The 72,089-nt window shown below is 39.8% G+C and overlaps 2 pseudogenes across 2 annotated transcripts; both read left to right on the top strand.

Annotated features, from left to right (window-relative positions):
* Positions 1-32,921: 32,921 nt before the first annotated feature.
* LOC308416981 (gamma-aminobutyric acid receptor-associated protein-like 2) lies at positions 32,922-33,305 on the top strand (annotated as a pseudogene). Its single transcript has one exon. The product of its transcript is annotated as a gamma-aminobutyric acid receptor-associated protein-like 2 (transcript).
* Positions 33,306-61,781: 28,476 nt separating this feature from the next.
* Positions 61,782-63,008, top strand: LOC308417066 (serine incorporator 3-like; annotated as a pseudogene). The gene has a single exon. The product of its transcript is annotated as a serine incorporator 3-like (transcript).
* Positions 63,009-72,089: the final 9,081 nt, after the last annotated feature.

Genomic DNA, 72,089 nt, shown 5'->3' with positions numbered 1-72,089 from the left:
AAGTGATCTCCCCAGCTTCTGCTCCCTGCAATTCTCAGTCCTAAAGAAGGCAAGTGCATCACACACCGTGTGAGTTCTTCAGCTGCTATTGAAGGTAAGAAAATTAAATCCCACACTGATAATTAATGAGGCAGGACTGAGCACATGGCTTTCTTCTAGGATGCTAAGACCCAGACCTCTAGCCTCCTATTTTCCCCATTAGCACATTCCACTTATTAATGTTTACTTATGTTCTATGATTTAAATTAGTTTTGCTATGGTTTATCATGAGAACCCAGAGATGACATCAATGTAATGATTCTGGACTTATTTCCAGCTTGATTTTATGGGTTGTATTTTTGTGGAGGCTGAGCTTCTCCCTTGTGGAATTTGTGCTGAGCAGGCTCTGAGGAGGCAGCACAGTGCACCAGTAAATGGGTTTTTAACCGGGTAGGGCTGCCTAAGTTTACGCAGTTACTTTATTATCCCTCTTGTTTGTAAATGACAATGTCCTAACCTTATCAGTGATTTATTGGTTGTGTAGGAGGCACAGAGCACGCTATATTTTGGATAAGTGGACTGCACATCACAGATTCATATGATAAAGATGTTTCCCCCAAATGTGATGTCACTGGATTATGTTTAACTTTAAGAAAGAGGAGCTGGTGAGAAGTTTGCGCATTCTGGGGACAGTCCTTTGAAGAAGATAATAAGTTTGTGGCATCTTCCTGTCTCTCTTCTGCGCTTAGGTTGTTGGATGACTGAGTTTGCCGCACTGAACTAATTACCTCACTATAAGGAAATGACACTTTTTTCAAAACACTACAACCAACTGATCATGGAATGGAATGTCAACATATGAGCCAGAATGAACTTTTTCTCTTGATAAGTTGATTCATGGGGAATAAGAAGCACTATTTGATCATGTTGTTGTGCAGAGGAAAACATGCTGACTCCACCAAACACTTAAAGGGCCTTGGGGCCATATGGTTATTTTACTTCCAAATAGGAAAAGACACAAATGACCAAAGAGGGCAAAAAAAGACCTTTAGAGAAAAAAACTGAAATTCAATATAGAGATGAAAATTGAGAAATTTGTCAAAGGATTATTTCCCTTACAAATATATGAACCTGAAGGCAACATATCTACATCTATAAAATACAGTATTTCCAATTATCATTTAAAAAATGACATTAGCCATAGTTCAAGTCCAAAGAGCACATAAAATGATTATATGTATCATGGCTATTTTATTTGTGATTTGGTCATTTGCAATTATCAGCAAATACAGTTGAGTATTATATTAGCAGCAAAATTACCATGACAAGCTAAGGCTTATTCTAAGACTGCATTAATTCATCATTATTAGTGAATTGGTTATCTTCATTTAACTGATTAAATGAAAGAAGAAAAAAATCAGTGCAAATGAACATCTTGATAGATGCCACAAAAACATTTAACAAAAGCTAACAACCATTCCTGATATAAAACCTCTCAGCCAAATGCCCACAAATGCACATGCTGACAGGATTCTAAAAATTCACATTTATAATCCACAGCCAGCTTTGGGCTTAGTGACAAAACTCCCATTAAAATTGAAAACATGAAAAGAATGTTCATTGTTATAACTGTTATAGGGCTGTTCTTTTTTCTGGATATGCCAATTCTATTTGAAGTAGATGAAGAATGAGCAGAGGAAACCTTGTCAGGATTTATAGACTGTGAAGCCATTAAGAAGGCAGTGTGTTCTCTCTGTACTCACTCAGAGCAGCATCCATTCCATATCTGGGATTAGGAGGTTGGGAACAGTAGGTAGAGTATGAAAACAGTTCTGTCAATTTAGAAAGCACACATGTGTGCTCTCTGTGTGTGCACATATGCCTCAGAGTATGTATGTGATAATGTGTATGTGTGTGTAAGTTTGTGTGTGTGTGTATGTGTGTATGGCACAATAAGCAACTAAAAAAAATCTTACAAACTTTTATACACAGAATTAACTGTTGTGTTTCCAGATGATGGAATTATTAATTTTCTTCTCTGCTCTGTTTGAAAAATCCCATGATCTTTACTTTTAAAACAAAATGCACAATGACAATGACTATTGGTGTCAATTTAAGTATGATGGTGTTTTTCTGTTTCTTCTTCTTTGGTTACATGTGTCTGTCTGTCTATCTGTCTGCTGTCTGTCTGTCTGTCTGTCTCTCTCTGTGTATACACACTTCCATGCACATGTGTAAGACTACCCGTGCTTTATACCCATAACAATTCAACCATTGCAATTACGAGTTCAGACCATCTGTGGTTGCCTGCACTTGGCCTGCACAAGATTTGACCCATCACCAGCCATCATGACTGGAGGAGAGTCAATGAACTAATGGCTACTGGTGCATTCTGAAGAGGAGGAGTCATTATCTTCAGATGTATACCCACCAGGAAGCCCATCATGCTCTGTTAGATAGCATCGTACCCATGGTCCATGGACAGTATTGTATAAAGTCAGTGGACCACAGAGGTCGAGAGGAGAGGAGGGAGTACTGCCAAGGGTGGTAGAAAGGAAATAAGAAAATGTAGGCAGGTAAGGACAATCAGAATGGCTAAGATCAATAAAGCAAGAGGCAGCTCATGCTGGCAAGGCTGTGGAGTAAGAGAAACACTCATGCATGGCTGGCAGGACTGAAAACGTGTACAGCTACTGTGGAAATCAGTGTGGTAGTTCCCCATGAAGATAGTTATTGAACTACCTCAGGATCTAGCTACACCACTCTTGGGTATAGACCCAAAGGATGCTTCATCCTACCATAGAGACACTTGTTCAATCATGTTCACTGCTGCTCTATTCATAACAGCTAGAAATTGGAAACAACCTAGATGCCTCTCAACAAAAGAGTGGATTTACAGAACAGAACATACATGGCTATCAAAATTATGACATCATAAAATTTTCAGGCATATGGGTGGAACTAAAAAAATTATCTAAAGTTAGTTATCCCTGATTCAGAAAGATGAGTATGGTGTGAATTCACTTATATGTTGATTTGAGCTGATGATAACAAACCTACGATCAGTAGAGACTCAGAGGGCAGGTATAGCATAAGGGAACAGAGGGAGCGGATAAATCTTGTTAGGAAAAGGAAATAGAACATATAGCTATGAATGTGGGTGGAGATGTGGATCAAGTTGGGAGGGGAGAGGATTTGTGGGAGGGAATACAGGGAGAGACAGCTAAAGTAAAGGGCATTGGAGGGGTAGTATGGAAACTTTTAATACAACAGAAACTTCCTAATATATATACATATATGGAGGTGATCTAAAATAAATCACCAAATAATGGAGGAGACAGAGTTCCAACTACCCGTTTCTTGTCACAAAATGAAGCTTTCAGTACTGTAAATGAGTTGCATCTAATTGAGTTATTGGTCAAATACGTCTCACAGGAATCCCCAAATAACCTAATTTGTCACCAAGACATAGGTTTCTTTTTCCACAAACTGACAGCAAGGCCCCATTGCTGAAGACAATACCTACACAACTCGCTGAAGATGGAGATGTCAAGCTGATAACCAATGTCTCTATGTGTCAGTATCTTTGGTACAGGGACACACTCTGCACCAAGATAAACACCAAACTAGCCACAAACCCATGATCTACAATGGTGTCCTGCCTATAAGGTATGATAGGGTAATAGTGGTACACAGCTTGTGGGAGTAACCAACCAATAATTCATTTGACTTAAACCTCCTCCGGAATATGGAACCCATATCCAGTGCTGCTTGGGTGAATATGAATCTAGGACTATGCAGCCCAGGGACTGAAAATAAAACCAAATAATATTGGTCTAATTTTTAAAAATGTAGTAATAAAATGACTTCTAATGATGTTCTGCTATGCTGACAGATCAGTGTCTTGGACCACTCATCCCTAAAGGGGAAACTCCATCAAAGCCTCTCCTCAGGAACCCAATGGAAGACAAGGTGGAAAGAGTCTAAGAGCTGGAGGGGAAGGAGGACACCAGAAAACAAGGCCCTTTAAATCAACTGAACAAAGTTTGTATGAACCCCCAGAGACTGAGGCAGCATATACAGGGCCTCCATGGGTCTGCATCAGTTCCTCTGATGCTTATAATGCACACACACACACACACACACACACACACAAAATAGTTTTCAGCTTATATGGGATACCCGAGTATAAATGAATGGGTCTCTGATTCATATACCTTTTCTTGGGCATTTTTCTTTTATTGGTTTATATTCTTTAATTTTAATCCAATAGTTTTTGTTTTGTCTTATTACATTTTACTTTCTTATACTTCAAAAGGGAAGGAAGGAAAGATGGAAGGAAGGAAGAAAAGAAGGAAGGAAGGAGGGAGGAAGGAGGGAGGAAGAAAGGAGGAAGGAAGGAAGGATATAGCTTCTAGGGTAAAGGGTAGCAACTGAAGTGTCAGTCTTACCTGCTAGGAGGGGCAATCAGTTTTCTCCAGTGGAGTGATGCTGGGGCATCAACCCCGGATAGGCCTCATGTCAAAATTAGCTGTCAGCATATAATGTGCCCTAGGGTTCTGTTTTTTGTTTAATTTGGGTTTGTATGCTTTTATTTGGTTTCGGTTTGGTGGGTATTTCTGAGGGCTGTTTTATTTTATTTTTGTTGCTTTTATTTTATTTTAGTTGCTTTTTTTTGAGAAACAAATTTGGGTGGGTAAGGTGTGGTGGATATATAATAGGATTTGGGGGAAAGTGGAAAATATAATCAAAATGTATTTAAATTCAAATTTGTTTTAAATAATAAAAAGGATAATAAAAAGAAAAAAGAACACGCATTGAAAAATAAAAAATAAAATAAAAAAATTCCAAAGAATAAGTTTAATTAATTGCGACAATGAACTTTAAAAAAATTACTGTGAATTTTCTAAGACTCAGTTTGTCAAGTATTTAAAAAGCCTGGTGAACACAGCAGAAAACACAAGTAATTATTCTGATAAAAATTCAAACTTTATTCTCTTAAGCAATTCTTATAAATGTTACTAAGAATGACATTCTCCAAGAATTCTGTGATCACAAACAGATTCAATGAGACACATTTTAACACCTTTAACCGCTGCACATCTTAGTTTGTGTCTTCCACACACCCTCTTGTGGTGCGTCTTCTGGGATGTGCCGAGCTTTCCTGTCTTGCCCCGTTTTCCCTTTTCCAGTTATGAAAATTTCTACCATTGCCTTTTATCCATCTTTGTCAGCCATACAGCCATGTCTCATCATTCATGGCTTTCTCAGCCTCAGTTGTTTCTTTAATGTAAAAAAAAATACTTTATATTCAAGATTTGGTCATGCAGTACAGCAGCATTGACAAGTGCACCCAGTTATTAAAAGATAATTGATTCTAAATTATGCTTATGACACAGTGTAGCAAACTGAGACCACCTGGCTGTACCCTGCTAACATCCTGCCTCTCACAGGACTTACAGATATTATGAGCTTTTTTCCCCCTGCTTCTCTTTTGAGACACAGTCTTGCTCTGTATCCTCAGCTGCCTTTGAATTTATAGCAATCCTCTCTCTCAAGTGCTGGGATTACAGGTGTGAGCCACTATGCCAGACACTCCTTGGATATTTAAAAAGGCTCCTTGACACATCCCCCTTCCTCTCTCTTGCTCACACCATATAGGAGTTATAGGATGTCACAGTTCAGAAAAAGCCAGTCAACTTTAGCAAACCTCTCAGCAACACTGAAGAGGAGAACACACACACACACACACACACACACACACATACACACACTGCATACAGAAAATGCATGTTGGCATGAGCAAGAGAAAGCAGAAGGAAGAGAAGCAGAGAGCCCTCAGAGTCTGTAGATGATAGGTACCCTTATATAGATCAAATAACCAATATTTACTTTTCTATTTAAAAATGAGCAATTACACCACCTTGTTGGTGTGTAGTTTTGCTTTAGCCTTTAACAAACTATAAAGTGATATGCAATACCAAAAATTGCTTTCATTTTTATGATTTATTATCAGTAAATGTATTATTCATGTAACTGTTTTGTGTATTAATGATTATATAAAAGTTTTCAGGTTATGGATAGAAAAAGTTGAAGTGGCTTTCTTTAGAGCATTCTGTCCTCCTGTGTCTTTTTGACAGACTCAGGGGATAATCCTAGTCAGAAGCTGAGAATTTGAGAGATCATTGAGAGTGATTGGAAAGTTTTCAGGAAACTGAAGGAAGAAATAAAAGAGTAGATAAGATGTTTTTTGTTGCATAGATGTATGAAATTCTCAAATTTTAAAAGAAAATTAAGATATTTATTTGCAAAATTTATAATAAATTTATAAAATTAAAAATTTAAGAACACACATGGCATGCACTCACTGATAAGCAGATACAAGCCCCAAAAGCTCAGAATACCCAAGAAACAATTCAGAGACCTTATGACGCTCAAAAAGAAAGAAGGCCAGAATGTGGATGCCTCAGTTCTTCTAAGAAGGGAGAACAGAACACTTCGAGGAGGAAATACAGGGACAAATAGAGGAACAGGGATTGAAGAAAAGATTATTTAGAGACTGCCTCCCCTGTCTATCCACCCCGTATGCAGCCAGCCACCAAACCCAAACACTATTGCTGAAGCCAAGAAGTGCTTACTGGCAGGAACCAGACATGGATGCCATATCAGATAGAGTCATACAGATACAGATGAGCATGCTTACAGCTAACCATCGGAGTGAGCACAGGGACCCCAATGAAAGAGCTAGAGAAAGGACTGAAGGAGCTGAAGGGATTTGTGATCCCATGGGAAGAACAACATTATCAACCAACCAAAGCCTACAGAGCTCCCATGGACTAAACCACCTACCAATAAGTACACATAGAGAGACCCATGGCTCCACTTGCATTAGTAGCAGAGGATGGCATGGTCTGGCATTAATGAGAGGAGAGGCCTTTGATCCAGTGAAGGCTGTTTTCTCAGTGCAGAGGAACGCCAAGGTGCTGAGGTGGGAGAAGGTAGTTGGAAGAGGGAGCACCTTCATGGAAGCAAGGTGGAGTGGCAGTAAGGGGAAAGGGGATAACATTTGAAATGTAAATACAGAGAATATTCAATAAAAAAATGAAAGCTAAAAGGAAAAAAAGAAATGTTAAAGAACACTAAGATTTTATTTATGTGAAATTCTGGCTAGTCAACTATATTAATTACTATTTTCCACATTTTCCAGATATTTGATAATAAAATATGTGTAACTAGAAAAAATAAAGTCAAAAGATATATACATGTAAACAAAGAGTAAAAGTGAAAAATTAAAAAATAAGCCAAATATGGTAGTCAGGGTTTTCATTCCTGTACAAAACATCATGACCAAGAAGCAAGTTGGGGAGGAAAGGGTTTATTCGGCTTACATTTCTATATTGCTGTTCAGCACTAAAGGAAGTCAGGACTAGAACTCAAGCAGGTTAGGAAATAGGAGTTGATGCAGAGGCCATGGAGGGATGTTGCTTCCTCTGGCTTGTTCATCTTGCTTTCTTGTAGAACCCAGGTCTACCAGCCCAGGGATGGCACCACCCTCAATAGGCTGGTCCCTCCCCCTTGATCACTAGTTGAGAAAATGCCTTACAGCTGGATCTCATGGAGACATTTCCTCAACTGAGGCTCCTTTCTCTGTGATAACTCCAGCTTGTGTCAGGTTGACACAAAACCAGCCAGTACATAAATATACCTTAGTACAGAGTATAATAACTACTCATGTTTTATTTACATTGTATTAGGTACTAATATAGCGATGACTTGAATTATATAGGGGAATATGCTTAGGACACATGAAACTACAATAAGTTCTTAATACAATTTTAAGGATTTTGCTATTCATGAGATACTTTAGATATGCGACAACATCTTCCTGAAGCTTGTATGTTGGTAACTTGGCCTTTATTAGTCAGGGTTCTTTAGAGAAACAGAATTTATAGAATGAATCCCTTCATACATAAATAGAAAGGGGATAATAGTAGATATTCCAGAAAACTCAACAGTGGCTTGCTGAAAATAGAAAGTTCAAGAGTCCAGAAGTTGCTCAATCCATGAATCTGGATTCAGCTGGTCTTCAGTAGACTCTGGAATCTCAAAGAAGTAGGTTCTAATGCCAGAAAAGGAATGAACTTTCTAACAAGGCAAGAGCAAGCAGGCAAAGAGCAAAAACTTCCATCTTGCCTTTCATGCTCTTATCTAGGCTTATAGAAGATGTGACCCCACCCAGATTAAATGTTTATCTTCATGCCACAAGATCAGGATCAAAGGCCTCTGTCTTCTTACCTCAAATGTCCTGACTAGAAGTGGATCCACCCACTTCAGTCCATGCAAAATTCCCTCACTGGTATGCCCTTCATTTTCTGGATTCCAGTTAGTTTCAGATGTAGTCAAGGTGACAACCAAGACTCTGTCACAACCTGTAACACACCCTGTTTAAAAGCAAGGCTTTCCAGGAGTGATTGAGTTCTGAAGGCTCCGACCCAATTAATGAACTGATAGTTGAGAGGTTAATAATTGAATGGACTATTGGATGTTGGAAACCTTGGTAGAAGGAACTGTTTGGAGAAAGAACGTTGCTGGGCAGTGAACCTTGGAGAGGGGTATCTTGACTCCTGTCTCTTCCTTGCCCTGTTCTTGGCCTTTTGTCTCCAGTGAGGCAGCTACTTTATCCATTGTACGTTCCCTGCCATGATGCTTTTCCCCAGTGCTCAGGGGACAAAAAGCAACAGAGCCAAGTGCTCAAGGCTGGAACTTTAGTATTTGTGAATCCAAATAAACCCATCCCTAAGTTTTTTTCCCCCTCAGGTATTTTGCCACAATGGCAAACACCAGTAAAACATGGAGAATCCAGGACCAATCTGTCAGGGAAGCCAAGGGATGAATGTGATCTGAGACCACACTGTGTGCAGAGGCACAGCACAAGGCCTTGTCTTGTGTCACCCAGGAGAGACTAGTGAGAGGCGTGTGATTAATTACACACAGCGACATACATATGTTTCCTCTCTTGCTAATTGCAGCCAGTTGCGGGATCACTAGGCATACTGCTCTTGGTGAATGTCAGGACATTTCACTGGATTCCCCTTGGTTCTCTGTGAAGCCACAATTAACTCCACTAATTATTCCCTTCACTACATTACATGCTTCACTTAATGAAGGACCAAACTAATGAATGTTGATCTTTTAAAAACTTTCTTTCCCGAAAGCCGTCTTGGTTGCCATCCATTAAGCACCAACAATGACTCCTTGGTACAGAATCATGAGCAGAAGATGCATCTAACATTGCTGGGGAACTGAGATGCCAAGCAGCTATGTGCAGATGTAGTTGGATATAATTTGGAAGCCTTTCTAGCAGGTCAACTGCAACAACTGATCTCAAACAATGACTAGGGGTGACATTGGCTCACGGAGAGCATGCACCAAAGTCCAGGCTAGAAGGACAGCCCACAGCAAATAAACACGAGTGTAGCTCAGGTACCCACAATACCCTTGGAATTCAGCAGAGTACTATTTCCCTTAGGATACAGGTAACAGTGAGGAAAGCATCTTCTATCTTAACATCCTGTGACTTCTGTAGAGATGTCTGTGGATCTCCAGACCCCCACCTGTGCATGCGTGTGTGTGACCATGTGTATGTGTGTACATAGGTGGCATCTTACGTGCTATTCTCTATGGGTTCTAATGTCTGTGTATCTTGCCTTTATTTTGTATTGATCTGATGTATGCCATTGATTTGATGCATATTATTATCTTTAATTTATTCAAACATGCACAAATATACATGCCTGTATATATATATCCTCTTAAAGTATTCAAGAGAATAGGACTTAGGGACAGCCTCATGTCACACCATCCTAAACAAGCACAAGCACAAACATTGGCATCAGTACCTTGAGACAGCCTTCAGACTCCTCAATCTGTTTTCTTCTTTATCCCATTTAATTTCTCTGTGTCCACCTTGTGGGAAATAACAGATTTTTTTCTCTTTGCCACTTGCAAATGATCTTCTGCTTCAAGTGCATTCACCAAAAATGTCTGCCATGATACAAGAAAAGAAAGAAAAGCAAGAAGGAATTCTGTCTTCAGCTGGCATTTTGCACTGTTTGCCAGCATAACAGTTTTTCAGCTCATTTTTTGCAAATGCATCCTCAGCCACCATCCCTGGAGAACCAGTGTGTTTGCTAACATACAGCTCTTTTATGTGAAGCAATGACCTTGTGAGCTAGACAGGGTCGACTCTTTTGGGACCACACTTTATAGACTTGGAAGTCCAGTAACCTGGTGATGAAGGCTTATATCTCTGTAGCTCACTGTAGCTCCTTGTTACTGAACAATGTGTCCTTTCTGTTTTCTCTCACCTCAAAGGGTACAGGAGAAAACAGGGTGTAGGGCTCTATCCAGTGTGATCCCCTCTCTCAGTTCTTCTCCTCTGACGGCCATCTTGCTGTGCAGTAATGCTCCTGGGTAGATCAAGCAGAGCATGAGAAAGCCATCTGCTTTGTAATGTTGCTCCAGACCAACACTCTGAAAATTTTGTGCTCGGTAATTACTGCAGAGGGAAGAGGCTGCCTTACCCTTCGAGCAGGTCTAGCTACAATCCCGATTCCTACCTACATCTGTGAAGGGTACAAACAGTGTACCTCAAATGGACACAACTAGGAAAGTTTTTAAATTTGTGTTTCTTTTTTATTGGAAAGAGGCAAGGCGACTTCATATCGGAGGGACAAGGAAAACATGAGAGTAGGAACTCCCAAGATGGGCTCTTCTGGTGGGTTGCTACTCATAGCTTTTTGTTTTGTTTATTTGGACAAATAGCTCAAGTGATGCCAAGAACTGTGGTCCATTTTGTATTTGAACAGCTTGACACTGGAAGGCATAAATTGTCGGAGAGAAAAATGTGAGCCGGAGAGATTTGTAAATGTGGCAGACAGTAATCCTGGTATTTCATCTTAATTGTTTTTCTCAGGCAAGAGACCTTCTGCGATTTACATCGTAGAGCAAGATGATGGCTGAGCCAGACAGCTCATCACCTCCAGAGATAAGAGGGGACATGACAGCTGCCAGGGAAATGAAAGGGGAGTCAAGACAGCATGCCTCAGTTCTCAGTTGTTCTAGAGCATCAGCTGTGTTGCCACGTGCCCTATGGGGGACAAGTGGGGAGAGCAGAAACCTGTACTCAACAGCTGTAAAGTAAGAGGCAAAACCCCTCTGCATCCAAGGGCTCCAGAGCACTGTGGTCCTTCCTGGTAAGGACTCTGCCAAACCTGTGTGGGTGGAAGGAGAGGGTGAAGCAAGATGCTAGAATGAATGGAAAGATGGTTACAAAACAGGGAGAGCTTTGGTCTGTGCACATGCAATTACTATCCCTTCTTCTCCCTGTCAACAGTTGATGCCAAATGTCTTCCCCAGCCTCTCTCCATCTTATTTATTTAGTTTTTGATGCAAGAGCTCTCACTGAAGTTGAGGCTGACTCAGCAGCAAATTCCAGCCTCACAGTTTTGGTGATATAGATGTACAGTACCACACCCAGCCCCCTCCCCTCCCCCAGTACTGGGGATCTGAGCTCAGCTCCTTCTGCTCAGGCTACAAGCACCTCACCGTCTGAGCCATGTGCTAGTTGTACATGAAGAGGTAATATGTACGTGAGGCCAGAGTCAGGGAAGTTATGGAGGGAAAATGGGAAAAAAAAGTTGTCAGTGTCTCCCCCGAGCCACTGTTCCTAGTTTTGTCTTCCTGGGAGCAGTTTGTTTTGACCTGCACCTCCTGTCTTAAGATAATCTCTGCTAGTCCTGTCTGCAGACCTGAGCAAATTCACAGGTACAGAGGCTCTGGGAGGCAGGTGGAAGGGGCTGGGGGAAGATGCTTTCTGGTGAGTTGGTAGTTAGGATTGGGCTTAGGAATCCCCAGGGTCAGCTGGATTGCCACTCAGAGTGATAAACCATGGCACTGCCAAGACATGCTGGCATGGGCAATGACAGACTGTGTTGTAGAGTAGCCTTCTCATGGGCTCAGGTCACAGAGGACTCAGAGAGGACTTTGAGGTTTTAGAAGGTGGCAGTCAAGTCACAACAATTCCCTTTGGAAGAAAGTCACAGTCTTGAACTGCATCATGTGGACACCCTGCTACTTTTCACTTTGACTCATGGCTCAATGGCATTATACTTTTAATGCTGGACTCGTCTTGCCCATGGCTGGGGCCTCTTTGGTCCACGGAGATGCCAGTCTTACATAGATGGCCTGGATATTGACTTGCAGTGGTATAACTTTTCTCTATGAACTAATTTCTATTTATATCAGGTAGAGGATAATAATGTGCCAAAAAAAAAAAAAAAAAAAAAAAGATTTTGTTCAAGTCTATGTTGGTCAGCCGTTGAGTTTACTTGCTGCATCACAAACAATGCCAGTTGGGTAGACCACAGCTTCTCCAATTACTACTTATGTATCCTCAGGGAGATGTAGGGCCCATAAGCTTTCTCTCCTTCCACAAAGGAATGGTTAACGGGTCAATTTTGTAAAGGTATTTGAATAATCTCAGCTGCTGCAAGTAAAACCCACAATGACTTCTAATCATTCCAGAGGAGACAGACACACACTTAAGGAGCAGCTCCATCTGTTTCCCCTTTGAGGTCACCTTCACACTGGGCATCCTGGGCTTCTCCTGCTTCCTTGTGGGCATCAGATTCTGTGCTATGCTGACTTAGATGGGTTAGAAAATCACTGTGTTGCTTCTCAGATTGTTACTTCTAGACTCTTCTCTAGTTTCTCCCTTATTGCCTACAAAGCAAATTTGCTACTACTTCTATTTATCACACCATGGAATTGTTGTTTCTAAACTCATGTCAGTCATGGGGGGGTAGATCCCCAGAGGTTTGCTGGACTCATGTCTTGCACATTTAAGAACAAGATGCTCTGAAGTGAACAGGGAAAAGCCAAGAAATAGTTCTTAGAGAATGATCTCAGTATCCATTTGTCTATGTATCTTTATGCCTGTCTATCTGTCTGTCCATCCATCCATCCATCCATCCATCCATCCATCTATCCATTCATCCATCCATCTATATTCATCTTCTAAGAAACAGAAAGAGGAGATCTATGCCAGAGAATATTATAGAAATACAGTGCTAATTAGTGAATAAAACAGATAACATCTCCCTTAGAGTTTACAACAGATAAAGAAAAAAATAGCAACTACTAAACATATGGATGTGAACTATATTTGTAATATGCTGCTTACTGTCAATATAAGGTGATATAGAGAATTTTTTGGGTTGTGAGGAGTGCTCACTAGAGGTAGACAGCTCCAGGAAGTATTTATTACAGTCAATACTGTAGTCTGATGGGGTAGCTTAGTTAAGGCCTTGAGGTAGTACAGAGATGGGAAAGCAACAGGAATTTTGTGTATATGCAATGGTGACAAGCTCTTTGTTGAAAAAATTGGTATTTACTTCAAGCCCAAATGAGGGAAAAACTTCACATTTTCTGAGACCCAGAGCCTGAGATGTAGTTTAGATGGTAGAGTGCTTACCTAGCGTATAAACCCTGTGTTCATCAAAAATACTGTATAAGTTGAGTGTGATGGTGTGTGTCTGGGATCCCAGGACTCCTCTTCCTCAGAGCAGAGTCAGGGTCCTTGGCTTGGCTAGTGGACCCTTGTCTGGATTTTAGTTCCCCCTTCAACAGGTCTTAGCCTGAATTGTCATATGCGATGGTGGATGGACTAGCAGGTTATGCTAAGCATTGAGTTGCCTGAGATTTAAAGGCTTCTCCAATGTTGAGCTAATGAGGGTATTGTTGAGTAAACATTTCCTATCTGGTTGGATGGAGAGCTGCTGGTGTGTCAGCTCTCATGGCAAAGTCAACTGGTGTGTCTAATGCTTTGCTACTATTGCAAATTTCAAAGGCTACTGTGATAGCTCCAAGGCTTTTCTTGGGTACTCTTAACCAGAGGTGGACAAAACAAAGTTAACTCCTTGGCCATCTCCTCAGGATCTTGGTGACAGAGCTCTGGGGGACACCCAGAGTTGTTACAGAATTGAAGTTATTCAAGGTTTGCATGGGCCTGTCAGATTTGCGTAAAAAGGAAAGAAGTGGAGGGGATAGAAACTGAAATCCAGTTATTGAGTCCTTGCTGTTTGCTAGGTTCTGTTATGTGATTTGTACCCATAAAAATTTCCTGAGTCACACGGCAAACAATGAGGCACCCGCCTTCAGCCCCATTCTTCACAGGAAGACTCTGAATTTCATACTATGTTCCTTTCCCATGACATCAGTCAGCTGGAATAGAATGAGATTTGATCCTCAGCCTATCTCATTAGAAGCATGGTGGGGAAAGTAAAAGCCAATTCCTTTGGAATTGCTTTAGCCAAAGTAGTTTACAAATAGACTCTGCTGGCAGTGTGGTCCCTGGATTGGCTACATTCCTTTGCTACCTATGCATAAGAGGTATTTTTCTTTATTTCTCTGGGATTGGCAACATGCAGATTGATGTGCCACAACTGGCATCTGATTGGCCAGAGAGCCAATATTTCAGAAAGAAGATTTTTTTCCACTAAAGGCATCATGTATTTGCTCTCACCTGAGTCGATCAATCTCAACGTTCATTGTCAGGTATCTCTGTTAGAGTCTGGAGCATGTCTGCTGACTCGAGAGATTTATAATAATGCTAGCATTGCCTTGAGTGCCCCCCCATGTGTGTGTGTGTGTGTGTGTGTGTGTGTGTGTGTGTGTGTGTGTAAGAGACAGAGAGAGGGATGATGAGAACAGGAATGATGATGTTGATGATACTGTACACATACTATCTTTGATATAGAAATTATCCAGTATAGATAGACATCAGATATTCGAATGTTTCCAGTTTGTACTAAGGGCCCCTACACAGATGTTAGTAGCTGTATATGATGCATACATGGTGGAAAGCTGTGCTCTGTTTATCAAAGACTACACATGGAAGATTCCAGGCTATATCATTTTGGCTCTTCAATTGCCAAGGTTCTGAATCCTGGTGTGAATCAGCTCTTCGGAGGATCTTAAACCAGAAACAACATCCCAGCATATGGGCAGATTCATGTTCATCTTGCTGCCTACTTGAAATGATAAGTTTTATGACCCAGGAAGACTGTTGAGTCAGGTTATTGCTTTTTGGTGAACTGAAAAGATAGAAGAGGGAAAGAAACACACAGTCCATAAGTCACAGCAAGTTGTCAGGCATAGGGAAAAGAGCTTCACTTAGAAGACAGAGCAAGAAGGTTGATTTTAACATTAACTAATTACCTACAGACAGGACAAAACCTTTACTTGGCAGCTAATCAGTGTTCAGGGCCTTTTTCTATCTCCTTATAAATTCTTAGACTACATGTTGTCTACTATTAATCAGCCTTTGATACCTCAGATAATGTAGCTCCCTGCCTGCTGTTTTCTCCATGACCCGCTCTCCATTATCTTGAGCAGAAATGACTAGAGAGGTGGAAGCCAAGTGAACATAAACTGTTCAGTGAAGGGAACTTGACTTATGTGACAAAGTAGTTCAAGGATAATTGCTTTTAGGATTTAAGGGAGCTCCACATTTATATTTCATTAGCCTAGAAATCCTACATCTCTTATTCTAGCCCCTACCCTCATACACCTTATTCTGAAGAGTCTGACTGGAGAGGCAGATACACCCTGAAACAGAACCAACCACTTTAGTCAGGGGAAGCTGAAATCTCATTGGCCAAACCTGGAATCCCTGACTACCCCCCCCACGTCTGAAAATTGAAGCCATCTAAATGTCAGGAAAAAGGAGAGAACAAGAAATGTGTTGTTGTATTAAAACTTAAATTACAGAAAGATCAAGTCAGTAAGTGTTAAATGACCAATATTTTGTAACCTGTTAATGTGTGTGTCTGTGAGACCCATTCCCAGTAAGTCTGCAGGTTCCACAAAGGTAGGTGTATTTCTCTTTTGTTTACTGATAGATTGCTACTGCCTGGAATATGACACATGGTAAACATTTAGCGTTAGCTGAATAAATGGATAGATGTATAGAAAGAGTAAGCTTTTGGTTTCCCTCCTATAGTGATGGGTGATGAATTCAAGGCCAAGAAGATAAAATGAAAGATCAAGCAAATTCACTTTCATTGAGGTCCTTCAATAATTCTAAAATCCAAGTTGTCCTTTCTATACACTTAGAGAAATGGAAGAGTTGTAAAGATACTCTTTGATATACTGGATGACAGACAGGAGACATCTGCTTACTTTTGTGTTACTTTCCATGTTTCTGAGTTAGACTGCCACCATTCTTTATACGCAGTGTTTGACTACTCTCTCACTCCCTGGTAACTGTGTTGGTCAGTTTTTCATCAGCTCAACACAAGCTAGAGCCATCTGAGAAATGCGTCCATCAGAGTGGCCTGTAGACAAGTCTGTAGGATATTTTCTTGATTAGTTGTTGATGTGGGTGAGTTAAGTGCACTGTAGGCGGTGCCACCTCTGGGCTGGTGGTTGTAGGTTGTGTATAAAATAAGGTTGAGCAAGTCATGGAGTGGAAATAGTATTTCCATGGTGTCTGCTTCAGTTCCTCCCTCTACCTACCTCCCCTGCTTGAGATTCTTCCGCCTTTGTTCCTCTCAGTGATGGGCTATGGTATAGAAGTACAAGCCAAACAAACCTTTTCTCCTCAAAGGTGCTTTTGGTCATGGTCCTGATCACAGCCATAAAAAGCAAACTAGGAGTAAGAATTATGTCTTTTCTATAAAGAAGGGTACCTGGCATGAATGGTCTCTTGGGCTCCACTTAGGCTCTGCCTGGTCAATGTAGGCAACGGAGGAGGCTTTAAGTTGTTAGCGTGAGGTTGTCTGGACTCTTTACAAGGTTCTCAGACTCTCAATCTCTGGTCTGTGGTGCTCAGCTTTGAGAAGCTCTGTGTGATCAGAGCATGCTCAGTATGCCATTGGTGACCTCCTCCGAGAGTGGACATGAATTCAGGTCTCCCTTCATGATCTTTTACTAAAAGCACCCCCTTTTGCGCTCAAACCTCAGTTAGGAGGAATTGCAGGGTGTTTTCTTGCAGACGGTGGGCCCATATAGATAGATCTTTCTACATGGATAATGCTTCCTCCACTTGCTCCTCCATATGCAGACAAAGAGTTTCTAGTTTCGGGTTACTTACAAGAAACTCTGCACTTTTGAATCTCTGTTCATCTCCACGCCTTCTGCATTTTCGTGTTCTCTTTCCTTTGATTCTTCTAGTCCTGCTCCTAGACCAAGTTGCTCTTTACTTTATGTCCATTATGAAGTGAAAAATCTCTAGACCATATATGCCCACCATGATGAACTCCACCTTGCCTTCTCTGCCATGATGCACACAGATCCCTTGAAACTATAAGCTCAATGCAATCTGACCATACTGTTTGTATTACTTATTTTAACACCACAGTAAGCATAATGTCAGAAAGAAACAATCTGTCAGAGGAAATATTTACTTTGGCTTACAGTTTCAGGAATTTGTAGTCTGCCATGGGAAGGAAGGCATAGTGGATTTGATGGTACTGGGTACGAAGTGGTGCAGAGATTCCTCATACCATGGAGAACCAGGAAGCTGTTACCAGCTAGATTCAAGGACAAGTCTCCTAGTTTCTAGAGACTGCTCTCAAAGATCTACTTCTGCCAGATAGTCCCACCTCCTAAAGACTTCTCAATTGTCCAAAAGGGCCTCGCAAGGTAGTTAATAAGTATTCAAAGAAAGAGCCTGTGGAAGACATTTCAGATTTAATTTCTAACTCTTCTATCAGCTGATATGTAACTCCTAAAGCCTTCCTTCACCTTTAGAGCTTCAGTTAAATAAGTTCTATGAGATATCTGAGAAGAACTAAGGTTTCAAAACATAATGCTAAAGGGAAGACCCTATGGCCAAGTCTCATTCAAACAATGATTTGAAGGCAGCATATTAGAGTCTCTGCAAGAAACAGTTGACTGGATGCAAGGTTTTTCTGAAGGAATTGTAGCAATAGATATCTAACAAAGAGAATGGCATAGGAATGGTCAGCACCTTGGCATTCATCTTGATTTCTTCCTCTTATTTTGAACAGGTATTTCTTCTTCCCAAGCAACATATAGAAGTTTTAAACAGTTCTGTATCCATTGTATTTATATTTTTATTTATATTTATTTTCTCCTGTGAATCTAAACATCTTTTGCACATGCATCTTTCCTGCCTCTAGATAGGAAGTAAGATGCTTAGGGAAGAAGCAAGGTTTGCTATAGACTAGACTCAGGCCCTATACTCGGTGTTAGTTGGAAAGCCATCGGCTTCTTAAGAAAAAGCGACGTGTTTTGGATACATTTTTGAAGAGGTCGGTAGCAGTAGGCTGAACATGGAATGATTGTAAAGTGATTTGTGATGGAGGGTGAGATTAAGCTGCGCTGTGGATGACAAATGGGAGTTTTATAGATAAAGGGGGAGGGAAGGCGTGTTTTCAACTGGAAAGATAGACTAGCTAGAGCAAAGGCTTGGAATTGGAAAGAACGGTGATTTATTAGAATAAAAGGGAGGCTGAGGAACACAGCCAAAGTCTAATGGGAAGGAAGTGGGAGGCTGTAAGGTTTTCTACTACTTTCTCTCATAAAGATGAAGAGCTGAAGCTCAACTGGGGACAAACTGGGAATAGCCCATGAGACAATGCACAGAACAGAGCTCTGTGTCCTGCTGTGCCCTATGCAAGAGAAATCATAACTAAAGATGTTCATTTGTCAAAGTATTTGAACAAATGAAATTCTCTAACACAGATTCCACAGAGGCTAGAGAAAGAGGCCCCTGATTTTATGGGAAGGAGGGCAGTCTGGTCCTGGAGCAAAGAAGAGGAGGATAAGAGGAGATGCATAGGTCAGGGAGCAGAGGGATAACTTGAGGGATCTGTCTGGGAAGGTGCACAGGAACCCAGGGAGTCCTGGAGGCAGCTTCCTGTTTTTAAAGGCTTTGGTTAGTCATATGGTTTTCAGTGACAGAACACATGAGTAAAATCAACTAAAGGAGACGTTTCACCTCACAGTCACTTGGTGCCCCTGCTTCTGGACCCATGTGTGGAGAGTTTGTACATTATGTTGGGAAACATATGTTGAAATAAAGAAGCTCACCTCACCTCATGGTGGACAGGAGGTAGGAAGATAGAATGGAACCAAGGACAGAGTGAGCACTTCAAAGCAATGATCTACTTTCTTTAATCTGGTCCCACTTCTTACTGACAAATTCATTTGTGAACTTATCAGTGGAGAAGTGGGATATAGATACAATTAGCTCCCAGTTGATCTGATCTTCTCCTGATTTCTTGGTCTCACCAGCTATGGACCAAGCCTTCAATACATAAGCCTATGGGGCCATCTTGTATGAAAACCATAGGAAGTACTGGGAACTCTGCCCACTAGCAATGAACATTTACTATTAACGACTCTTGGGATTGGATAGGTGCCCCACAAAAAAGTGCTCATATTCTATGCAATATGCAGTGAATCATGCAATATTCTATGCAATATCAGCTTACTCATGCACCAATCTCTCTCTCTCTCTCTCTCTCTCTCTCTCTCTCTCTCTCTCTCTCTCTCTCTCTATTTCTCTCTCTCTCTCTCTTAATCTCTCTATCTCCCTCTCTCTCTCTTAATCTCTCTATCTTCCTCTCTCTGTCTCTTGCTCATTCTTGCATCTAATAAGGTTACTCTGGCTTTTGGAAAGGTAAGGAAGGTCCTAGATGAGAAATCATGTTCACCATAGATAAGACTCTTACCCAATTTTATTTAGGATTTCTCACTAGGTCTTGTTACTCCAATCCCTAGAAACTATCTTATTTCCCATTCTCCTGTTAACATCTGAAAATATCACCTATATCCTCACACAATCATGTACTATTGTCTGTGACCATGACCTAAAGTACAAAAGGATTCTCAAACTTGTTGCAATTAGTGTCATGGGTCAAATGTAAGGACCTTTTAAGGACACACATAGGAGAAACCTAAGCTCTTTGCAGGGAGAAAATATCTTTTAAGTGTTTTCACGTGGTTTTTCTAGATTGTGCTTCTAGAAAACATAGTCTGGAGTCCGAGAAGATGGATCTGGCAGCCCCACAGCAGGCTGGAGGAAGAGACATGTGGCCAAATAAAGAGAAGGCTGAGCCAACATTGAGCTGGAAGAGAGAAGGGTCTGGAGAGAAGCTGGGCTAAGCCTGTGAGAACAGAAGACAGGGTGGGGTCCTGGAACAGAGGATGCTCTTCCCTTGCTTGGAGGAACCAAGAGGAGAGGATCATAGCTGGCATCTCTGATGCCTGGTCTCAGGGTGGACCACACAATGTCTTTATAGCTAGTCTGCTCTTCAAAATATCTAAGAACAACGAACTGAGCAGGGCCTCTGAGCACAGGGACACAGCCCTACAGCAATGATGCCAAGAAGGGGAAGAATTAAAGGAAGAAAAATACCTATATTCTGAATGAAGCATAAGACTAAATAAATCCCTTGTAGACATTCCAGAAAGCAAAAGTCAAATATAACCTATGGCTTTAGCACTAAAGAAAATTCTGCTAGACATGTTTTTATGGTTTTTCAAAAAAAGAGAACCCCTTCCTCCCTACATTTAAAGAGCACATTGCCATTCAAGGTTTCTAAATTGGCAGCGGGCTGATTAGGATGAAGTATTTTGGTCAGATGTGACCTGCAAAGAACTTTAAAAATCTTCCTTACCTCTAGGCTCTGCCTCTTTTGTATGCTAGTCCCAGCCACAGGAACTCAGCAAACCTTTAAATCATGACAGGCTTTGTGGTTGGTTGGCTCCTTGGTTTTTAATGCACATGTTCTTGGAGCTAGCACTGCTGAGAGGAGGCTGATCGTAGCCTCCTACTTCTCTCAGAAAGCAGGCATCTCTGAGGCTGGGGACCACTGGGGCTCAGTCTGGAGACTTCTGACACAAATCTCATTTTGCTGTCAAATACACAACCACATTGACACTGCCTAGCTGCTCATATTTCTGTCACCCGCTATGCTCCCTGCTCTCCGGGTGCCACTGGGACTGGGGTTATAGCGCTCAGCTATTTAAGACACTTATTAATGTCTATTTCAATGCCACAGACGTTAGCCCATCTCAGAGGCTTCATCTCCTGCGAGGTTTCAGACAGAAGCAGAAGTGTAATAGACTGCACGCATAGCTTTTGTCATCCTGGTGCTTCCCATGTTAGAGGACAGGACCTCTAACACATAGGTCAGCAAAGCCCCTGTGCCATTCGGAGAGCTGGTAAAATGGTTTATCCGTGTGGGAGGTGGATCTTTCTCCTTCCTCATGCATCTCTGCTTCCATGTCTGGGCTGCTGTTTTATCCTTTGAAGAAAGAACAGGAGACCTTGTGTAGTCTCCAGGGCATCTGCCCAGACAGAAGGATTCGTCTGTATGTCTCTGTATTTTATCTTTTCTTAGACTCTTGCTAGTGATCAGAGGGGCTTCACTTCATGGAGCTTCTAGATGCGTGTCTTGATACTTCCCATCACACTCTTGCCATCTTCCTTCCCTAGAGCAAAACCTCCGCTCCATTCATCTGCACCAGATACTCTATCCTACTGAGATAGTTGGGATCCCTGTTTAGATAAAAGCAGTTTTCTCAGTCAGTTCTGAGAAAATCTACTTCTTCCCTGAAAGAAATATATTTTATTTTCAGTTTTGAAAAGATCCATTAAGAGGGGTGGTTGAGACCTGGCTCTCCCAGACAACCCTAGTTTGATTTCCAGCACCCGCATGTTGCTTACAGCTGTGTCTAACTCCAGTAGCAGGAGATTTGGCACTCTCTTCTGGCCTCTGTGGGCATTGAGATTATGTGGTGCACAGCTATATATGCTGGCAAAAACACTTAAACACATAAGACAAAAAGGAAAAATTCATGGAGTTGTTTAGGCTGAAATGCATGGCTTTTCATGAAGAATTTATAGGAATTTGGAGGTGAGTCTGCACTCACCATTAGACATTACGGTCACAGGCTAGCTTGGCTTACTCCTTATTCACTCTGTCCAGAGAGAAAATGTCAGCAAACATACCCTCCCTCACTTTCTTGTGCTATCCTCTGTGCCACTGCCTGCTGTCCACCCACAATGCTCTCCTGTCCCTTCTTCTGAACAATTCCTTGATCTTACAAGGAAAATTCCATGGGTTTAGCATCTCGGACTGTATGGAACCTGTCCTGACCCACTCAACAAGTAGGAACAGCTTACTGTTTTCGCTCACACCTTGGTCAGATTCTTCTATAGCACACACTTGGCTGAATTAATTTTTGTTTGTTTTAAATTTGCCTTTTCATTAGCTCCTTAAGAAAATGGACTGTCTACATCTATTCCCATGTTGTTAAGTCTTTTATCAGTAAGTGGAAATGTTGGGGTTCAGCAGATACCTACTAAATGAATGAATGCTCATATCATGTTGACAGTGTGCAAGAATGATGTAATCTACCTGATTTGACTTAAGAGACTAAATCTTTCTTACTTTCTAGAATTCACTGTTAATTTATTGGTATAGTATAAAAGTTATGCCATTCTACTTGGGGGAAATTTTTTCTCCCTACTTTCCCGAATTGTTCTCTACTTTGCAGGTAACGTTCTTCAAATGTGAAATTCTTGAAGGACTTTCTGAACAGCTAGAGGGTTGGAGATTGGTTTATGGGAAAGGTCAGTGGTCAGTGCGGTAGGAAGTAGATGCAGTTTTACAGAAGAGTTTACTGCAGGAGCAGGGTTTGAAGGCACTTCCCAATATTCTTAGTAGTGTCTTCAGGGCTTTTCAGAAACATGAGTGGATGGGAAACACATAGCTTCTCATTCCTCTCTTTTCATCCCATGAACTATGGCAGACAGTAAATAAAAATGACTCCCCTTTATAGTGAGCTACCCAGTGAGAGAGAAAAGGGCACCCAGCAGTCACTTCCTATCAGTCTGACTGAATATTCAAGACTATGGGTCAGCCACCATGAAAGGCACAAAATGAGAAACTCAAACCCCGTCCTCCAGACACCAAGTGCACTATCTTATTGTCATTTCATGTCAACACCACCCATCAGGATCTACTGATGCCCCTTCTTAGCCACAGTCAGATCTGTAAGGTCTTATTGGGCCATTCCTTTTTCTATTTAGGCATCCACTGTCCTGTGGTTGAGAGGAAGGGTGTAGCATGAACCCTGCCTCTCTCTTCTCACTTCCCTTCTGTGCCAAGCCACTTGCTACCCTCACTGTAACCTCATGTAACCTGCCAGTGGTACAATTACACTTAACACATTCTGGAGAGGAATGGCTGAGAGTTAACATAAGCAAATCTGCCTGCTATATGACCTAAAACATTGCAGTTCCATGTAGGTAAAGAGAAGGGCTTTGTAAAGACACTAATTGAAGTAGACACTGTACTTAGATATGAGTAAAAATAAGACAAAAGAAAAATGACAAGCCATCTTATAGCAATCTAAACAAAATAATACCAACTTCAAACAACAAGAATGACAATGATGCCCCTTTCAGCTCGGTTCCTTTGCAGTCATCTCTTACTGCATAACTGTTGGGGACTTTCCCTCATTTTATGCTACTTTACTCCCTGCCACTAAGCCAAGACCTCTGCTCTCCATAGCAAATCATTAATCACTTTATAACGTGGCCAAAGAATGAAGGTACACATATTTGCTAATGAGAGGGCACTTCTGTGAAATGCCATATAAACAGTCACTGTGGCAAACTCCTACCTGGCTCCCAACAATTCTCTGGTGTTTAATTATGCTGAGGATTCCTAGGATCAGCCTCTTGTGGTTTCCCCAGAGTGTCTTCTACTACTTTATGGAGTCTGAAGTTAATATATCAGGGCAGCAATGGTATAAAGAGATGACAGGATTCAGGCATCATGAGTCAGCATGAGGTTCCGGGCTATTTGCTCAGAATCAAGGGCCACCCAAGTGCTGTGGAACATGATGTTCATTGTATGGAAGCAGAGTAGCCACTTCAGCTGCAAAAATGTGCTCTGGGGAGTAACACTGGCAGAGGCTTTGGCCTCATTAAAGATGGTCTCCTTAGAGGAAAGTCCTCTATTGCAAACTGCCTAGAATCTGAGAGATGGATGTGAAAGTTGACTCACCTCCAAGTAATGGTCTCCCTACAGAGGCTCTGAGAAATATTTTCTTGTGTACTAATACAATTGGTGACAATGATGACTACTGTTATCCTTTATGGAACATGTTGTATAGTTTTTGATGTGCTTCAAGGGCTTTCTGTACATTATTTCTTCAAATACTTAAACATTCTACAGAGGAAGCACATATTGACTCATTTTTTTGTTGGGACATTAAGACTCTGTGTTGGAGCCCAGGTAGATGATAACTTGTGTGGCACCTCTGAGCTGGGCATGTAAGAAAGAAGGACCCAGCTTTGTTGGATGTCAATTTATACTTTGCCCACACAGCTCTCTTTATTGACATATGGAGAATCATGAGGATTAGTGTTGATTGCCATGTTGACAAAAGTGAGAATACTCTGAGATTGGCCTCTGGGCATATTTTGAGGCAAATATAATAAATGTTTTGAGGTAGAAAGACCAGTCCACTGTGAATGGCGCCATTCCCTACCCAGGGAATTCTGGACCACACTAGCATGGGAAAGGCAAGATGAGTATGCATGCATTCCCAAATCTATTCTTCCTACTGGGGATGACATATGATTGACTGCTTCAACTATTGGGTGACTTGACTCCTGTACCATGATGGACTATAACCTGAAAAAAGTAAGGTAAAATAATCTCCTTTCCATTAAGCTGTTTTTGTCAAAGTATTTTATATCACAACAACAGTGAAGAAATTAAGAAAATACACAATTCATTTATTTATGGTGTTGGGTCATAGGAAACAGTATAAGGGACACCGAGATGTTTAAGGGCCCTGCTTTTTATTCTAGCAAATAACAGACTCATTCCCAATAACTACTATGGCAGGACAGAGGATGTAGATGGTTTTCATAATATGTTTTTTTTTTCTGGGTTATTTATAGGAAAAAAATACCAGTTGTTTAAAAGGGGAATGACTTGGTGGATTAGTAGGCTGTTTTTTGTTTTGTTTGTTTTTTCATTTTATTGAAAATAGATCCTTTCCCCATAATATATCCTGATTACAGTTTTCCCTCCCTCTACTCCTCCCAATTGTTCCCCACTTTCCCTCCCCACTGGAACTACTCCCTCTCTGTCTTTCATTAGAAAAAAATAAACTTCTAAGAGAAAAAATCCAAATGTGACAAAATAAATGTAATTAGAATATGAAAACAAAGGCTGTCACAGAGGAACCTGACAAAAAGAAAAGAACCCCAGAGCAGGCACAAGAATCAGAGACTCACTTGTTCACACACTTGAGAGTCCCTTAAAATAGTCAGCTGAGACATATATGTTTGCATTTATTTACACATACTATCTCTGTATTTCTGTTTTCTGGCAGTGAAGCAGCAGAGTGTCCTCTATAGACTGAGAATGATGACTATCATTTATGAGGTGAAAATGGTAACTAGATAAGTCACAGGACAATGAATGATCCGACAGTGCCCGACTGGTTGAAAATGGTTAGCAAATTTAAATTATCAGATGACTTGAAAAACATCTAAGGTGTTTTTGGTGTTGTTCAAAGTTTCGATGTTTCTCTTTTTTAAACACAGCATTTAATAGATTTTTCATGGCAGTGATTCATTTGTAGATTACTGTGGGACCCAAATGTCATGCCAAAACTATGGAACTTTGAAAATAAGGTTTTCTTGGGGAATAAAATATTTTTTCTAGTTGTTTTATAATAATACCTACTTTTGATCTTGGTGATGTGAGGAGATAGGTAAAGGCCCATTTTTAGGTAATTTTGGCAAGCTGTTTGGTTAGGAATTAGCCATTTGCTTCACTTTGTCACTCTAAAAACTGTCATTCCTTCTGTAGAAAACTAAGACAGTGTGTCATAGTTCATACTGAGGAGCCCTGGCAAAATCTTCATGGTGCTCCTCTTTATTTAGAACATCCTTAAATCTCATGATTCTCGAAGCTTTTGAAATATGTAAGATTTTAATGGTCATCATCTTGGTATAAGAAGATTTATAGCATCTCTTATATATCTCTACAAACAGATGTACAAAGGCTTCCTGGGAATGCAGTGGTTCTTTCCAAATGACTTTCAAATGATACATGTGTAAGTGAATCAGACAGATATCGATTAAATGTCCTCCTGACACAAAACAAATTGACTGGATGTGCAAAGGGTTTTGCAGAACAGCAGCTCTTGATGTCCCCTAATGACATTCACTTGCTGATTTCCAGCTAAGAGGTGAAAAGTGGAAATTTCATTTAGAATTGTTTTAACAGAGCATTGCAGAAGGCAAGAAATAAGTCTGAGTAAGAAGCTTTTGTGAGGTTATTTTTATATAGTTATGAAACTAGTATGGGGCAAATACAAAACCAAAAGGGAGATTTGGTCATTATAATCCTCCACAACACCTGGCCTTCTGCACAAGAGCCAAGAGTTTTCCATTGTCTAATGTTAGCTCAGCCAGGTAAGGGTCACGTGAGGAAAAACTATGAGAAAGTTTAGACCTGGAGACTATGACAGGAATAAGAACATTTATTCTGTGAATAAAACCCAGGACTAACACCTTTCAAGACATTATCAATTGAAAGTGACTAAGGAGGTTGGAACTTAATATTATAAAAATTACCCATTCCAACAGATGAATAAATATTGACATAGAATTCAAGGAGAAAAAAAAACAACAAATCCACAAACAGTTAAATGAGTTGAAGAAGGCAACATGAGACCTGAAGGAGACCCTGACAGGAACCACATAGGATACTAGAAGCTCTAAAGGTCAATGAAGAACACTAGTCAGCCATCCCAGGAACAGATTAGATCAAACAGAAGAATTAATAGTTCAAATGCAGATAATATTGAATTGTTGGTGTCAGACTGAAAGAACAGAGGAAAAGTGAAAAAGCGTAAGGAGAAAATTCATAACCATAGAAGTAGGTGTTACAGGTAAGTTGCTAGAAGTACAGATAGAAAAGAAATATTACAGTATGCAAGGAAAACGGTAGATCAGACTAACAGCAGACTTCTCAGAAGTGACTCTAAATGCCAGAAAGGCATGGAAAGATGTATTTTATGTTCTGAAAAAAGATAACTTTAATCAAGACTATTTTATCCAGCAAGGCTCTTTTACAAAGTAGTAGTAGTAGTAATAGTAGTAGTAGTAATAGTAGTAGTAGTAATAGTAGTAGTAGTAGTAGTAGTAGTAGTAGTAGAAGAAGGAGAAGGAGAAGGAGAAGGAGAAGAAGAGGAAGAGGAAGAGGAAGAGGAAGAGGAAGAGGAAGAAGAAGAAAAGACCTTCCATGATAAAGATAAGTCAAGGGAATTGACCGCTATACCAGAATTACAAAAGATGCTGAAAGGAATTCTGTAGTCAGAGGAGAAAGAATTTAGTGAACACCACCATTAATAACATGAACTGATGTAAGGCCAATGTAAGCTTACCACAGAGTAAATGACAGTTTTTACTGGGGTTTCTTATATAAATATGATGGGGGCATTACTTACAGGAGCAGAAGTGATGAAAAGACAGCTATATCACCAAAAGCATGGCTGATAGCTCTTCTAGCCTGGAAACCTGGTGCACTATACAACCTGCAGGTAGTTGTACAGATCTTTTCTAGGCAGCCTAACTGTTGTCTGCTCTTCCTAATGGCCCATAGTTCTGAGCCTCTTCCAGGTAGCTCAACTTGTCTGAAAGTGCCTCTCAGCACTCCTTATTGCTCAGATGCTTGGGGACTGAGTGAAGACTAGTTTTAGGGAGTGGCTGAAACTTTTGAGTTGTTTTTGTTTCTGAGTTTAATGAGCTGCCATGTAGGATAGAATGTTTTCCCTTCCTTTAGAACATGTTATGACATAGTGACCATTGCTCTACAGTGGAAGGCTGTGTTTCAGAGGAAGTCAAGGTAGAGTAATTTTCATTACTTTTAAGTAATAATTATCCTAAATTGTGACCTGAACCATATTTTATAATACTATCAGGTAAGATGAAGTAGTTTTAATTATCTTATTTTTAGAATTTTTAATATCTAAAATTACATTTGTTACTATTTTTATTAAATATTTCTTAGAATTTTTTTAAAGAACATGAATAAATTCCACTACAAAAGGAGATATGCCAATGAGGTATGAGAAAGAAAACCATCCCATTTGTAAGATAAATAAGAAGAAATAAGCTAAATATATTTCAAGATTCTTGAAGGAAATAAGAATGTTCTGAATTTACATGTCAAGTGTTAGAATGACACAAAATTTAGAAAAACAAAAAAATATTGAATATAAATAGAATATTTAGACCCCGGTGTAATGTGGATAACTTTTAATTGCCCAAATAACTCTGCATAACTGGAGAAAACATCTTTAAATTTATGTGGGAGTCCAAGAACCCTAAGGAAAACCCTGGAAGTGTAACATTGGAGCTACTAGAAGTTATGGAAAATACATGATGCTATTGGCACAGGTACATTTTCCTAAATAAGAGTAAACTAGAGATGATACCTGGCATCCCATGGAAAGGTTCTGCCCAAGAAAGCAGATGGGCTTCCTCTGTGAGCCTAGAAAGTGAAACAGTCTGTGATGGTTTGAATGAGAACAGTCCCCATGGGTTCATGGAGTCACCCATGTTTCACAAGAACAGCACAGGAAAGAGGCTATTTAAGAGCAGCACAGTGAGAGAGTCGGGTGGGAGTCAGCGCAGTGAGTGCAGTGCAGGTGAGATCGTGAGTTCCTGCAGTTCAGGGCAGGTCAGCAGAGGCAGGTGAAGCCAGAGATTAAGGAAGAGCTAGAAGATTAGAACAGATTGCCAGAGTTAAAGGTTAACAGAAAAATTCAGTGAGAAGCTGAGAGAAGCCAGATTGAATCAGACAGCTTGTAGAGGAGTTTGAGCCAGAACAACTGAGTTGGACCAGCCAGCCAGAGATGAGACAAAACTAGGAAGGGGTGAGATTATTCAGTAGTGAGCCTCTGAAACTATGAGTACATCAGGCAAATAAAAGTTGCGTTTACAGAACCCTGTAATCATAGCTTAATGGGATATCCTAGCAGAACCTTGGAAGATAGTGCTGAGAGCTATACAGATTGGAAAACCAACTCAAGAGGTTTCAAATAGATAGAATATTAGATACTGGCCTGGAAACCTTTTTTATGATATTTTAATGAGCAACGTGGTTGCTTTCTGCTCTGTCTCAAGAACTTGCCTGAGACTACATTTGAAAGCAACAAATTGATTTCTTTTGTGGAGGAGATTTCAAGACAGCTTAATACTTGACTTTGTTTCATGGTTATTCTAAACAAATATCACACATGTCTATAAAAAAGGAGCAAGTTGGGCAAAAAAAAAAAAAGAAATTGTAATGTTGGGACAAGACTTATACTGAGAGAGAGGTGAGGTAAGGAGAGGATGATTTGCATTGGAATAAAGGAGTGGATGCCCTTGGAGTAAGATGCCTCAACCAGCTAAGCTCACTTGTGAAAGAAAAATACTTTAGGAAAATTATGTTCCTAAAGAGCAGCAACAGAGACATTTTCTGCAAATGTGATTCAAGAAGTCCACACACCATCCTAGGTGGACAGTTAGACTTGGCAGTGTTGTCCACTTGGTTCTGGCTTTAGTCATGAAGGATACATGAGCAAGAAAGTTGTGGAGTCTTCCAGAGGGTTAAAAAGAGCTGTTGACACAAAGCAGTATATAATAGGGTAGTTCCTTCATGAAGACCATGGGAGGACAGTAGGCTTCGAGAGATCATTCTGTGAAGCTTTTACTGTCAAGTCTGGATTGCTCTGGAACCTTCAAGATGCTGGATATCTGTCAGGGAGAGCTACAGCTAGATAGTAAAATCAGCTAGTGATAAATAAGTGTGCTACAGACAGAAACTCTGGAAAGGTGGAATGTGTACACCATTTGACAAGGGACATGGAGCTTAAGTATCTGGTTTTGGCCCTGCAGTGTTTTGGTCTTGCTTTGGTTCATCATTTTCCCACTATGTCCTCATTTTGCCCCCTCCCCCTGGGCTAATAATGTATATTCTGTGCTATTGTTTGCTTGCGGTATGAAATTTGTCTTGGTCAGAGAAGCTTGCTTTGGCTGTGGGTAACAGTCAAGTCTGAAAGCCATAACTGGTCAGCTTTCTGAGAATACATGATTGTTGGGTGCTTGGACCTACACAGGTCATCAATGTGACAATCCTCCAGACCCAGGGAAGATGGTGGGAGAGGGGGTAGATGGGAACCTTGTAAGAGCCAGAGGATGAAGCAGGGTATGACATGGGGGCTATGATAGTGAACGCACAGCAGAAAGCACACATACAAAAGTAGGTAAAAGTAGGAGTAGCTGTAGATGGAAAGAAGAGCGGCATCATTAGTAGTTAGAGAGCAATGGGGTTGTGAATGTGATTGATTGCAACACAGTACATGTAGGTATGTCTGATACCATAAAACAAGTGGCACTGAGTTCATTGTGAAGTCCTGATTTTGGGCTGTACCATTGGAGCAAATATTCTCTGCCTCTGTTAATTTGGGGATGATACACATCTTGTTATCCAAATTGATCTCTGAAGAGTTGGTAGCACCCTTGTCTATGTATTGTCAACATGGCTGAGAAAGTACAAGCATAATGAACTAGCACGGTGACCTCAGAGGGATCAAAACCAGCTACAATGGCAGGTATTGTTGGATCTGAGCAGTAGGACAAAGTGGAGAATTACAGGGGACAGGCAGGATGATGCATCTAAGAAAATGTCTCTCCTTCCCTCTAGTCCAAATGTATTCCAAAGGTGTGGCCTTCTTAAGAGAACATGGAGCCTCCTGTTTACTTCGGTAGTGCTTGGTAACACATGGGAAGAAGAACCAAAGCTTTATCTTCTTCCTGATGTTGTCCTTCAGAGAGTCTTAGTGTCCCTATGACATGGAGCTGAGTTCTGCTGGAGATGATATGGAGATGTAGAGGTGAGCCTATGTTGCCCAGGAAACAGAGTATTTAAATAATGGTTGACTTCATGTATTTCCTTGCAGCCTTTGTGTTAGTGATTAGGTCAAGGGGAGATTTTTGTTGTTTGTTTTTGTTTGGTTTTATTTCTATAGTACTCTTGGGTCATTTTTCAGGTAGGAATAGTTATGCTATTGTTGAACCCCATATGCAATCTTAGCTCCTATTTCATCTTCTTATGTTCTTATGTTTTGTAGTTTATAAACCTAAAAGTGAAAGCAATCTGAGAAGCACAAGTCTCTATGTGACATGTACAGCCTGATTAGAAATGACATGCCAGTAGCATCAGACTGTGTTCTAAATACTCATCCTCATAAGCTAGTGCAACGCCCACCCCTTATCAGAGAAGTATACAGGCTAACACAGACCTGGTCAGTGTAGAGAATAAGCGAATAGGGAGTTCTCGTCCTTTTGGAAGGAGGTGTGGCCTTGTTGGAAGTAGTGTGTCACTGTGTAGGTGAGCTTTGAAGCCTCCTATGCTCAGGCTCCACCCAGCTGAGAGTTCTACATCTTGATCCGAAGGCACTCAGGAAGAGACCATCTTCTGCAGGTATCCAGGAGGAGGCTGTCTTCTTCACTGGGTGGAGCATAGTTCACATTAAATTATGTCCAAATACTCAGTGACTAGAATGTTTGATTCTTACAAAACTCATTAAACACCTTATGATGTCCTGACACAGGACAGGGTTGCTTTGCTGTCCTGACTTTACCTCTAACAGGCTGTGTGTTCTTGGATGAGTCACCTGCCTTCATCTGCTACGCAATGGCACGGTCTTCTAGCTGCTCATGCAGTAGGCACTGTTGATAGATACGTCAGTGTGTACCAGCACCCAGTTGTCTGCTTAGTGTAAAACCAAAGTCAGTTTCTGTTAAGCAAGTAATGTACACAAGGTTGGGGTTAGACATAAAACTATTTCAATGGGTCTTAGGTCTGTCTTAAGATTTTAGAAAACTTCTGTTGTATTCTTAACCTGTTCTCCTAGTGAAGCAGAAAGCCAGAAAAAAAGCTTTTGAATATATCAACTTCAAACTAAATCCACAAATGAAGAGAGTTCTATGTGAACAGTTCCTCCAACATACGTCAAAGTTTTGAGTTTGTTGGATATTACCTGGATGTCCTTCCAAATGACTAATTTTCTTGTCACAATTCCTGTTTATTTCTGGTGGTGTGAAGCCCTGTACCCAACTCCTGTCCAAAGGTATGTCTGCTGCCGTCTCTGCACATGTCTGTTCTCTTTCTGGAGTCGGCTGCCTTCTCTGAGCATGTCTGTTCTCTTTCCAGCATCGGCTGCCTTCTCTGCACATGTCTGTTCTCTTTCTGGAGTCGGCTGCTTTCTCTGCGCATGTCTGTTCTCTTTCCAGCATCGGCTGCCTTCTCTGCGCATGTCTGTTCTCTTTCTGGAATCGGCTGCCTTCTCTGCGCATGTCTGTTCTCTTTGCATAGATGCTTAAATTATGGTGACACTACCTCCCACCCCTATTTTTCCAAATAGGACTTAGATAGATGATAGGAAGAAACGAGACACAACAAAATTAGGCTCATTTTGGGGTAAATTAAACTACTAGCTGCTGAGCCAAATGGTAAATAATAAAAAATGATGGGTGCCCTAAAGGGCTGATGGATTTTTTTATTCCATTTGCTTGAGAGTTGATCAAGTGAGGGCGATTTTCCTCAGGTTAAAACTGCTTCCTGGAAGGTAACAGAAGCCCACTGGGAAGCTGCCTTAACTGATTTTGGCCAATAAGCAGTCGTTGCTAACAAGACGCAGGACACTCATCTGATTGCAAAGTAGGGCCTTGATAAAGAATCATTAGCAAAGTTATTTGTGACAACAGAGGTCCGGGATGTTTTGCTGGAAGGAAACTATTGTTCTTTTGAAAATGAATGTCGGCCACGAAGTGGATGTTTAAGGAAGACCGCTTGCTGGAACATAGGTCCGTGGAGTTCTCAAAGATCAGAGCGCAGTACACCATCCGGGTTCCGGTGATCGTGGAAAAAGTCTCCGGATCTTATTGACTGTTGACATTGACAAAAGGAAGTACTTGGTCCCATCTGACATCACTGTGGCTCAGTTCATGTGGATCATTAGGAAAGGATCGAGCTTTGTTCCGTGAAGGCTATTTTCTTGTTTGTGTACAAGACAGTCCCACAGTCTAGTCTGTAACTATAGGACAGCGTTAGGAGAAGGAAAAAGATGAAAATGGATTCTTTTGTGTGGCCTACAGCGGAGAGAACACTTTTTGGCTTCTGAGACCCTTGCTGCGCTAGGAGCACCCTTCCTGATTGTGTATCTTGTAAATACCTGGCTGTTCTCAGTTACTCTGCCAGAGTCCCCACACAGACCTCCTGGTGCATTTGTAACTGGGTTTATTTCTTAATATATTGGAAGGTTTTGTTTCCTTCGAGTAGTAAATTATCATACAGAGTTTTATTTTCAGTTTTCTTTGTGTGCGCTGTCCTCATGGCTATCTGCTCTGGGGAACCTGTCCTCTGGAAATTATATTTAATGAAGATATTTCCGTAATCAAGGCCGTAGGTGTGGTATTAAAATGAAAAGGAGGGATGGTGCATTGTTCTGGATTATATTCGAAGTGTTAGATGGCTAAGTATTAAAAGCACCCAAATCAAAACCTTAGCAATCAGAACACTCGCTTCACTAGATTTTGCCAACTGCAAATCATGTTGGAATGAGCTAATCTGTTCTTCTCTCTGAGACTATTAAGGTAAATAATTATAGATTATAGATGCAAAAAGAAAAAAGGAAAAGCATGTCTCTGAAAGATGAAGTTCAAGGATGAGGAAAGGCTTCAGATACTGCTGCCTGAGTTTTACAATGCGCTAAAAATCTCAGGCCTACGGATCTCAAAGATGGTCTTCGAGCACTGACCCATTGGCTGTGCCCCAAAACACCATCAAACTGAGCAGCTGAAGGTGCCATTTTATAAGTAGAAGGAAGCAAGGCCTAAGTGGAAGTATGGTGAATTCAGAATCAAGCAAACTGGAGCAGTAGTTGGCCTCTGTGGACATCCTCACCCTCACCTGAATACACACACACACACACATAGAAAACCTTAAGGAAAGCAAGGCAACAAGAAAGGGCAGGAAAGAGGCTCTAGAAGTCAAAAGGAACTATGTGCCCAAATCCTTCAGACTGACAAGTTCTACCCGGGACCCCCAAAGCGCTGCATTTTTGATAAACCTCGTAACAGATGATGAAAAGCAGATCAGAAGATACTTCAACATTTCTGCTCTAAGTGAACAATGAGGATGGCTGAGCTCAGTAGGGGGACTCAGAGCCATCTGTGTTCTCTGTTGCAGAAAAGCATCAGTGCTTTGGGCTTTGAGAAGCTCTCTCTGCTCGTACTGTAGACTGAACTTCTGTGTAAAGGTAGAAGAGTAAAATGGCTCAAGGTGTTAAATCAATGACTAACTTTGGTTATGAATAAACTTCCACTCATTAGAAAAGGGTTTTCACACATTTTAAAATAAGTGATAATGGGTTTACGGGCCATATATGACTATTAAAAAGATCAAGTTATTTTATTACCAAAGTCAATGGTTGCAGCATGCTGAAAGCTCACCTTTTTGATGTCTAAGCATGCAGTAAAAAATTGGAGTAGACACAGGTTAGGTTTCTCTCTCTCTCTCTTTCTCTTTTTTTTTTTTTTTTTTTTTTTTTTTTTTTGTCTTTTTTGTTTGTTCGCTTGTTTTTGTATCATAGCCCCTCTGATGGAACTTGGCAGAAATTCCAAACTCAGCTTTGCTTGCCTATGTGAAAAATGAGGTCCAGATAAAGCAATGAAATGAGGAAGGGGTGAATTTGACTACATGCTTACCACATCCTTCAGGGTTGCTCATGCTAAGTCACAATGGAGGACATCATATTGTGTTTGCCAGAGGGCCTTTTGGTTCTGTGCCTAGATTCAATTTATTCAACTCAAAGAGAATACAGTATGTTCCAGAAAAGATTCTTAGAGAAAAGCATGTTGGCCTTTTATATAGGAACTTCTAGTTCTGAGAGAAGGGGGGAATTTGTGTAAATATCCTGAAATAGGATATTGCTAGTTTGCTTAGAAAGTAAACAAAAGGAAAATTATGTTTATGTGCTGAAAGCTGTGGAATATGTCCATAAAAATAACTCAAGAGAGACCATATCAGCTCTGGTTTTCTTGACACCTTTTTCTTTTTCTTGCTAAATGAACATATTATAAAACTGTCTTAATTGTACTGTAAGTTTTCTGAATGTTTGTACAAGTAGAGTCATCAAACGGCCACCAGATCAGAACACAGGACAGTTACATCTGCAGCCAGGGTCACCCCTGCCAGTTTTCATAGATGCATCTCTTCCTTTCTCAGCCCTGGCAAACACTCTATCCTCCTTCATTATAGTTTGTTTTTTATGCTCAACACCATTAACCATTAGGAAATGCAAATTAAAGCCACAATAGGATTACCTAGAAAACAGTGGGCAGCTTTCTGTGTCTGTCCCCATATCCCACGTGTCCTCATTGATTAGTAACATATGTATTTAGATTGTTTGCCATTAAAAAAAAATATTGGTTGCGTTGCTTCAGATACTGTCTATGACTTCAGTGTGGCAAGAGATTTGTAAATGTTTTGTTTCTACCATGAGTTACTTTTGTGTTTTCTTAACAGTGCCTTTTCAGCATCAGGGATTTGAGTTATAATGAAGTCCAATTTACCAATCTTATATTTCATGGGTTACATCTGGTGCCTTATGTGAGAACTTCTTGCTAACCCAAAGCTATGAGGATTTTCTTCAGTTTTCCCTTGGAAGTGTTACAACTACACATTGGGATTATGAGCCATTTGAAGCTGATTTTTGTAGAAGCTGAAGATATAAGTGGAGATATACTTTCTGCACGTAAATACCTAATTGTTCCAACACCATATGTCAAATACTCTGTTCTCTCTCTATTTTTCTTTATGAGTTTGCCAAAAATCATATACTTGCGTGGGTTTATTCCAGACCTATCTGTTCCATTCTAGTGTACTCAATGCCTGTCTTCCTTACCATGTCGGTTTTGATAGATCACATAATATTAGTCCTCTGTTGTTTTCTTAGTCTAGTTATTTATGTTTTATCTATGATTAAATATCTTCTTCATGTCTGTAAAAATTCATCTGAGACTCTAATTGAAAATGTATACATTCATAAATCAGTTTAGGATGACTGACACCTGAAATATGTTGACTATTCCAATGCAAATATATATGTGTGTGTGTATATGTATGTATTCAAGTTCTAACATAGGTATCCAAGGCTTTCATTTCTTTCACTAGTGAAAATACAGACTGCACAAATTTTGATAGATTTTTTTCTGTAATTATTAGTTTTACACGTCAACTTGATACAATCTAGTACCACCTGGGAAGAGAGTCTCAAGAAATAGGGAGATGAGTTGGCCTGTGACAAGTCTGTGTAAATTGTCTTGATTGTTATGATGTGAAAAGACCCAGCCCATCTGGGAAGCTCTATTCTATTGGCAGGTGAGAGGGACCTCACATAAGAGCAAGGAAAGCCAGCCAGCCAGTAATCAGTAGCCAGCAGCTAGCAGCCAGCAGCCAGCAGCCAGCAGGTACTGCATATGCATGCTTTTCTCTGCTCTTGATATTCAAATATGGCAATATACATGAGATCATGTCTTTATTTCTCCTGAAGGATGGGCAATGACTTCCCCCATATTATCATAACGAGAGAAATAAAACTAAAGCAATGCCTATTTCATTGGTTGAGCAGTTATCATTTTGTTATATTTTATTATACTTTTTGAATTATATTGAACATTTACATAATTTTTTTCTGTTTTCACTTGCCTTGTGCTAGCATAAAGGGCTAAAAAATTGCTTTTATGCATTTACCTCCTTTGGCTTCTGTAACTATTCTGAATTTATTTATTAATTTAAAGTACTTTTTTGCATCATTCTTGTGATTTTTTTATTGACAGAAAAATGGTAAATAGGTTATTTGTTTTGAATTCTCTGTTTTTTCTTTTTTCACCCTCCTAACACTGGCTGGCGATTGAGCACATTGTGAGTAGGTGAGGTGAGAATGAACATCTTCTTCAGTCTTAGGGTGAAAATTGTTATCCCTTGACCATGTAGTGTGACATCAGCTGGGTAGTTTATAGAACTCTTTATGACAGTGGTTCTCAACCCTCCTGGTGCTGTGATTGTTTAGTGCATTTCCTCAGGATGTGATGAACCACAACAAAAATTAACTTTGTTGCTACCTCATAGCTGGAATTTTGCTACTGTTATGAATTGTAGTAAAAATATCTATATTTTCCTGTGATATCAGATAACCCCTTTGAGAACCACTGCTTTATGAGGTTAAGAGAGTTTCTTGTTTTTTAAAATTCTTGGCTTTTATTGGGAGTGTAGCTGTTAGATTTTGTTGTGGTTGGGGACAGTGTTTATGCATGAGTCTAATATCACTGAGAATATACATGCATTCTCAGACCCTGAAAATTTTTATCATGAATGGGTGATTTTTTTCATTATTGGTCTATAGTTGTATTTATAAATTAACAATACATCCTGACCACTGTTTCCCTTCCTTCCACTCCTCTCAAGTTCCCCATCTTTGGGTGATTTTTTTCATTAGTGGTCTATAGTTGTATTTATAAATTAACAATACGTCCTGACCACTGTTTCCCTTCCTTCCACTCCTCTCAAGTTCCCCATCTTCCCTCTCCTCATACCCACTCTCCCTCCATTTCCTCTTCAGAAAAGAGCCTCTAAGAGAGGAAGGCCAAACAGCAAAGCAAGATGCAATTAGAGAAGGCAAAAGCCCTCATATGGAGGCTGGATGAGGGAACCCAATCAGAGAAAAAGAGTCCCAAGAACATCAAGAGTCAGAGATACACCTGTTCCCACTGTTGAGTCTCACAAAACAAGCTAACAGCCATAATGTATGCACAAAGTATCTGACACAAAACCATGCAGTTCACCCACTTGCCTCTTCTGTCTCTGTATTTTGGTACAGTATCAGAGTGATATAAGCTCGTGAATTGAATTAAGGAGACATTTATTCTTTCGTCTGTCGAATAGATGCTTGTGCTCTCTAAGGACCTGCTATGTTTGCATCAAGGCTAGGTCCAGGATTTCGCTTTTCATTGTTTCTAAAATACAAATCTCATTTACTCAGCAGTTATAAAGCTATTCGGGCTAAATAATCTTCCTTTGGGTGATTTCTTGATAATTTGTGGCTTTTAAGGCTTAGCCTATTTCGCTGACATTTTCTAATATATGTGCTTAGAGTTAGTTCCCACATCCTTCTGATATCTGTGGTGCCTGTACCAATAACATGCTGTATTTCAAGCCTTATGTTATAATTTGCATCTTCTCTCTTTCTTTACTTGTCTTGGTGCTTAGAATTTTGTTATATTTTATTGATCTTTTCAGGCAAATGGTTTTGATGTTATTCTGCATTTCTTCCAATTTATTTATTTATTAACATGCTCTTCGCTTTCTTGTTTGGTTTTTAGCTCTTAAGGTTGAAGCTTTGTTAAAACTTCATCTTTCTTTTGTAATGTTCTTGAAATACTAACTTATTTATATTTCACAGGTATTTTATTTTTCTTTAGGTTAATTTATCCTGGATATTTCTTTGAATTATAGATTTAAAAGGAAGCATGTTGGTTTGTTTATTTTGGCTTTTCATCTTCTTTTTTTGTTTATGATCTCTTTTTCATTTTGTTATGATTAAAGCATCTGTTTTGTATGAATTAAAATGTTTTTAGTTTGTCTTATGACCTTAACATATGACATGGCATGAAGGACCTTCCAGAATTTCAAAGGGTATCTATTCAACTATGCATTAGAAAACAGTATGTTTTCAATCGTGTCTGGTTGATTAGTGGTGCTGTTTGGTCTTTGTTCCTGCATGCTGTCTTCCTGTCTTCCTGTTTGTTCTGTTGTTCACTGAGAGGGGACTGATGAAACCATTCCTCTTTTATAGGTTTGTTAGGTTTGTTCATTTTTAACATCTCTTAGAGTACTTTGGGTCCATATACTTTGAAGCTGTGACTCTGAGGTACATGCACATTTAACAATATTATATCATCTTAGTTCTATTTATTATTTTGCAATTTCTGTCCATTTCTCATTTTTATTTTTGTTTTTTGTCACAATAAAGTCTTTTTCTCTGTCAGGAAGTAATGTGATTAGTATGTCATTTGCTTTTAAAGTACTTTGGTTGTCTGTTTGTATGAATCCTATCTGACTTTATGTTAAAAGTGGAGTTTATGGAGAAAACACATGAATGTGTTACTAGGTTTCCCAGATGCCATAGCTTACCTTTTAATTATTGGTGTATTTGGCCACTGTAATTCCTTTATTGTGATCATCACTATGATTACATTTATATCTGCTGTTTCTTATTTGTTTTTGGTTTGTCCTTTCTGTCCTTTATTTCATCCCTTTCTTTTCACCATTTCCTGTGTGATTATTTAAATGTGTTTTAGTATTTCATAATAATGTATCCACTGGGATTTTGACTATATTGCTTTGTTTGGTTTATGCCTTCTTTGATACATTTTTGTGCTTCTTTACAATGTTTTATTTTCCTTCAATAAATTATTCATACAATGCTGGAAGACGAAGTGCAAGTGGATAAAGTCCTTAAAGTTGGAGAAATAATGTTCCTATCATCAAGTAAGCTAGACTCCCCCCATGTGGCCTTCACAGACTGCTTAGAAGAGGCAAGGTCTTGAGATATCTCTGCAAGATATCAGGTGTGTGTTTGTGTGTGTATGTGTGTGTGTGTGTGTGTGTGTGTGTGTGTGTGTGAGAGAGAGAGAGAGAGAGAGAGAGAGAGAGAGAGAGAGAGAGAGAGAGAGACATACCCACAGGGAGAAAGACAGAGAGACAGACAGACACAGAGAGAGACAGGGAGGGAGAGGGACAGGGGAGAGAAAGACAGAGACAGAGACAGAAAGAGAGACAGAGAGACACACACAGGGAGAGAGACAAAGTGACAGACAGAGAGATAGAGAGAGAAAAGATAGGTATATACATATATATATGTATATATATATATATACATATATATATATATATATATATATATATATATATATATATATATATATATATATAGAGAGAGAGAGAGAGAGAGAGAGAGAGAGAGAGAGAGAGTGATGTGATAGAACCAGGACCATGCAGGTCAGAAGGAATCTGATTTTCCAAACTGAGGATGTAATGACCCTATCTAGGAAGCTGATATTTTATCAAATGAGCAGGAAAAAAATAGAATAACAGACAATTTCTTACCCAGAATTCCAAGGAGCACTAAGAACCCAGCAAAATATTTCCATCTCTCTAAATTTATATATTTAAATCTATTTCCTTACGTAAGGGAATTTGGAGGTAGGCCTTTGATAGATGGAAAGGTTTGGAAGAGCGAGAGTCCTGGTGAATTGGATTAATATTTATTATGGTATTGGGTGCGAATGATACAGATTCATAGATATCCAACCAGAAGAGTATATTTCCTAGAAATGTCCATGAGGATATTTCTGGAAGACATTTGCATTAGTGACCTAAGTGAGGAAGAACTGAACTTGCCAGTGTGGGTTTGCATCATCCATACTTTTGAAGGGTGGTCTGGAGAAAACAAAAAGAAGAAAGGTAAATTTGCTTTCTCTTCTGATACTGGAACATCCATCCTCTGACACTCTTTGGCATCAAAAGCCTGAGTCCTTAGGCTGTGGGAATTGAACTGGGAGTTCCACTTTCTGTATCCATGGCATTCAGGCCAGTCCTATACTAGTGCAATCCAGTCTAAACAGGTAAATACCAAATTTGAGATGCTTATAAAAAGAGGTTTATAGAAGACAATGTTTGTCACATTTTTCCCAGAGCATATTCTCGAATGGATTTTAGTTCAGGTACCATTTTTAGAGCCAGTATACACGATAAAGGCAGGAGAAACTACTAAGCATGCATTGAGGCTGTACTACATTACTTCAAAATACACTCAAACTCTATGTAGACCTTTTAGATGCTCTTCTTGTTAATGTGTTAGTTAGATCCAGAAGAAAAGAATGGAAAACTAAGCAAGAAATTATAGTGATAAATTCTAATGTTTATTTAATTTATCACTAAATAAATAAGTTCTAATTTCTAATGAGTACACTGTATATCTCACCTTATTTTATTCCGGTTTTACTAAGGAAATTAGAAACATTGACAGGTTAAGTATCTTGCTCCAGGTCATAGAGCTTATAAGTTATTTGACTGGCATTTCAAAGCAGTATGCTTTGTCTGAAAGACGTATAGGTAGTTGGATATATTCTGAGAACCAAACCTTAGTTTACTTGCCCATAGGAAGGGTCTAACAGAGCTGCAGTGTGGGTATTGACAATCTTGACTAAAATCATTGTCAGAGACAATGAATTAAAAAATGTAGGATTGGTCTTCATACCATAAGCAATCTACAGATTCAATGCAATTCTCATCAAAATTCCAACTGTATTCTTCATAGAGTTGGAAAGAACAATTTGCAACTCATCTGGAGTAACAAAAAAATCCTGGAATATCAAAATCTGTTCTCAACAACAAGAGAGTTTCTGCAGGAATCACCATCCCTGACTTATAGTACAAAGCTATATTACAAAGCAATTGTGTTAAAAACCGAATGGTACTGATATAGAGATAGGCAGGTAGATCAATGGAACAGAATAGAAGACCCAGAAATGAACTCTCACACATATGGTCACTTGATTTTTACAAAGCAGCTGAAAACATTCAATGGAAAAAGGACAGCCTCTTCAACAAATGGTGTTGGCTCAACTGGCAGTCAGCATGATGAAGAATGAAAATAGACCCTTTCTTATCTCCTTGTACAAAGCTCAAGTGCAAGTGGATAAAAGATCTCCACATAAAACCAGGTACACTAAAACTATTAGAAGAGAAATTGGGGGAAACATTTTTTTTTATAAAACAACTTTATTTTACAAAACAAAGATAAATGTACAGATTTTAAACATTTTTTGCTTAAAATTATACATTTTTTGTCAGTACTTTTTTTCAGATTTTAACATAATTTTTACATAAAACTATATGAATATATTTTTTTAGTCAGTACTTGATTTTTTTCAAGGTTTGATTGTATGCCTTGAAAACTTAATAGTTACAATGAGCTAAAGTACATGTAAAAGAAAATGTAACGTGGAAATAGTTAAAGCTTTCTTGCTTTGTAAATACTTTTGTTTTGTTTTGTTTTGTTTTCTTTATTTCTTGGACTTCATACAGTCTGTGAGTTGTTTCTGGGGGAGTGCAAGCCTCTGGGGTTAGCATCCCACTATCAGTGACTGCATATTATGTCTGTTCTTTTGTGACTAGGTTATCTCACTCAGGATGATATTCTCTAGATGCAGCCATTTTCTTAAGAATTTGGTTAAGTCATTGTTTCTGGTGGCAGAGTAGTATTCCATTGTGTATATGTACCACAATTTTTGTATCCATTCATCTTCTGAAGGACATCTGGGTTCCTTCCAGCTTCTGGCTATTATAAATAGAGCCGCTATGAACATTGTGGTGCATATATCTTTGTTGTGTATTAAAGTGTTTCTGGGGTATATGCCCAGAAGTGGAATAGCTGGGTCTTCAGGTAGTACTATATCCAATTTTCTGAGGTATCGCCAGACAGATTTCCAGAGTGGTTGTATTTGCTTGCAACCCCACCAACAGTGGAGAACTGTTCCTCTTTCTCCGCAGCCTCACCAGCATCTGCTGTCATCTGAGTTTTGGATCTTGGCCAATCTGACTGGTGTGAGGTAGAATCTCAGGGTTGTTTTGATTTGCATTTCCCTGATGGCTAAGGATGTCGAGCACTTCCTCAGATGTTTCTCGGCCATTCGATGTTCCTCAACTGAAAACGTTTTGTTTAGCTCTGTACCCCATTTTTTAATAGGGTTATTTGATTCTCTGGTGTCTAGCTTTATGAGTTCCTTGTACACCTTGGATATTAGGCCTCTATCTGATGTGGTGTTGGTAAAGATCTTTTCCCATTCTGTTGGTTGCCGTTTTGTTTTCTTGACGATGTCCTTAGCCTTACAGAAACTTTGCAATCTCATTAAGTCCCATTTGTTAATCTTTGACCTTAGAGCTTGAGCCATTGGTGTTTTGTTCAGGAAATTTTCTCCTGTGCCTATGTGTTCTAAGGTTTTCCCTACTTTTTCATCTAATAGTTTCAGTGTATCTGGTTTAATGTGGAGATCTTTGATCCACTTACACTTGAGCTTTGTACAAGGAGATAAGAATGGGTCTATTTTCATTCTTTTGCATGCTGAGTGCCAGTTGGACCAGCACCATTTGTCGAATAGGCTGTCCTTTTTCCATTGAATGTTTACTGCTCCTTTGTCAAAAATCAGGTGACCATATACATGAGGTCTCATTTCTGGATCTTCTATTCTATTCCATTGATCCACATGCCTATTTCTGTACCAGTATCATGCAGTTTTCAGCACAATTGCCTTGTAATATAGCTTGAGGTCAGGGATAGTGATTCCCGCAGATGTTTTTTTGTTGTTGAAGATGGATTTCGCTATTCTAGGTCTTTTGTTATTCCATATGAAATTACACATTGATCTTTCCAATTCCATGAAGAACTGGGTTGGAATTTTGATATATTTCCACAAATCCAGCCTGACAAAAGATAATAGATGGAAAATTCCAACACAAGGAGGAAAACTACACCCTAGGAAAAGCAAGAAAATAATCTTCTTGCAACAAACCCAAAGGAAGATAGCCACACATAAATAATTTTACTTCTAACAACAAAAATAACAAGAAAGAACAATCACTGTCCTTTAATATATCTGAACATCAATGACTTAATTTCCCAATAAAAAGACATAGATTATTAGACGGGATAGGTGAACGAGATATAGCATTTTGCTGCCTACAGGAAACTCATCTCAGTGACAAAGACAGACACTACCTCAGAGTAAAAGCCTGAAAAACATTTTCTAAGCAAACTGTCCCAAGAAACAAGCTGGAGTAGTCATTCAAATATCAAATAAAATTAATTTTAACCAAAAGTTATCAAACAGATAAGAAAGAACACTTCATACTCTTTTTTCAAAGGAAAAAAAATCTATAAAGATGAACTCTCAATCCTGAACATATATGCTTCAAATGCAAGGGCACTCACACGCAAAAAAAAAAAAAAAAAAAAAAAAAAAAAGAAACTTTACTAAGGCTCAAAGCATATATTGTACCTTATACAATAATAGTGGGAGACTTCAACACCCCATTCTTATCAACGGACAGATCATGGAAGCAGAAACTGAACAGAGACATGGTGAAACGAACAGAAGTTATGAACCAAATAGATTTAATAGATACCTATAGAACATTTCACGCTAAAACAAAAGAATATACTTTCTTATCAACACCTCACAGTACCTTCTCTAAAACTAACCATATATTCAGTCACAAAACAGTTCTGAACAGATACTAGAAGATGGAAATAATACCATGCATCCTATCAGATCACCATGGACTGTGGCTAGTCTTCAACAACAACAGAAACAACAAAAAGTCCACATACACAATGAAGCTGAACAATTCTCTACTCAATGATAACTTAATCAAGGAAGAAATAAAGAAAAAAATTAAAAAAATTTAGAATTCAATGAAAATGAAGGCACATTATACTCAAATTTATGGGATACAATGAAAGCAGTGCTAAGAGGAAAACTCATAGCTCTGAGTGCCTCCATACAGAAACTGGAGAGAGCATACACTAGCAGCTTGACTGCACACCTGAAACTCTAGAACAAAAAGAAGCAAATATACCCAAGAGGAGTAGTAGACAGAAAATAAACTCAGAGCTGAAATCAACCAAGTAGAAACAAAAAATAATTATACAAAGAATCAATGAAACCAGGAAGAGCTGGTTCTTTGAGAAAACCAACAAGGTAGATAAGCCTTTTCCCAGACTAATTGGAGGGTACAGAGACAGTATCCAAATTAACAAAATCAGAAATGGAAAGGGAGACATAACAACAGAAACTGAGAAAATTTAGAAAATTATCAGATCCTATTATAAAAGCATATACTCAACTAAAGTGGAAAATCTGGAGAAAATGAATAATTTTCTAAACAGATATCAGTTACCAAAGTTAAATCACTATCAGATAAACCATCTAAATAGTCCCATCACCATTAAAGAAATAGAAATAGTTATCAAAATCTCCCAACCAAAAAAATAAATAAATAAATAAAAAGAACCCAGAACCAGATGCTTTTTGTGCAGAATTTTATCAGACTTTCATAGAAGACCTAATACCAATACTCTCAATGCCAATAGAAACAGAAAGACACTACCCAATTCATTCTTCAAAGCCACAATTATGTTTGTATCTAAACCACACAAAGACCCTACAAAGAAAGAGAACTTCAGAACAATTTCCCTCATGAACTACTCAATAAAATTCTTGCAACTCGAATCCAAGAATACATCACCACTTTCATTCACCATGATCAAGTAGGCTTCATTCCAGGGATGCAAGTGTGGTACAATATATGGAAATTTATCAACACAATCCAATGCATAAATAAACTCAAAGAAAAAAATATGATAGTCTCATTTGATTCTGAGAAATCATTTGTCAAAATTCAAAATCCCTTCATGATAAAAGTCTTGGAATGATCAGGAATACAAGGCCCATCCCTAAACATAGTAAAAGCAATATACAGCAAACCAGTAGCCAACATCAAACTAAATGGTGAGAAATTTGAAGCAATCCCACTAAAATCAGGTATGGGACAAAGCTGCACACTCTTTCCCTACCTATTCAGTGTAGTACTAGAAGTTCTAGTCAGGGCAATTAGACAACAAATAGATGTCAAAGAGATACAAATTAAAAAGGAAGAAGTCAAAATATCACTATTTGCAGATGATATGATAGTATACTTAAATGACCCCAAAAATTCCACCAGAGAACTCCTATAGCTGATATACAACTTCAGCTGGATATAAAATTAATGCAAACAAATCAGCAGCCTTCGTCTATTCAAAGTTTAAGTAGGCTAAGAAAATATTAGAAAAATGACACTCTTCACAATAGTCATAAATAATATAAAATACCTTGGCATGACCCTAAACAGGCAAGAGATCTGTATAACAAGAACTTCAAGTCTTTGAAGAAAGAAATTGAAGATCTCAGAAAATGAAAAGATTTTCCATGCTCATGGATTGGCAGGATTAATATAGTAAAAATGGCCATTTTTCCAAAAAGTAATCTACAGAATCAATTCAATCCCTATCACAATACCAACTCAATTCTTCATAGAGTTAGAAAAATCAGTTCTCAAATTCATTTGGAATAACAAAAACATTCAAGATGGTAAAAACTATTTTCAGCATTATAAAAATATCTGGGGGAATCACCATCCCTGACCTCCATCTGTGTTACAGATCAATCGTGATAAAAACTGTGTGATATTGGTACAGAGACATGCAGGTAGAACAATAAAATAGAATTGAAGACCCAGAAATGAACCCAAACATCTATGGTCACTTGATCTTTGACAAAGGAGCTATGGGAATAAGACAGCATCTTCAACAAATGGTGCTGGTTCAACTGGCAGTCAGCATGCAGAAGAATGCAAATTGATCCATTCTTATCTCCTTGTACAAAGCTCAAGTGAAAATGGATCAAAGACCTCCACATAAAACCAGATATACTGAAACTAATAGAAGAGAAAGTGGGGAAGAGCTTAGAACACACAGGCACAGGGAAAAATTTCCTGAATAGAACACCAATGGTTTATGCTCTAAGATCAAGAATTGACAAATGGGACCTCATGAAATTGCAAAGCTTCTGTAAGGCAAAGGACACTGCCAATAGAAAAACGGGCAACCAACAGACTAGGAAAAGATCTTTATGAATCCTATATCTGACAGAGGGCTAGTAGTCAGATTATACAAAGAACTCAAGAAATTAGACTCCAGCCTGGGAATCCATTTCATATGCAGCTACCAAACCCAGTCACTATTGCTGATGCCAAGAAGTGCTTACTGGTGGAGCCTGATATGAATGCCTACTCAGGAGTTCTGCCAGAGCCATACTGATACAGATGAGGATGCTTGCAGCTAATCATGGGACTGAGCATAGGGACCCCTGTGGAGTTGCAAGAGAGAGGCCTGGAGGAGCTGGAAGGGTTGGCAACCCCATGGGAAGAAGAGCAATATCAACCAACCCGACTCTTATCCCTGGAGCTCTCTGGGACTAAAGCACCAACCAATGAGTACAAATGGAGAGACTCCCCATGGATCCAGTTGCATATGTAGCAGAGGATGGCACCAATGGGTGAAGAAGCCTTTGGTCCAGTGAAGGGTCACTTTCTCAGTGCAGGGGAATGGCCAATGCACTGAGGTGGGAGTGGGTGGTTGGGAGAGGGAGCACCTTTATGGAAGCAAGGAAAGGGAGTATGATAGATGGGGAAATGGGATAACATTTGAAATGCAAATATAAAGAATATCCAATAAAAATATTTAAAAGGTACTATTAGTTCTTAATTCCTGGGATAGTTTAACAAAAGAATTCTCTGCCAAAGGGTTCTTCTGGATAGCTTAATTTTGTACCACCAATGTGAGCCCTTGACTATATACTCCTCTAGCTGTCCTTCCTCTGGATCCTTGTTGGGCGGGTAGTTCTGTCATTTGAAAGGATTTCAGGGGTCAGGGCTAGAAGGCTGATGAATTGTTCCAACACATTTTACACGTTTACATCCTGTCTCTCACCTTCACGCATGGCAGTGGAGAGTTTACAGCGCCATCTTTTACACAAGGAGTAAGGGAACAGCATGTAGTGGGCACATACTGGTCTCTGCCGTGGTGTTTATCAGCCTTGAACACTAGTCTTTCTTCTGATGTCCTGCACATCCTGTGTTCCAGCAGTGTGAGGAGACATTTGATGAGGGGCTTTGATGTGTAAGAAGAGAGACGATTGCGTTAGTTGTGCATCCTGCTCAGCTTCTCCGCTGCATTTTCACACTTTCTATTTCCAGCTTGTCTTCATTAGTTTCCAAGTGTAGCTCTTCCTTAACCATTGCAGTGACTGATGGCTTTCTGTTTCCTCTGCCTTTAGTTCAGAGATATACATACTGATCTATAAGCAAGCAGAGGGAAAACAAATCAAGCATAGGCTTTATCCCTGGAGATAGATGTTGGCATTTGAAGGTTTGTAGCATGCAAACAGTAGAGCAATGCTCACTAAACTCAGCCTAGGTGCTAATGTAGACACAAGCTTGGGAACAAGGATCAATGTCTTTGCTCTTTGAGGATCCCCTTTGTGAGCTGCTGAAGTATGTGTCCTATGACATTGCTGGAGGTTGCCCCGTAGGCTTGATGAGAGGAAACAACTGAAGTGCTTACCTAGTGTTCGGTGTGTAGTCAAGGTATGATTAGCCAGATAGCCTGCTTTATAAACAATGTTGACTTTGTTACAACACTCAGCCTCCTTCTTTGTAAGATATAGACTCTGAGATCATATGACTTAACCACAAAGCAGTATCTTAAGGACATTTGGCTAGAACCTGACAGAGCTGAGTGCTTAACAGCAGGAGGTAGATTTTCAGTTACTGGATACTGAGGGTGAAGGGGTGATGAGGAGGCCTTGATCAGATGATAGACTTTTCTATTTGGTAGAATTAATGCTAGGTGTTTATTATGCCATATGGTGATTACTGTAGGAGATGACTTTAAGTGTTCTACACACACCCACACACACACCCACCCACACACACACACACAGTCATGGTTCTATTAATTAGTGAGATTAGCCATTATACTATATATACATACATCAACATCATATGGTGCATCATACACACACACACATATGTTTATGCATATATATGTATATGTATAAAATTTTCATTCTTTAAAGAAGAAAAACCCACAAAAGATACACTTGTTGGGATTTTGAACTTTCTTCATAATTACTGTGAGGAGGAAAGTCTTATTTTGTCAAGAAATCTATCATTAAAGAATTTAAATAGGGCTTTAATAAATGAGAGTTTCATGGGTCCCTACCCTTCCCTACTTATCTATAAGCACAGATTCTGGGAAAGAAGGAGTCATTGACTTCAGTTTTGTACCCACCAGGGAGCCCACAAAGTTCCAAACCCACAGTCACAGAGACTTAGACCACTTAGTAGGTCATAATACAAAATACAAAGACATTAATATGGGTAAGGATTTATAGCAAGAAGGGTATGTTGACAGGAGCAAAGGGGAGATAAGGAAAAGTAGGGGTTAAATTAAATACATTTATGAAATTATTATAGAACCAATAAACAGATAATTTATAAGTAAATAACTCAGTAAATTATTTTTTGTTAGTAAATGCCTCAGTGACAAAGCACTTGGTACACGATTTCAAGGAAGGGACTTTGGAATCGTTGGAATCACATTAAAGATGGGATGTCATTGTTCATCCCAGTACTCCATCCTAGAGACTCGGCCCCAAGAGTAAAATGAAGCGCAATTAAGAAAAAGACATATGACATCAGCTTCTATCTGCACATATCTGCATACGTGTGGACATGTATGCATGTACATGAAAGCTTGCACATACCCATCCATATCTTTCCCTCTATCGCTTACACACACACACACACACACACACACACACACACACACACACACACACTTTAAATGAAAATGCCATGAGTATCCCACACATTCCCAGAGGGATGGTAGCTGATTGGTGTGTTTGCTGCACAGCCTTGACAGTGCTCCTTGTCACTCTACAGAGTTCTCTCTGTGTTGTCTCCCATGTTATGTTACCATGGATTCCACACTCAGTACTTCAACAGTTTGATGGATACTGTTTTTAGAGCAGGTTCCACGCAGGGAGCCGGGATCCTGAAACAGTAAGTCTACAGCCACTCCAAGTCAGCAAGTTAAATTCTGAGTAGTTCCAGACAGATATAGTCCCTGAGTCAAAGCTGAAGACCGAAGACATTGTTATCTGTTTACGTATCCATGCCAGGATGCAGAGGAACCTGGGAAAGTCAATAAGGAACACCTTACCAGCTTCACTGTGGGCATATACACTTTACCAGCTTCACTGTGGGCATATACACCTTACCAGCCTGAGGTTCTGGCTCGCCGCAATTTCACACTCTGAGACTCTAGCGAGTGAGCACAGGGTCATCATGCTAGTGTGCCAGGCACTCCAAATGCATCAACTTCATCCAATTCAGCAGAGGAGGGTCAGATTAAGCTTCCGAGTACAAGGCGGTGGCATCTTAGCGTCTTTCCCCTCTTATTCCTGGAAAGCATCTGCAAGCAACAAGAAGAATGGGGAAATGCCAACTTTATTTTTGGGCATGCTCAAAGACAGCTGCAACTTTGTGTGCTGAGGAGCCGTACAGCTGCCCTTCTCTTCTCCATGGCAGAGCCTAAAAAAACTCACAGAGAACCTTGGCTGCATAAAGCCCTCTCATCAGTCCTGAGCGTGGCCAGCACCCTCCTCGTGTGAGCCTCTACCCAAAAGCTGGAAAATGTTTGTTTCAAATGTAGCCATGGTAGTGATAAAGAAGCACAGAGTTGGACAGCATCAGGGACCAGAAAACTGTCATTGTCATTTTAGAGCTGACACGTGAGAGACAAAATGATGGTTTGTAAAATCATGTAAAGGGTGATGTCATGTGTTGTAAGGTCTCAGGAAAGAGGTGCATTGATGTGTGTCTGTCTGTGTGCGACTGTTCTCATGTGTGTCTGTGTGTGTTTGTGTGTGCCTCCCTAGGTGTCTCTGGGTGCTGCAGATGCTAGCTGCCATATGAATAAAGAGGACATTCTAAGCCGAAGGGAAAAGAGATTCTACTGGGAACACAATAAAAAGACAGATCGCAAGATAGCAGAAATAAAAATAAACAGCATTAAGTTTAAATAAAGAATTAAATTAGAGAGAAAATGATAGATAGGGAACAGACAAATGAAACCCAACACGTGCCCAATTTTATTCTTCTAGAGAATAAACAGGAAATAATTACCCAGAACAAATATCTGAAGATGGAATCCAAGAAAACTCCCCAGAAATAAAAGTTAAATTTCCATAACATTAAGATAAACACCGAAGGGTCATAGCTTTGATGAAATTACTGCGGCAAGAGGAAAGAGAGCTGAGAGCTAGCAACCCACTGTGCTGCGTCTTGGGAGATGTTGGTTGGGGATGATGCCGAGTCTTTGGAGCTGCGGGTTGGAGTGCATGGGAATGAATACATATGGGCCAAATGCCAGCCAGAGGCAGCCATGGGAGCTGAGTGCAAGAAAGATGCAGAGTTATGCTCTTGCCTTTCTCTTTCCAGAATTATTTTGGGTGACCATAGTCTTCTATGTCTTAGTCACTTGCCCATGAATGGTGTCCATAGTCAACACTGATAACAGCAGAGGATTGAGTAAACACCACAAAGTTCATAGGGTGAAGAGATGGGGAGTCTGGAAAGATGGTTCCCTGACTGTTTCCTTACCTCCTCATCTTTAGATGCCTGACAGATGGGTTAAAATCTAGGAGGAAACCTCTATGTACTTGGGATTCCCCCTCCTCTGCCCTCACCTTCATTTATCTTTCTTTTTCTCCCACTCTGTCTCTCTGAGATAAAGCTTCATGTAAACCAGGCTACCTCAACCTTGTTGTAGCTGAAGATGACCATGAATATCTGCCCTTATAGTCCTCATCTCGTGAATGCCAAGATTATATGCTTGGGTTATGCAGTAATGGGCACTGAACCCAGGGATTGGTGGATACTTGACCAGTCTACCTACTGAGCCACATCCTTACATTCTCTTTGACGTTCTTTTGGCATTCAAGCCCAGGACTTGGACACCAACTTTGTAAGTACCATTGGCTAGAATAGTTGTTACTGGAGGCTTGTGAGCTTTCAAGGTAACACACATTGCTCATTGTAGAGATTAATCACTGTGAAAGAAAGACAGCACATGAAAAATGACATGCCAACCAGAGAAGACCATCAGAATTGATGGCTTCAGCACCTGTCTCTGGAGTAATTGCTCCCTAAGGCAGTGTGATGTCAGTGATAATGGCTGTATGGTCCCCACAACAGCTGAATGGCTGCATGTAGACCTCTAAATCTTTGCTTTGGCTCCCACTTCCTGATGTCCCAACAGCATGTTTTAGAGTCACTACCTTTTATAATAACTCTGCCTCACAATGTGGTAAGATGTTTCTGTTATTGTTCTCCCGGTGGATAGATTCCACCGCTGCTCCAGGACAGCTACTGCCCTCCCCTCTTTAGAGAAAGGCAGTAAGGTTGCTTTCCCTCTGCCTCTTACTCTAAAACTTCATGTTCAACTTCCTGAACCGTCTATCTCCTAAGGACATGGACTTCTGAATGAAGTTGGTATCAATGAGGGAAGCCTCTTTACAGTGGATGGATCCCTGAAGTCATACTGTCATGGCAAGCCAAAGGCGCTGAATAGAGGAAAAGCAAAGGTGTTTTATTTAATTATTAATTCATTTTTAAATTAGTAGAAGAGATTTTATTTTTAAATTTTCAAACATTTGTTTTGTAATAATGTTTTAAATACGTTTTGAAGATTTTGTACATGTATACAATACACTTGATCATAGGCTTCCTCTCTTTTCTCCATCTCTGTGATCCACTTTATAATCTATTTCCAATAGTCCTTGTTCTGTGCCCATGTTACATTTTTTCTATTAATATCCCCATTTCTCTTGTGGTACCCCTCTAATCTATAGCCCCCCCTCTCTCCCCCTCCCTCCCTCCCTCCCTCCCTCTCTCTCTCTCTCTCACTCTCTCTCTCTCTCTCTCTCTCTCTCTCTCTCTCTCTCTCTCTCACACACACACACACACACACACACACACACATACACACACATACATACACAATACAGACAGACAGACAGACAGACAGACACACACAAAGAGCTAGGATCTATGATCTCTATTTGAGAACAAAACATGTGATGTGATGTTTGCCCCTCTGTGTCTAGGTTACCTCCCTTAATATAAGGATTTCTACCAGGAGTTGGCAAAAGAGATGAGATTTGAAGTTTGTCAACACCCTTAGCCATCAGGGAAACAAAAATCCAAATGTTGGCTGTAGACAGGGTCTCACTCTGTAGTTCAAGGAGACCTTGAAGTTGGAGAGATCTTCCTTCCCCAGATGCTTGAGTACTGGGGTTACAAGTATGAGTCTTACTTACTTACTTCTGACAGTAGGAGATCAGCAAGGCCAAGCCAAGGCTCCGCTGGATAACAACAGTGTGCAGAGACTTCTGATCAGTCTGGGCCAAGTGTTACTGAAAGAATGATGAGTCTGGCATACAATGCTGGCACTGGTGTGGTGGAGGAGGGGAGACAGAATGGTACAGAGGGCAATGCTTCTGCATCCAAGCAGGGACATAGCATCAGGTGGGGGTGGAGCCACATACCTTCCAAGAGCTTCTTGTAAAACTTGCCCTGATGCCACCATAGTTGGCTCTTGAAATTGGATTTTGCTTTCTGTGGGATTGGTCCCTACTACAGACGTAGCATGGTTCTCCTTTGAACAAATGCTGTTTCCCATGCAGCGGAGACCTTTCACACGGAAAGCTGGTCTCCACGATAAAAAATATGTATACTCAGAGGAATATGAAGATCATCACAAATAAATTCTTGGAGTTGGAATGAGATATGTGACATCTCATCTAATGACCAATATTTGAAGTTGCAACTTATACCCTTTGAAACAGACTCCTCCTTTAAAACCTAAAACCTATAGGGATTTACCAGGTAAAAGTAGTGAAACTGGTTGCTGTCAGCACCTCTCTGGGTGAGTGGCTTGTCTGTTTGGATTGGAGATGCAGACGGCATAAAAGATAGCCTAAGTGTCAGACAGCAAATTAAATAAGCATGCAATTTTGCTCTCCGGAAAGATGACATAACATGTAAATACATGTACCCTTTTAAAAAATGTCATTGATGTATTTAAATATACCGAGCTAGCTGAGCAATGAGAGCAATGAGCTAGGAAAGATTCACACAGCTCAACACCCACCTCTAGCCTCCACCAGACTGGCAGATCTGTGCTGAAATCCACCATCAGCAAGCCCAAGTCTTGGTTGCCAGGTTATCATGAGAGATGTGACAACCGTCTGTCCCAGATCATCTCTCCTCTAACAGGTGACCGCAGATGTGTCCAGCACCGTTTCAGGAGCAGATGCTACTTTTGGTCCTAGGGCTAGCAACAGAGCACACATAAATACCACCTCCTGGGCAGAATGTTCTCTATGCCAGGGGCCGGAACCAAATTTCAGCATCCATTTATCCGGTTGAGCAGTTTCTGGACACCAACCTTCTGTCACTGCTGTGACTGTTTTAATTGAACCAATTTTATGAGTGGCTGGCCTTTTGAATAAAACTTTTTTATTAATTTTTTTTTGAGTTTCATGCATATGGATATAAAGCAATCTGATTGCTTTGACCTCCCAACCTGTCTCATCTTCCTCCCATGCTTGCCTCCCTCTTCCTTGCTACAGGTCTTATGTTGGCTCCATTTATTTTCTCACTCACTGTTTAACTGGATGTCTGAATGACATGGGAAATGAGGACATTCATTCATACCCATTACCATCGGAGTGGAGCCTGGCAGGCTTACTGGCGGATACACAATGAAAAGAACTCTTCCTCCCCCAGAAGCTACCAGTAGCTAATGGTTCATCCACACACCATTGTTTTATGCATGGCTGGCTGGCTATATGTTTCAGAATGCACAGATCAGGGCACAGAAACTGCTGGTACCATAAAGTCATGACTGCAGGGCTGTTGTACCCAGAAGATCAGAAGATGGTACTCCATAGCCCCCCTTCCTGTTATCCACCTCTGATGTTCCTTCCCTTTCCTCTCCCACTATATTTCTTGAACCTTGAAGCAGTGATATAAGTGTTCTGTTTTGGGCACTCAAGTGAAGCAGGCACGTTTTAAGATAAAATTTGAAAGTTATTTTGAAGTAACTCTGGATTTAATGAAAACAGTCTAGTGCAGAGAGTGCTCTTCTGCATGACCACTGCTCGGGCTCCTGATATGAACAGCTGCATCCTTGCTCATTTGTTAAAACAAAGGTTGTAACCAGGGCATTTCTGTTGTCTTTGGTGCTAACGTCATTCTCATGTGGACTGCATTTTTCTTGCAGACTTTTCCGATTGATTCAGACTCTTCCCTAGAAAATTGCATCTCGCCCACGGTACACACCTTCCCAATCTCCTCTGACCCACGTCAGAGCCTTAGTTTTTGCAAGATGATTCTCTTAGTTGTAAAGAGTGATGGTCAGGTATTTTGTATGGTGGTCTGTGGCTGGATTCTAGGATGCTTTCTTCCTCCACAGACTCAAGTTATTAATTTTAGAGAATACAATAGAATTGAAAGGCCTCATCTTATCACATTGTGTCCAGGGCATATTGAACACATTTCCCACTAGGCCTTTTCATTGTGAACCATATTTTTCTTCCTATATTTGCTTTTCTTAGAAGTGAGCTTCTAAAATTTGTCAATATTCAAGGTTAGAGAATCATTCAACCCTCACACTCTGGATAAGAGAATGCATAAATATATTGTTTTGAAGTTTCAAGAAAAGTATAGCCTTATTTATGTGTTCAATTATATACTTACATTAGTGAGCATCCACTAGTGTGCTCACTTTTGTTGTTGGGTTGGAATCCAGTGCTATGCTATTTCTTTTGTTGTTTGTTTTCAGCTTTAGCTGTTGACTTTTCTCTCAGGCTGTGTTCTGAGTTCCTTTTACAGGACCCCATGGTTTGCTGTCCTTCATTATGGTTTGAGGGACATGGGCTTTTCTCTGCACATTTCTGGAATCAGCCATTTCTCCAGAGAAATAAGTTCTTCTTATTGGAGAATACTGTTGGTAACTAAGATCTATATGTGTGTGCTTTTATACGAGGATGGTACCACTAAGAAGGTCTCATAAAAACAGAGATAAGAAATCAGGAATGTATACTAGTCCATGTATGATATGGGTCTATGACGGCGTCGAACTATGAGTGTATATACTTACGTTGTCTGTATTTGTAATGATTCCCCCATATATATATATATATATATATATATATATATATATATATATATATATATCATCTAATCTATGACTATCTGTACTATACATTATATATCAAGCTATTTCTCAGTTCCTAGTGATGTCTAGTTGACAATCCAGGAGGGCCCAATTTCATCATTCTACACTGCTTTCAAAACCAGTATCTCTCTCTGATAAATACCTGGGTTAGACAATAATGGTGATACATACACGAGTTAAAATTTTATATATGGAAAACCATTTGTCCTCCTAAATGTTTCTGAAATTTAACAAAAGGATCTAAGACAAAGACTTTTCTGGATTAACCTTCTCTGCTGAGTGCTCATGAAAACAGACATCCAGACACATTTGGCTGACTAGAAATATTAATGGCTATCGGTGTTTGATGGTATTGTAGCATTATTTTGTTGCTTTCAAATTTTAAAAAATGAATGTAAAACTCTCAGTCGATATGATTAATAGCAGGTGTTCATATTTATTGATTTTAAAAAGTTCCAAGTGTTTTTATTGACATATAGCAAACTACATACATTTAAAGAATTGAGTGATGTTTGACAGACATCTATCTGTGAAGTTAAGATAATGAACAGTCAGAATTCTGATCGAAGGAGATGGCTCAATGGGTAAGTTACTTGGCAAGCTTGAAAATAGGAGTCCAGACTCAGAGACATGCCAGGCAGGCAGGGTGGATCACTCGGAATGACAGGACTTAGGAGGCAGGGATGAGGATCCAATGAGCAAACTGCTTGACCTGACTGGCAGCTTTAAGTTCAATGACAGATCCTATCTATATCATCTTACAGCTCATTCCATATAAGTATAGGGCAGAGAGTCATCTGGAAGACAGGGATGCTAACCTGTGGCATTCACAGAAGCATGCACATATATCCACATGTGCACACACACACAAACACACACACCCATGTACACATATACAGGTCTGTCTACATACCAACATACATAAGCATATATATATATATATATATATATATATATATATATATATATATATACATTCATACCACACACACACTAAATAAAATCGAAAAAGAACCTTCCTCATTTCCTTTGTGAATTTTAGAAAATGGTAGAATTTACAACTATAGAATCCGTGACAAAAAGAGGATATATAAATTTACAGATTATCTGTTTAAAGTAATACCATGCTGACTTAATTATTATATCTGTATATTGATACTGAAAATCAGGTAATGTCAGTTATTTTGTTTTATTTAATTCTATAGTTTTTGTGCATCATTGGTTCCTTGAATTCATGCATGAATTTAAAAAATTAAAAATTATTAAAACTTAAAAAAATGTTGTATGCATATAACTAAAATTCTATATGTTCACGTATCTCTCCTAATATAAACAATCTCTCTCTCTCTCTCTTTCTCTCTCTTTCTCTCTCTCTCTCTCTCTCTCTCTCTGTGTGTGTGTGTGTGTGTGTGTGCACGGGCATGAGTGTAAGTCTCTCTGGATGCCATAAAAAAGTGTCAGATCCCATATAGCTAAAGTTACAGATAATTGTGAGCATCCTGAGATAGGTGCTGGAAAAACAGTGTGTAGACCATTTGCTGGAACAGCATGTGCCCTTAACTGCTGGGCAATCTCTTCAGTACCTGAATGAATTATAGAACTGGCTCATAGACTTCTAAAAGAACAAAAGAGAGATAGAGCGAAAGAGACAGGGTGGGGGAGAGGGAGTGAGAGATGAAGAGAGAGAAACAGGAAGAGGAATATATATATATATATATCGATAGATAGATAGAAAGGTAGATTCTGTAGTTACACTAAAGAGAGCAAAAAATACCACTGAGATTTGGATTAGACTAGCTATGAATGTGAATTTGTCGATTGATTTTTAAAATTTTTTGTTTTGTTTTCTCTTTTAATCATGAATATTTATTATTCATTACTTTTTATATTTATAATTTGTATTTGTATTTGTTTTGTATATTATAAATGATATTTATTATTAATAATAAGTTAATAAAATTTAAAAACTGACTTCATATGCTTTAGACATTGCTCGTTTTCTAATATCGTCATTTGATATCATAAATTGTTCCCTAAGTATTTGTTTAGCCACCCCACAAACTTTTTGCATGCTACATTTTATTTTCCTGTAGTAAAAATATTTTTTTCAAATTTCCTTTTGATTTATTTTTTGGCCTATGAGTTTTTACGATACTGCTTATTTTCTGAGCATTTGAAGAAAATTTCCCCAGAGATCATTCTGTTGCTGATCTCTCTCTCTCTCTCTCTCTCTCTCTCTCTCTCTCTCTCTCTCTCTCTCTCTCTCTCTTTGATACCAAGTGTCAGGAGATATACATTTTTGTAGCTGTGTTGTTCTTCCCTTCTTAGAAATTCTAATACTTTATTTTTCCTGTTGAGAGTCTGTAATCCTTCGTATGATCTATTTGGTAACTGCTGCTGTTGGGTGGAAAATACCATAAATGTCAACAAAATCAAGTTGATTTTGCCCAGCTATTCTATGTTTCTACAGATTTTGTCTATTTTTATCTATTATTGACTGAAGAATATTGAACTGCATCTCTCTAATGAGAATTAGCCATGGAAATTGAGAATCTGGCTACAGGCAACATAGACAAACTATATAGTTCTTTGTGTATGACTGCTAGTGACATTTAAATCTGGGGAAGAGAAAGGAATGTTGTCACTAATCCTGATCTTGCTATGTCTGTATGTTGATAAAGAGGAAGCTGGCTCGGTGACACATCTTTGCTAAAGATCCCTGTTGCAAAAAAAAAAAAAAAAAAAAAAAAAAAAAAAAAAAAAAAAAAAAAAAACAAAAGATCTCTGTTGCATAAATTTCAAGTGTGCAGGAACCATCTGAAATAATCACAGGGAAAGATACTTCTTACCTCTCCTCAGATGGCAAGGGAAGTGCTCACTGACTCCGCCCAATACTCACGATATCTAGAAAATGAATGAACAGGAGCCACGAATCACAGCCCTGTCCTTCTCCTCTAAGACATCCCCCTCCTCACCCCCTCACTCCCGGTTTTAGTGGTTTCTCACTCCTCCCTGTTCTAAAGTGTCAGTGTGATTGTGATGAGAAGCACTATCCCTCTGGGCAACTCTAGGAAACCCCCATGAGTCAGGGGATAAAAAATTCAGGTGGTAGATATTGGGGTTCAGGTGCTCCATGGATGTTTAGAAAGATAGTTTCTGATGTATCCCATTTGTAGGAAGGAAATGCTTACTTTGGTTAATGTGTGCTTGTAATCTTGGTAAATGTTTCCTAAATTCAATAGGAGTGGTTTCTCTTGAAAGTTCAGGAACTTGAGAGTTAACTGTCAACACTGAAACCACTGAGGGTACAGATTGACTGGTTTCTTGATTAATGATCTCCAGTGACTGACCATCTAAGCTAGATCTTATATTTACTTTGTGGCCTTTTGGATACCCTAGAGGCCACCAATGTATTTTAAAGATCTGTGAGAAACAAGGTAAAGCAAGTAAACACATGAACATGAACATTTTCTGGGGATGAAGATCTGTGATTTTCACTATACTTGAAAAAGGTTGTGTGGGCTTAGGAGGTCCCCAAAAGCTTAAGGGATCTCATATGAATAAGAATTCCTTGCATGCATTGAAAATAGTTAAATTACTCAATAAATTTAATAAAATTTAGTTAATAAATGTAATCTGGGCAACTCTTCTACTTGAAATGGTAAAGTTCTCTAAACTTGGAGTTTACCAATAAAAGTTTTTCTATTAATACAGATTCATATGAACAAGTGAAATCAAATGAAATTTTAACTAATTAGAACATTTACATAGCTAAACTTCCCCTAGCATTCAATTTTTCATTTGCAAGAGCAAATGGCATGAAAGAAAATTATTATTGATTAATGGAAACAGCTCTTCAAGAGTTTTAGTAGATCAGAGAGTTGTGTTTTATTCCTCTGGTACACGGCTGTGGATCAAAAGATGAGGCACAATGTGGTCTAGAGTCTTCCAAGATAACCTTGCTTTGAAGGTGGCAAACTGAGTTGGTACTCAGAGAAAGCTGAGAACGTGGAACATGAAAGGGAGAGTCTCCAGCCAGCTCACAGGGAATGAGAAAGCTAGTCTTGGCTTCCTGAGCAGGAGCTGGTCCAGATTTCACACCAAGGCTCTTGCTCTTTAACTCATCTGCTCTTCACTGGGGACTGGGAGGCTTGAGAAGAGGAGAGCCTTGCCTCATTAGGGGCTCAGAAGCAGAGAATGAAGAACAGGACCTTGGTAGAAGCAGAAAATTGATGGTTATTAGATGGTGAAGGGAGACTGCGAAGTGTTGAGGTTGATGGTGGTCTATGGGTACAAAGGCATACTTCCGTTAGATAGATTCTGGTCGTCTACTACATAGTAAGAGGCCCAGAGTCAACAATAGTGCCTTATGTATTTCAAAATAGCAGGAATAAAGAATTGTTTCAGTGTTGCGACACAGACATATTTGACATGATGATATCTAAATTATCATAGTATGATTATTACTCAGTGTATGCATGTATCTGAGTCTAATACTATTTGCCCTAATTATGCATAATTATCGTGCCATTCAAAAGCTTTATAAAAATTCTCAGAGTTCAAGTCAAACGATCTATTAAAACTCCAGTTCCAAGGAAAGGAAGGAAATATTTCCAAGAAGCAGCAACGGCGCCGTGATAGTGTTTCCACATGGCCATAGATTCTGGAGTACTCAGTCTATGTCTGACCCCATGCCACTCCTGCCCTTCCCCCCCTAAAGAGGATCAGGGTCTTTTTCTCACAGGGAACAGTACGCGTTACTTTTCCTACACTTAGAACACTGTACGTGTGCAGGGCAGCCGGTGATGATCATCAACTCCCACTCAACTGCAGGCACACACATAGAGCATCAACACTGTAGTGGGAGATACTTTCTGCTCAAAGTATGTGAAATGAGATGAATCCCTAATAACCATTAAATGAGGCCACTTTGCCAAGAGTGCTCCTTCCGGTTAGCAAGATTGGGGCTTATTAGCATGTCCTGTGTTCCCTGGATATGGGGTTTCCATAATCACCATGTAGTTGGTTCCTTGTCCTTAAAAACGTTCATCGCTGTGTGCACAGTATGGTATGGTATTCCAGATTCTCCTTCACCATGTGTGCATTCAGTTTGGAAATCAATTCTTTGCTCCTGACCACTGAACCTCCGGACCATTGGTTCTCTGCTCCTTCCTTCTCTTCTCTTTCATCTTCTCATTCTTGGGCTGTTCATTAGGAATGCCCAAGCAAACAGTAGCTCAGAGGGTAAACAATTTACCACATTTTTAGGACAGTTTCTTTATTTTGGCAAAGATAACAATAATTTCTAACCATCATATATCAACTCAGTATCTAGTTTTATTGGTTTAAACACATTAAGTTTGGCTACCGTGTGGGAAGCCTTTGGTAGCAGTGGGTCCTGGCTCCAGCAATACCTTGGGGGCCATCCTTGGCGTGTTCTCCCTTGCCAGCTGGGCTCCATGCTATGCAGTGGTGCATCACATGTGCTGCACAGTTGCTGTCCCGTCAGTAACAATTCCACTGTGACTCGGCTCACCCACGCTTCTGTTCTCATCCTTGGCATGGTTGTGTCTTCCATCACGATGACAGAAGACATACAAACTCAGCTGAAGGAGATGCCTGGATTCTGTGAAGGAGGATTTCAAATCAAGACGCTTGATACAAAGGCAGAGAAAGATTGTGATATGTTGGTCGGTTTTAAAGCTTTTTGTCAGATCAACTTTGCTGTGGCCATCTTTTTTCTTCTTTGGCTTCTTTTTGCTCATGCTAAAAGTTAAAACAGATCAAGATCCCAGAGCAGCGGTACACAATGGCTTTTGGTTCTTCAACATCACTGCCATTACTGGTGTCACGGTTGGATCTTTCTACATCCCTCGGGGTCATTTCACTGAAGTCTGGTTCGGTGCTGGAATGCTGGGGGCCACGCTCTTCATTTTTATCCAGCTGGTGCTTTTGGTAGACATGGCTCACACTTGGAATGCATCATGGGTAAATCGAAGAGAGGTGGGGCTCCGGTATGCTGCCTTGCTGTCCTTTACAAGCCTAGATCCTCTGATTGTCTTTGCCGTGTTGCTTTACATCTTCTACACCAAACCTGACGACTGCACAGAAAACAAGGTCTTCATCAGCCTGAACCTGATTCTTTGTGTTACGGTTTCTGTTGTACCCACCCTCCCCAAAGTTCAGGAACATCAGACTCCCTCTGGCCTCCTGCAGTCCTCCATCATCCCTGTGTACACCTTTCCCCTCACTTGGTCGGCCATGACCAGTGAACCTAAGCAGACCTGCAACCCCTCCCTTGTGGGCATCACCACACACTTAACTTCACCAACTGTGTCTCCAGAAAACTCAACTACTCTTGCTCCTGCCTATGTTTCACCATCAGAGAATGGACACTTTACATGAATCTGAATGGTTTGGGGGACTGACTATCTTTGTTATATGCCTTATATACTCTAGCATCCATACTTCGAGCAACGGCCTAGTTAACAAGCTGACTCTCTTGGAGTGACAGTGTTATCCTTGGTGATACCACGTGGAGCCAATGATGAAGATGAACAGCTTTGGCGGGCGGTAGACAATGAGAAGGAGGGGGTGCAGTATAGCTACCCCCCTTTTTCACATGATGCTCTGCTGTGCCTTCTTGTACATCATGATGACCATAACCAGGTGGTACAGCTCTGATGTCAAATTCCAGAAAGTATCCAGTGAGTGGCTAGCTGTGTGGGTCAAAATAGGCTCCAGCTGGGTGTGCCTCCTCCTTTACCTCTGTGGCTCCCCTGATCCTCACAGGTTGGGACTTTAGCTGAGTTCTGTGTCAAAGGTACTGCTAAAACTGACAAAGTCTCCTTTCCTGAAAATGCATATCCATTTTATGGTTTAACTAGACAATTAAGTGAACACTTTGCAGATTTGGCTATATTCAGGTATATATCAAAAGGAAAGATTGAATAATGCTTGATGCAGAATCAGAGGTGTAGCGTCCTGGTTCTTGGCAAGGAATTATGCCTGGGGGTTCTTCCCCAGAAATGTAGCTGCTCATAAGACTGAGAGAAGGCTGTTGAGTTCCTGTACTTACTTCTTATACTACACTGATGCTGGTTGATAGAAGTCTGTGGCTTGATCGGATATGTCACCCATCAGTGCTTTGTAGATCTGATTAAAATGAAAAGTTCACTTGGGAAATACTGCAGTGCTATGTAATGATCTTGTTGTGAGTGTGTAAAAGTCAAAGGAATGTCAATTAATTACCTTTGCAACATAAAAGTACTTAATTAAAATTATTTCATTAAACATTATTATTATTATTATTTTATTATTAAATAAATATTATTAAAAACTATTATTAAAATAGATACTTAGTTTCTTGTTTAACTGTATTTGTTTTGAAGGGGTCTTTTCCATATAACCCAGACTTGCTTGGAACTCAGATCATCCAGTTCCAGCTTCCAAGTACTGAAATGTAGGTCTGTACCACCATAGCTAGTTTCTTAAGGCTCCCTCTGCAGTGGGGTTGATCAGTTTCCTTTTGTTTGCTTGTTTGGAGAACAATGTTCATCCGACATTGTGCTCTCTTCCTACACTTAAGATTTGACTAGTCAAGTTTTAAGTTCATTAGAGACTATCTCAGATATTTTCTCTGGGGAAGACCAAAGTAGGAAAGAAATAGTTTAAACACTGTCAAAAGATATTCCTGAAAGGCAGTGTGCAAGAGAGGTATGAAAACAAAAACAAAAACAACAACAACAAAAAAACAAAAACAGAAACAAAACAGGCTTTTCAACAGAGACTCTCTGAGTACTGGTTCTGCATGAGGCCCTGTCAGGGTGAAGACAAGACAGAGACATTCTTCCATCTAAGGAAGGTGAGCTGTTTAGCCTGGTAAATTAGTGCTGAAAACTCATCCCTGGATAAAGGCTAGCACAGTGACTTTCTCAAGAGAGTGCCTTTAGGATTTGTAACTTTGGTCCATACCAGATATCAGGGAAATTCATCTGAGATTTGAAATAGAGATGTAAAGGGGGTTTGGGGAGCAAGAGACAGTTTAGACAATTTCCACATTAGTGTTTAAGGGGATAGGAGAGAGTGATTTCTAGATTAATCTGTGCAGATAGGTTCTATTTGGAACCCTGGTTGTGTATCAAAGGATAAAGGGGTTTCTTCATATGATGAATAGGTTTGGGAGTCAGATTGAGTACATGCTTACTGAGTACATGCTGTGTTTGTGACCTTGAGTACTCTGCCTGGGCCTCAGTCAGTTGAAGATAAAGTTGTCTCAGAATGGATCTATTGTAAGAGTGTTTGACAGTAAGTGCCAATGTTGCTGTGTATTAAAAATAAGACTAAATGTATTTAAAAGATCAGAAGTGTTCGGAATCTGATAGAGGCTGGGTTGGAGGTGGTCTTAGAGAATTAAACATATATTCAGAATATAACTAGCTAAAAAGAGTTGGAGGTCAGGGAAGCTGGGTTTGACAGAGGTTGTTGGAACCACTGTTCTTTAGGATCATGTGTGGAAATTGAAGTACAAAGGATTTGTGGAGCAGAGAGTTTTGGTCCTTAATCTTAACTGTGAGACAAATACCTGTTTTTAACAGTAGGGGAGCCAAGGTCAGTCCTTTAAGGGTCCAACATTTCAAAACAGTTCCCATTCCTCCCCTTATATGATTCAAAATAAATGGAGTTCTAAATTAAAATAATGCAATAAAGTTCAATAAAGGTTTTTTCTCCTACTGTGAAAAAATAAACCAAAAAATAAATCAAGTTTGATTTTTTATGTAAACACACAACTTTGGTTTTATTGTTAGATGCAGGGTTTCAGTGTACAGTTCAGGCTATTCTGAAAATCACTGTCTAACCCAGTCTGGGCTCATACTTCTGGAAATTCTCCTGTTTTAGCTTCCTGAGTGCTATGAAGGAAGTAATGTACCATCCCTCCAGGCTTCCTAAACATTTTTTTTTAAATACAGTCAAACTTCAATTGTTTTACATGACCTTTAGGTCTCTTGGTTTGAACTTCATCCTAAAATGTTTATGATGAAGGATCTTGGTTTTGGTCCAATAATGGGAATTGGCCAGTAGCAAACCCAGTAGAATTTCTTTCTTCTCAATCTTTCTGATCCTTTGGATAGAGATATTTGATTGGGTTTGAGTGTCCTTTCTTTTTCATGCCCTGTTCAAAGGTAGCTGGGTTCTCTTGCACTTAGAGGAACCTGGAAGTCACTTTTCATTGTATTGGTAGCTACTCCAATCAATGTTTGGATCATTAACCCTTGAATGACCACAAATGGAGATATTATAATTCTATCATTTTTTTTAACAACCTGGGAACTGTTGTGTTGTAGAAATTATTTAATCACAATCTGGGGTTTCTATTCTGCCTTTGACTCTTTAGTTCCCAGTTAAAAGACACACAGCTTTATATTTACAAACAGCACAAGAGTTGGGCAGATACTTAGCCTCCAAGCTATTAGAATATACTCTCCTATCAACAACCCTGAATTATTCCTTACTACTTGATATGTTTCTTCTGGGCTGCTCTTAATTCAAATTGGCCAGTCCTCAGGCCTTAGATTTTTTTTTAATTTTTTAATTTTTTATTTTTTATGGCTTACCTAACCCATAGTGGCTTCTCCTTCTTCTTCCTGCACCTTCTTCACCCCTTCACGGTCTCCTCCAATAATAAGCCTGGTAAAACTAAATTCCACCCATATCTTTTCTGTCCAGCTACTGGCTGCTGGCATCTTTATTTACCAATCAGAACTAAGAGAACAGAGTCACAGGTTTAGCTGCAGACTCCAGGTCCTGGGTGCTAAACTTAGCATTATAATAGACAGAAAGACCAAACCTTAACAGTCTAGTAAAGAAAAAACACCCCCATGAACTATTTGATTATTCAGTGATACAGTTCACATAGGAAAGGCAAAATGATTACCACAGTCTTCTTTTGTTTAGCTGCTTTCAAAATTGTTGGTTCAAGGCATTCTTAAGTAAAACCCAACTTCACATTCTAACATTTGTTTTGTAAAGACGTATTTATTTCATGCGTATAGGTATTTTGCCTACATATATTAATTGTACTGTGTATATGCCTGGTGCCTGTATAGGTCAGAAGAGGACACTTAATCCCTTGGAACTGGAGATGCAAGTGGTTGTGAACTTCCATGTGGGTTCTAGGAACCAAACACAAGTCCTCCGTAGGACCAGAAACCATTCCTCACCTTGGATCCATCTCTTTGCCTCTTAATATTATTTTGATTCCTATCACCATGGATTCACACACATTTTATAGATTTTAACCTATCATCACTGTAGTTCACATCCTTTTGTAACTTTTACCATCTGGATAGTTAGCCTATGAGTTGTTTCTACATCTGTGTTTGTCTTTGTAGACTCACTTCATGGCCTGATAAGATGCTATAGCTTTCTCTGGAATATTGCAACCTGGGTATGGGAAGCCCTCCATATATCCAGTCTTTTCTATACCGTTTCATTGCACACAGTTAAGAACTATAGTATGTTTTATTTGTTTTGGAATCAAATACATGACAACTTCATGATTCTTTTAAATTCAACAGTTTTCCTGTGTGACTGAAAACTCTCTATCCCCTGTATACTAGTTATTAAGGACACCTTAGTTACTTCTGTCATTGTGATAATATCAAGGAAACTTCTGAGAAATCAATTTGGTTCCCAAGGGATGCAGTCCCCCTGTCAGTAACAGTGTGGCAGAGTTACCACAGCAGAAGTGCAGGGTAAGGGTTCTTAACATTTTGATAGGCTTGGAAGACGAGAGTGGGGACTGATACTCATCTGGCTTTCTCTTTTCCTTCTTTTACTGAGTCTGAACTCCAGGTCCACACAGTGGCTCCACCCATGTTTGGGGTGTATCTTCCCTCTTTAGTTGGTCCTCCAGAAGAGTCTTCACTGAGCCAAGAGTATGTCTTCTAAGGGATTATAGATCCAGTCATCATGGAACACCCACAATGATATCATTAGTCCACCACACAAGTCTTTAAAAGTTTTATCTCAATAATACCCAAAATAAACGTACAATAAGAATGGGAACATAAGAACCAACCCTATGGTTACCATAAATGATTTAGGAATTTTATTGTGTCATTTTCATTTCTTTTTGTCCTTAGAATTTGTCCAACTTGGGAGTTCCTTATAATGGATATCTAGGTTTCTTTATATAAGGGGGGGGCTGTGGTAGAAGGAAGCTCTGAACCTCACCAGAGCAGGTCTGCAATGCAATTCTTGAGAGTTATAAAATTTAGAGCATTTGCTTCGAAGTAGAAGCAAGCCAGGTGAAGGTCTCGGACTTTAACCCTGGCCATTTTACATGTGTGACTGGGAGGTTTCATTTTAGTGGCCTGGAACTCTATCCCTTTGAGTTGGCCTCAGATGTTCCATCCAAGAAACTGAGAAATGTCTTCCATCAAAAAGGAAGGGACATTCTTTCTTTATCTTTGTTTAGTCTGCATTGGGGAAACAAAGTCACTATTACTGTATTTAAAGAAAATTACCATTCTTTAAATAAGCCTGTAATTTACACATCTAGTAGCTACCATTTTGTCTCCAGTCTAGTCTCTGCTTCTGGACTCAGCTCCTGGAAACAGAGCCATTAAGTGGTTAGGAAGTGCCAGGCTTAGGTCAATGCTGCCTGAATACCTTGTCTAACTGCTGTGCTTGCTTGGAGCTTCTAAAATTGAGATATCTCACTGACAGCGTGAGATTTCTGAGCCCCAAAGCAGGGCATAGCTATTGTTCCTTTACTCCTGCAGGGGAGAAGTCAGAACAGTGCCACAGGCTCAGAAGTATCACAAGCGCACAACAAAGAGCAATGTGCTTTTGAGACATTACCAGATATATGGACAGGTTCTTAAATTCCTCAGCACTGCATTCAGCTCTCGACTGACTAGTATCTCTCATTCTTCATGCATAGCATTACCCTGGCAGGACTTGAAAAGTCACAGTCCAAGAATCCAATGTCTCTGTAGCCCTGAGTAAAATCATTGAGGTCCTGTGGGTCATAACATCTAGGAGCTAAAGCACACAATGAGAACAGAGAGAGGGAGGAAATATGCACAGAGGTAGAAACAGATGATTAAAATGTGGTTTACCTGTGTCTATGGTAGGGCCAGCCCCTTCCACATGTGCACATAAGGTGTCTATATAACTTAGGTGATCCTGCAGGACTTTCTCATTCCAATTGTCCTTGGATGGCTGCTGAAACAATCGAAACATTTGCCTAACTCTCATGCACTGAGACTCAAACAGAAGCTTAGGACTTGCTACCCTTGTTTGCCTCCTCTGCCTGTGCCTGCATCTCACCTTGTCGTAGGTCTGAAAATCACTTGCTTCTTCAGCTGCTGTGCATTAGAGTCCCAACTTTGTAGCTGGACACATGACACTTCCCCGCCTCCAACTGCCTAGAAGTTGTTTGTCCATCCGCAAAACCAGATTGTAGGTATGACTCCTAGGCATGTCCTCCAAGTAACTGACTTTTGTAAACATGTCCTGACTTTGTCCCTGATTCTTCAGAATACAGTGACAGTCTCATCATTTTTCTTTGATCACCAATTCTGTGTAGTATGGAAGCCCTGATCCATGACACAATCAGTCTTTTGTATCCTCTTTGAACTCCATACATAGTCACTGTGTACTCATATGCCTTATTAACATTCCATGCATGCACACTGTGTGTGTGTGTGTGGTATTGTGTATTTAATATTTAAAAATGCATGCTCTAACTCCAAACAACATATAAGATGTTAGAAGTCAGGGGCCATGCATCCTCCTCTGTCTTTGAAAAAAGAATCTCTGTAATTAACCCTCAGCCTTTAAATAACCTTCATCATTAAAAAAGGGGGACTCTTGGCATCTGCATGTTCATTGTATACAAGTACCTGAAGTGAAAGTTTCTTGTTCTTTGGGGAATTCCAGAACAAACACCAAAGTTCTATATTACAAGTTCTCTGATGTACTAAAAAAATTTTGGAAGAAAATGCTTCTTGGGTATGTAACAGCTGTGTTGCTACATCTAACCCCTTAACATCCTCTTATCCTTCTTTTCTACATGGTTTTTGTAAATCTGACCATAGGCCATAAGGAAAAGAAATGGGGCAACAGTTATGGTGGTAAACTGTATCTTTTCCCCTCTCAGCAAGGATGGGGACAGCTGCATTGCATCCAAACTCATACAAAGTAAGGGAGAAGCTGTGCTTGGAAAAAAATCATATCTTTGATGTGGGTGGTTCCTGTGAGAACTGGAAGCCAGGCATGGCATTTTCTGGAAGAAGGACCACTGAATTCATTGAGTTAGCAAAATCCAATCCCTGTCTCTTACTGAGTAGTGAAGGAGTAGAGGGAGATAGAAGTGAGGAGAATAGATGGGCAGTAGAACAAATGACAGGGACAAGTATACATGAGTTCCATCTAAGTCCACGAAGCAGGCAATGTCCTTGGGAAGGAGACATCTTGCCAATACTGCCTACTGTCATGGTGACACCAGGCATAAGCGACTGGATATGAAACCACGGGCCATAAGAATGATTTCCTCTGTGCAGAAAGAGGACATTACATATAAGGAATAAATCTGCTTCTTCCTGCTCATTATAATCCCCAGTGGGTGCACAGAGGAAAGGAGTGTGGAAGGGAGGAGGACAGAAGACCGGGCTGTGCTGCTTGCTGGTCGTTCTGCCTAGGGTTAGGTCTGAGATGTACAATGGAACTCCATTAGAAGCTCACTTCTAATTGAGTTGGGAGTGGGAAGCTAGAATGAGTTTTTTAATATGCACAGGGACACAGGATGAGTGGATAGAACATTGTTCAGCATATTAGTTGTAGATAAATGGTCTGTTTGCATTGTACATGCAGAGTGTTCAACCAATGCCTGCCACTAGTGAAGGCAATCCTATCCGTATATAGATTAGTCTTCTATCCTTCTTATGAGCTCTGCAATTGGAGTTATGTTGAAGGAACCAATGGGCTGAAAGCTACCTGGGCATCCTTCAGTGTAGGAGCCTCCAAGTGGGAATGAATCTTTGAGGTCATGGACTTCATGCATTCGATTCTAATACATAATCGCCACAATTAGTTTCTAAAATTTCTCGGACAATCTTTAAGGGACACAGCAGTGCATGGAAGAGGTGTTTCTCATTTTTATAAAGAAAACATTTTGTGGTTCGGAACACTTACCTAAGTTGGACTAACGTCCTAACTCTTTGTACAGTTTCTACCTGCCCGTAAGGTGGCCATTGCTTACAGTGCTCTCATTGAAAAGGAACAATTTCATGTACCAAACTCTGTGCCAAACTGGACACAGAAAAGAGAAGAGATTATGGGTTGATTTTGTGAATCTTCTTTTCTAGGGGTTTTCATAGTCTCACAGGCAGGTCAGTCTCAGAAGATGATGACAGTATTTGATGCCATTTAGTAATCCCATTTTTTACCCTTGAAACCTTTATCCATACCATGCCCTGCCAGTTATCTACCAGTTAAAATACAGACCTTTTTTTTTTTTTTTTAAAAAAAAGAGTTGTATACAAACTGAGATATATATATATGTAAATATGTATTGGCTCCATAAATGAAACTGGCCACTTTAAAATTATTTTTACCTAAAGAAAATATCCTGCTTAAAGTGAAGAGAGAGAGAGGGATCAAAAATAAGTTTAGTTAATCCAGACAATCCTGGCTTCCTGGGCCCTTTCATGGGAAGGGATAGATCGACATCTCTATATGTTACTTAATATTTTCAGGAAATAGATGATTGATCTTTAACACCCTTGCCATGGGCGAAGTTTCCTGAAGGCTGGGTTGCTGCAAAGTCACCCAGCTTTCCTCAGTCTTCTCCAAGGCCTGCAAGCACCCGCAGCAGAACTCTTTGGTTAGTTATAATGGAACTTCTCCTGATGCTTGGAATTTATGGCATGTGAAATTGCAGGATGTGAGAGCCCATCAATTTAGTATCTGTGGGAGAAGTACCAGGCTCAGGTGAGCAACAACCAGTCTTGGAAAGGATGGACTTAAATGAAGGGAAGGCTAAGGTTCCCCTTGCCATGCATTGTGAGCTTTGAAGCAAATGCACCAAGAAAGAAACAGCCTCCACCGGGAGCCAGACGTATTGATTCATCTGCTGGCACTAAAGAGAGAATGGAGAAAAAAAGAACATGCTATTTTCCTTCTCTGGAAAATGATTTTTTTAGCTGACCAAAGGGTAGACAGCCGGGGACTTGGACTTTCACAAAATGGGAGGTGAATTTTCCATTATCGCTTTGATCGCTCTTTTCTCCCACCTCACTGTGTGTCTCTCTCCTCCCTTTCCCTGTGTGTGTACGTCTTCATGTATGTGTACATTTTAATGTGTGTGTAATGCAGACATGCATGCATGTGTGTGTGTAAAGCTAGTGGTGCACACGGACAGTGAGTATCTTCCTTTCTCTTGCTTCAGCTCATTTTTGTGCCAGGGTCTCTCCGTGGATGGAGTTGGAGGCTTCAGCTAGACTAGCTGGTCAGAGTCCCAGGAATCCTTCTGTTTCTGATTCCTGGACTTTGGGATTACAGATGCTGTCACCCTTCCAGACTTTTGTGTGGGTGCTGAGGATCGAACTCATGTATTTATGCTTGAATAACAGACACTTTTCTACTGAGCTATTTTTCATCTTCTTGTTATCTCTTTCACATGTGTTCCTTGTCTGTATCTTTAGACTTTTCTCTACCCCCTTTGGCCTGCATTTTGACTACGCTGACTCCTTGTTTGTTGCTGGGCCTTTGTTCCCACTGTTTCTTCTATCTGACGCACTGTTTCATGCTTTTTATCTTAATCTTTTATGCTTCTGCCCAGCACAAAAGCATTCCCACTAGTTGGTGGTTGGACTGGCCCA

The sequence above is a fragment of the Micromys minutus genome, assembly GCF_963924665.1.
Source record: "Micromys minutus genome assembly, chromosome: 2".
Classification (NCBI taxonomy): Eukaryota; Metazoa; Chordata; class Mammalia; order Rodentia; family Muridae; genus Micromys; species Micromys minutus.
The sequence above is the reverse complement of the archived record's forward strand: the minus strand, read 5'-3'. Positions and strand labels throughout refer to the sequence as shown.